Raw genomic sequence first — 68,208 nt, 5'->3', positions numbered from 1 at the left:
GGGGGAGCGTCAGACGCCACAGAGTCCCCGGCAGGAGGGGTGCCGGCGCCACAGGAAGGGTCTGAGGAGGGGAGATTGGGGGGGGCAGCGAGAGGGGGGGGGACAGGGAGAGGGGGATGGGGAGTGGGGATGACCTACAGGGGGAGGAACTGGGGGGCTGAGGAAAAGTCTAAGGGACTTGGGGGGCTGAGGAAAAGTCTAAGGGACTTGGGGGGCTGAGGAAAAGTCTAAGGGACTTGGGGGGCTGAGGAAAAGTCTAAGGGACTTGGGGGGCTGAGGAAAAGTCTAAGGGACTTGGGGGGCTGAGGAAAAGCCAAAGGGACTTGGGGGGCTGAGGAAAAGTCTAAGGGACTTGGGGGGCTGAGGAAAAGTCTAAGGGATTTGGGGGGCTGAGGAAAAGCCAAAGGGACTTGGGGGGCTGAGGAAAAGCCTAAGGGACTTGGGGGGCTGAGGAAAAGCCAAAGGGACTTGGGGGGCTGAGGAAAAGTCTAAGAAACTTGGGGGGCTGAGGAAAAGTCTAAGGGATTTGGGGGCTGAGGAAAAGTCAAAGGGACTTGGGGGGGCTGAGGAAAATCTAAGGGACTTGGGGGGCTGAGGAAAAGTCAAAGGGACTTGGGGGGCTGAGGAAAAGTTAAAGGGACTTGGGGGGGCTGAGGAAAATCTAAGGGACTTAGGGGGCTGAGGGACGCGACTGGCTGGGAGGAGCCCCAGGAGGAGAGAAGGGTCCGAGGAGAGCTGAGTGGACTCGAGGGTACCCGGCGGGGCTCCCGGGGACGGGGTGCGGGACTCGGGGTGCCCGCACGGGCGGCAGCTCACCTGCGCGGAGGGGCGGCGGCTCCTCGCACTCGGGGCTCATCGGGGCGCCCCCCCCGCCCCGCCGCTGGCGGCTCCGGCCCTGCTCAGGGCCCGGTACGTGGGGGCGGGGGGCGGCGGGGTCTCGCGCACGCGCCCTCGGGCCTACGGGGGGGTCCCTCGCGCGCCGAGGTCCGGAGTTCGGGGGTCCGCGCCGGCCGGCTGCGGGCGGGGGTGCAGGGGTGCGGGCGGCGAGGTCTCGAGGCCCGCGAAAGCAGGCTCTCAGCCGGGAAGCCGCCCCTGTCTCCCGGGCCCAGCGCCCCGCGGCAGAGCCGAGGCCGGTCGGGAAGACGTCCTCCGCGCAGTCCGCAGTGCTGAGCGGCGGCCGACGGAGCCCGAGGCCCGCTTCCTCCGCCGCCTCTTCCTCACACCGGCGGCGTCTCTCCGCTTTGCAGTCGTCTCAGGCCCTCCGACACCCGGCTCCGTCCGCCACTATCCCACAATCCCCCCGGCGCAGGGGCACGCAGGAGACCCCGCCCTCCCGCGGTCGTCGGGGTGCGTGGGGAGGCCGCGCGCCGGGGCCTGCAGTGCGCGTGCGCGTGCGCGTGGGGCGCCCCGGCTTCTCCCGCCCCGCCCACCTAGACCAGCTCCGCCTCGGATGCGCCTGCGCCGCTAGGTGCCAACGGTCTCTCCCAGAATAAACCCTGGCAACCCAACGCGCAGGCGCCACCGCACACCCGGCGTTCTCTACGACTCCGTTCCTAAAACCAGAGCAAATCCGGCTCCAGGATTTCCCTTCCCACTTGCTTCAGGTGGCAGCCGGTCTCCATTCTCCCTCTTCCATTCATATTCCTTTCTAGTCCCGGGGTTCATCGCCTGGGGAATTCTTGCCGGTTTCTCTCCAGCCAGGGCCCGGGGCCTGGGTCCCGCCCGGTTATTTCTCTATTGCCCCGACGCCTTCTCCGGCTGCGGGATGACTTCAGTCCCACCACCAGGCATTCGCCCCGGCCGCGTCTTCATCACCGCACAAAAAAAAATCCTCTAGCCCAAACCGGTTTGGCTCAGTGGATAGAGCGTCGGCCTGCGGACTGAAGGGTCCCAGGTTCGATTCCGGTCAAGGGCATGTACCTTGGTTGCGGGCACATCCCCAGTGGGAGGTGTGCAGGAGGCAGCTGATCGATGTTTCTCTCTCATCGATGTTTCTAGCTCTCTATCCCTCTCCCTTCCTCTCTGTAAAAAATCAATAAAATATATTAAAAAAAAATATATATATATATATATATATTGATTTCAGAGAGGGAGAGAGAGAAACATCAATGATAAGAATCACTGATTGGCTGCCTCCTACATGCCCCACACTGGGGATGGAGCCCAATGCCCAGGCATGTGCCCTGACCGGGAATTGAACCGTGACCTCCTGGTTCATACATAGGTGGCCGCTCAACCACTGAGCCACACACACCTGCCAGGCAACTTTTATTTTTAGCCTGCAGAGTTACCTTTTTCATTTCAGTTACATTAAAAAAAAAATCTTTATTGATTTCAGAGAAGAAGAGAGAGGGAGAGATAGAAACATCAATGATGATAGGGAATCATTGATCGGCTGCCTCTTGCAAGCCCCCTAGTGGGGATTGAGCCCGCAACCCCGGCATGTGCCCTTGACGGGAATCGAACCGGGGGCCCTTCAGTCTGCAGACAGACCACTCTATCCACTGAGCCACACCGGCCAGGGCTCAAGGACATTTAATTGAGTCACGTTGAATACACTTTCCTGATACATCTGTTAGCTTCTAATGGCCCTAATCTTTGTCATTTCCTTGCGCTCCCTGATTACCACATGTCCGTAATTAGATTTTCCAGCCACGTCTCATCTGGTCTTGCTATTTCCAGTGTATCTGTTGCCATGGGATGGGATGCTTTTTCGGTCCTTGCCTCAGGTGGGAATGTGGAGTGACAGACCACCGCCACCTCAGGGGCACGTGGCGTGGTCACAGCTTGGAGCTGCAGGGTGAAGTCGGAGGCCCGTGCTCGCCCTGTGCTGTCTGTGACCACGTGGACGGGGGTGTGGGGTGCGGGGGTGGAATAGCACAAGGCTATGGCCACTTTCTGTGAGTGGCGTTAATAGGAACAGAGGTGGCACTTGAGCTCCGATTCTTGGGATCCTGTAACCACCTTTCCACTTACCCTGAATTTGGCAAGAGAGGTGAAAATAATGGGTCCCTCCCAAATCCCAGGAGGGCAAGGAAATTGCACCGGAATTAGTCTGGCAACAGGCGGGCCTAGGAAGCCAGTTTACAGGGCAGAGGAACGCGGTTTGGGGTGTAGCCCAGGTCTGAATCCTGGCTGGGTGACCTTGGCCATGGACTAACCACCCTGGGCTCAGCTTCCTCGTCTGGAAAATGATAGCGGTCAGGGCTGTTGGTCGCTACCGGTGAAACCTTTACCTGATCTGAAAAGCAACTTATTGAAGGAGGCGAGGCAGTCCCTCTCCCCGCACCCCAGATCTGAGAAGGCAGGAGAGAAGGCGGGGTGCTTTGCAGATGGGAACGTACCCCACGCCCAACCAGGGGCCACCAGGGGCTGTCCCAGCGCACGGGCCAGCCTCCGCCCTCTGGGCAGCACCACCCGCTCTTGGTGCACCTGCTCCCTCCCACCTGTCAGCAGCTCCCCACGCAGGGAGGGCTCTGATTGGCGGGGCTGAAGTCACATGACACACACCTTGCACTGGATGCTGGGAAAGAGGAGGGCTTCAGCCCTGGGGCCTGCAGTGTGAAAATCTACCATTTGGGTTTCCCGGAATGGAGGAGAAATCAGCGAGGATGGGTGGCCAAGAAAAGGAGTGGGTGTGCCCCCCACTCCCTCGAGAGAGGCTGGGAAAATGACAGGCAACAATGACTCTGGGTTTCAGAGAGCAGCACTTTATTCCCAGGTCCCGCCCACTCCCGTCCCTCCAGGGGCTCCCCGGGCCCCTAGGATGGAGCCCCTCCTCCCCGCCCCAGGCACCCTCCAGGGGAGGTGACAGAGGCTGCTGCGAAGGAGGGAGAGCAACACCTTTATTGGAAGACAGTGTGGACGCTAGGGGGGTGGAGTGAGAGCAAGGGGGGGTCCGAGGGGCCCGAGCCTTTCTCAGGGCCCCTCCAGGGGGCTGAGCAGAGGCGGCCGGCACCAGCGGCCCTGCTCTCCCTTGGGAGAGGAGGGAGGCCAGAGGCCCAGGGTTCCCACGGAGAGGGGCCGGAAGCCGCCGGGTTCACCGATCCATGCTGTCGTCCGTGGGGCTGGAGAAGCAGGTCTGTAGCAGCTTTTCGCAGAACTCCAGCTCCTCCTGGATCGGGGCGAGAGCGGCAGCCCTGAGTGCCGAGGCCGGGCCCTGCCTCCAACAAGCCCCCACCAAGACAGCTCCATTTCGAGGCCCGGCCCCTGCCGGCCGAAGCCTTCCGGGCTTCTCCGACCTCTGCTCAGACCCATGGTTCACTCCTTCTCTTCTCCCCCACATCCGGACTCCTGCACTGGACCCCAGGGTCCCCCAGCCTCCGGTCACCCCCCACCGCTCTGTCCTCACATCAGCTCACTCAGGCTCCTTCTAGCTCCCTGACACCACTCACCCTACTTATCCCACTGAAAACCCTCCCACGGATACAGACTCCAGAAGCCTCCTGGAGCAAGCACTGAAGGTGTCTGACCGCAGACACATACAAGGTGTCTGTCCAGCACAAAGATGCCAGAAACAGAAAGGAAAGAGAACCAAGTTGGCGGTAAAAATAATTGCGACTCAACACGCCGGGGTAACATGCTTAAGGATGTGCCTGAGCAGTTAACAAGAAAGGAAAATGATGCCCGGCCGGCGTGGCTCAGTGGTAGAGCGTTGACCTATGAACCAGGAGGTCAAGGTTCAATTCCCAGTCAGGACACATGCCCATGTTGCGGGCTCGATCCCCAGTGTGGGGCGTGCAGGAGGCAGCCGATCCATGAGTCTCTCTCATCTCATCATTGATGTTTCTATCACTCTCCCTCTCCCTTTCTCTCTGAAATCAATAAAAATGTATTAAAAAAAAAAAAAAAAGGAAAAAGATGCCCAACTTTACTCGGGAGAAACGCAAATGGCAGCGGAATCCACCCATCAGCTTGAAAAAAGGCCCGATGGTCTGGGGCCAGCCTGGCCAGGACGCTGGGGCCCTTGTGGCTGCACTGTGGACCAGTTCAACCCCAGGGAGAGCAATTCGGCAGTCAATGGCCCTTCGTCCTGTAACTTCACCTTTTGCTGTTGTTAATCCTCACCTGCGGATATTTTCCCACTGGTTTTTAGAGAAAATGGAAGGGAGCGGAGAGACACAGAGAGAGAAACATTGATGTGAAAGAGAGACATCGCCTGGCTGCCTCCACAGAGCCAGGGATCGAGCCTGCAACCGAGGTGCGTGCCCTTTGACCCGAATCGAATTTGAGACCCTTCAGTCCGCAGGCCGATGACCTAGCCACTGAGCCACACGGGCTAGGGCGTAACTTTCCCCTTATGGTACTTTATCTTGGCCTCTCCCTTCCTAGAACTTTGTTGTGTAGACGTACACAGAGAAAGCAACACACGCGAGAGGCTATTCTTTTAGCAGCTGGTGCTCAGGATGGAAGCAACCCGCATGTCTCTCAAGAAGGGCAGCGTGCCCTGACCAGTGTGGCTCAGTGGATAGAGCGTCGGCCTGCAGACTGAAGGGTCCCGGGTTCGATTCCGGTCAAGGACATGTACCTGGGTTGCAGGCACATCCCCAGTGGGAGGTGTGCAGGAGGCAGCTGATTGATGTTTCTTTCTCATCGATGTTTCTAACTATCTATCCTCTCCCTTTCCTCTCTGTAAGAAATCAATAAAATATATTAAAAAAAAAAAGAAGAAGAAGAAGAAGAAGGGCAGCGACACGAGGAGAGAGGAAGGAGCAGGCGCCTGAGACGCCAGGAAAGGGGGGGCCAGGCACACACGGCGTCAGGACAGGCTCCGAGGGCAGCACGTGGGGAAGGAAGGAGAAGTCACAGGCACGTGTGCGTCTCTGTGCACAGAGCACCCCCGGGAAGCCACGCACCGGGAGAGGCGCGGGGGCTCGGGACAGGCTGTGCTCCCCACTGACCTGCGGGCTCGTTAGCGATGTAAATACCTGAGCTACTCACCACTCGTTACTTAACATCGCTACTAGCTAAGGAGCTATGACTGATTTCCCATCTATTTCACAGGCTCCTGAGTTTGATCACTGTTGCCTAATATCTACTGAGTTACTTACCATGTACTTGTTACTTATCCGTTTAAAGATGTAATTGGCTGCTATTGATCATTTACTTATTGACCCAATATTTAATTACCAAACACTGAACACGATGTACACGATGTGGATAGTGATTAAATGAGTTCGTTAGCCCTTTAAGAAACTCGAGAGGCCCTCCTGCGGTGGCAGTGGTGTTGGCTGCACGGTGATGGGAGACGGGAATGAACAGGAACAGCGTGGAGAACAGACGGGGGAGCGGGGGGCGGCCCACCTGGTACTCCTCGTGCTGCTGCAGCAGCTGGCAGCGGTGCCGGAGCAGCTCCTCCAGGCCCAGCTCGGGCTCCCGGCACTCCCGCACGCCCTGGGGGAAGTCTGTCACCAGGCTGCGGGCACAGGACAGCAGTTCTTGGCACCTCCCTCCCTCCACACACCCACCCTCCCTGGGAGCCAGGGAAAGACAGTGCCCCACACCGAACCCCAGGCTCCCCCGCTGCAAAGCGGGTCTCATGGGACTTGCACAAAACGGGGCACTTGACACAGGGCCCCGCCGGGGCTGCCGCCGCTCACTCGGCTGCCCCATCCTGTCGTTTTCTCAGACACTGATTCACTTGGACCGTGGGGGTGGGGGTGGAAGAGCCTCTCCCCCTCCTCCTGCGTCACTCCCCTTACAGGTGAGGAAACTGAGGCCCAGAGAGGGCCAGCACTCCCCAGGGGGAAGCCCCAGACTCCTGGGTCCCAGGAAAGAGGAGGCCGGAGCCCAGTGGTGCATTGTGGGAGGGGGGCACCCGCCCGGAACGTGCTCCCTCGGGGCCGGCGCACCTGCACAGGGCTCCAAGCACGTGCTCGTGGAAGGGGCTGTGTTCTGTCCGGACGAGGGCCACCAGCTGCTGGACCATCCCCATGGAGCACAGGGTCCCTGGGGGAAGGACTCGGGGTCAGAGGGAGCCCCCCCTCCTCGGTGCACTCCCTGCCCCCGCCACCATCCTCCAGGACCATCCCAGCCCCTGCCCTGGCCACCCCACCTTTGTGTTCTGGGTGGCCCACCAGCAGGTTCTGCAGCAGGAAGGCTGACTTGACCTTGAGCTTTTGCACCTGCTGCTGCATGGCCCGCATCAACACAGAGAAGCCGTCCAGCCGGAGGAACTGCAGCAACCCAGCCTCCTGCTCCCGGACGAGGCCTGGGGAGGGGAGAGAGGATGGGCCTCAAAGTCAGTGACCATCATGGCCACCATCACCACCATCACCATCATCACCATCACCACCATCACTATCATCACCACCATCATCACCATCACCACCATCATCATTAACATCATTACCATCATCACCATCACCACCACCATCACCAACATCATCATTAACATCATTACCATCATCACCACCATCATCACCATCATCACCATCATCATCATCACCATCATCATCACCATCATCACCACCATCACCATCACCATCATCACCAACATCATCACCATCAACACCACCATCACCATCATCACCAACATCATCGCCATCATCACCATCATCACCACTATCATCACCACCACCACCATCATCACCATCATCACCAACATCATCACCATCATCACCACCATCATCACCACCATCACCATCACCACCACCATCACCATCATCAATTTTTATGGTCCTGTGCTTCACAAGCATTATCTTTTCTTAAAGGTACATATATTTTTAAATATATTTTTATTGATTTCAGAGAAAGGGAGAGGGAGAGAGAGAGAGAAACATCAGTGATGAGAGAGAATCACTGATTGGCTGCCTCCTGAACACGCACCACTGGGGACAGAACCAAAACCTGGGCATGTGCTCTGACCGAGAATCAACTGTGACTCCTGGTTGGTAGGTCGATGCTCAACCATGGAGCCACGCTGGCTGGGCTTGAAGGTGTATTTTCACTGATACAATTAATGCAAGCCATTTGAAGAAGACTGTCCATCTGTCCCCTACCAGGCTCTGGTCTTGGTACCTCTGGGGCACCAAGTCCCTCCTCTGTCAGCCCTTCCCTGCGGAGCTGCCCCGGGCCTGTCTGTCCATCTGTCTCCCTATTTTTGGATGTGACTTTCCAAATGCGTCTCCTCCAAGCCTCCTTCCCTCACCCTCGCCAGAACTCCTTCCTTCCTCCCAGAACCTCCTGTCCACGCCTCCCCCATCCTTATCCCAGGTGACATAGCAACCGAGCAAGCCAACAACCGGTTGACTGGTTGCTATGATGCACACTGACCACCAGGGGCAAGCGTTCAACGCAGGAGTTGCCTGCCAGTGGTCAGTGCGACAGCTGGCACAAGTCTGTATCGCAGAGCCAACCTCCTGCAGTCCCTCCCCCAGGCCAGCGGCCCCGTTCGGCCCTGATCACTGGCCAGGCCGAGGGACTCCACCAGTGCATGAATTCGTGCACCAGGCCTCTAGTAAATATATATTTGGTCTCTGTCCCCCACTCCTGAAACTGAGTCCCTAAATCCCTTGGAATTTCCTGGTAATATGAGAATCTTTTCTTCTTTTTAAAAAATTTTAAAAATTGGTATTAGGAAGAGAAAAAGAAACATCGGTGTGAGAGATGCAGCGATTGGCTGCCTCCCTCATGCACCCTGACCGGGATGGAACCTACAACCCCGGTATGTGTCCTGACGGGGAATCGAACCCACAACCTTCCGGTACATGGGACAATGCTCCAACCACCTGAGCCACACCAGCCAGGCGAGCATCCTTTCTCCTAATGATGTGGCTCTGGGTGGGCTCCAGGAAGAGGACGGGTCACCTGAAGGACCAATCCACACCAGAAACGGAAACCAGCCCCGCCCACACGCTCGTCACTGAAGCTGAGTGACAGCCCTGTGTCCCGAGGACCCGGCTCTCCGACCGGCAGGAGGTGGGCGAGCTCGCCACCCTGTTCCCAGCACCCGGCACGGACCCTGACAGGCACTGCGGGTAAATGAACAAAGGAGGCCCCTCTCCCTCTGCCCCCAGCAGATCCCTACAGGGCCCGCCTCCGGGGCCAGCTCCGGGCCTTGGGGACCCAGGCCCCTCCCCAGCGGGCCCGGGACACTCACAGGAGATGGCGAAGAGGGCCTTGACGCGCACCGAGTCGCAGGGGTCCCGGTCGAGCAGCCGCAGCAGCTTGCGCAGGGCGCCCAGGCCCAGCACCTGCTCCTGGATGGCCGCCACGTTCTGGCTGCACGTGCCGATGAGCTGGGCCGCCCGCCACCGCAGCCCCGCGGGCCCCGCCTCCAGGTACCGGCCCACCAGCAGGTGCATGCCCGACAGCTGGCAGAAGTCTGTGCCGCAGAGGGGGTGGGGAGAGAGCCAGTGTTAGGGCTGAGCTGTGCCAAACCCATTCCTTGAAGCCCTCACCCCCTCAGGATGTGCTGTGTCTGGAAATGGGGCCTAAGATAGGTGAGTAAGGTGACATGACATCACAGGGTGGCCCCAGAGGACTGGCGCCCTTACAAGAAGCATAGGACACGGATACCCCAGGGGGAAGACCATGTGAGGACACGGGAGGGGACAGCCACGTGAGAGCCAAGGAGAGGGGCCTCCGAAGCAGCCAACCCTGCCGACGCCTGGATCTCGGACTTCCAGCCTCCAGGCTGTGAGGTGCATGTCTGCTGTTTAATTTCTTTTTAAATATATTTTTATTGACTTCAGAGAGGAAGGGAGAGGGAGAGAAAGAGAGAAACATCAATGATGAGAATCAATGATCGGCTGCCTCCTGCACGCCCCCTACTGGAGATCGAGCCTGCCACCCGGGAATTGAACCCTGACCTCTTGGTTCGTAGGTCGAAACTTAATCACTGAGCCACGCCTGCCGGGCCATGTCTGCTGTTTAAACTGCCCAGCCCGAGGTCCTTGGTTATGGCAGGCCTGGGGGCAGGCCGGCTCCCTGGGGCCTGCGACCTGTGCTGGCTCTCTCCAGCACCAGCCGGGGTCCCTCCAGGTCGCTGTGTCTCCACAAGGTCAGCACGTGGGGGTTAGGTCCCAGGCTCCAGCCGGGAGACGCCAGCGCTGACCCCCACACGCCCTATCTTGGCCACAACCAGCACAGCCGTGGGAGAACCACACACTGGGCCGTGGTCGCAGGCCACGTTCGTGCAGATCAGGTGGTGTTGGGGAGAGAGTTACCCCAGAGTCACCAATGGCCACTCCTAGGTACACCCCCAGGCCTCGAGTGCGGGGCTCAGGCAGAAACTCAGACGCCCGCATCCACAGACAGCCAAAGGGGACACGCCCCAGGCGCCCGCCGCCCGCGCTCGCTCTCCACACCACGGGGCACCAGCGCCCAAAGGAATCAAGTTCCAGGTCGGCTACAACCTGGAAGGACCCTGAACACTTCACACCGGGTGGGGAAGGCCACGTGTGCTATGATCCCATCGGCGTGAAACGTCCACGACAAACCCACGCGCTCGATGACCCCCCACGGCCCTCCATGGGACGTGCCACCCCTCCTTCCTCGGATTCTGCAGCATTTAACACAGGCCCACGGCGCCCACCTCGGCCTGCGTGCCCTGCACGCCCAGCGTCCCTTCCCAGCCCTCGCCCCTCCCCCCTGCGCAGGGCTGGCCGTGCTGCTGGTCCTGAGCACCCGCACGTTCCTGCCCCAGGGCCTTTGCACGGGCCGCCCCCTCCTCCTGGCCTGCTTTCTCCAGGGCCAGCCCTAATCCCCCGACTCAGTGCTCACTTCAGGCTCTGATCCAATGGCGCCCCTCGGGAGGCCTCCTCTCTCACGCCAGGGAGTGCCAGTGGGCTCCCAGCAGGCCCGGGCGCAATGGCCAGCTTGCGGGTGGATCCGGGAGGTCGTGGACTGAACCTGTCCCAGGCTGGCTGCGTCCGGGGACAGAAGGTGCCATCATGGCTCCTGAGGGCATGGGGACCACACAGAGAGGGACAGGGCAGGCCCACCTGGGCTGGAGTCAGAGCCAGCCTGCAGGTGGACAGGCTGGAGGCGGAGAGGCTGGAGAGGAAGCTAAGACCAAGGCCGCGGGCTGAGGAGGAGGCCAGGCAGGAGGGGGACCAGGAGGCAGAGGGGCGGGGGGGAGGGGGGACGGGTACCTGCAGCGTTGTCCATGTTCTCACACAGGTCAGCCAGCAGCTCCAGGGCCCCCTCGCGCTCCTGCTGGTCGATGGCCAGCTCAGCCTCGCCGGCCGAGGCGGGTGTGGGCTGGGACAGCACTCGGAGGCAGTTCTTCATCTGCTCCACCTCCTCCCGCTGGCCCCGGCAGGCGGCCGACATGGCCTCCTGCAGCCACTGGCGCCTCTGGGGGACAAGGTGGGGTGCATTAATCAATAAGCTCAGTCCTGAGTACCGGTCATTAGTGATGATTGCCAGCATCGGAGTGCCGACAATGCCTTCAGTCCACAGGCATCTATGGAGCTTCATTTCTACGGACAGACGTGTCTAGACACGAGCTCGAGAGACACGGCTGTGGGGCGGGGCAGAGAGGAGGCAGGGCTCCCCGCTGTCTGTCCTGACTCCCGAGAAGGAGATGGAGAAGAGGGCGGGGCAGCAGCTGTAGGGCAGGAGGAGATTAGAACTTGTTTTTTTGTTTATATATTTCTTTATTGGATTCAGAGAGGAAGGGAGAGGGAGAGAGAGAGAAAAATCAATGATGAGAGAGGATCATGGAGTGGCTGCCTCCTGCATGCCCCCCCCCCCCAGGGATGGAGCCCGCAACCTGGGCACGTGCCCTGACCGGGAATCGAACCCTGACCTCCTGGTTCATGGGTCGACGCTCAACCACTGAGCCAGACCGTCTGAGCTGTTTGTTTGGTTTTTGAGAGAGGGAGACGGGGCGAGAAACAATGGCTTCTTGTTCCACCCCTCCATGCATTCATTGATTCTTGCATGTGCCCTGACCTGGGATCGAACCCGCAACCTTGAGCGTATCAGGACGATGCTCTAACCCACTTAGCTGCCCGCCTAGGGCCTAGAGCTTGTTGTTAACACGTTATGTTTGAGGGATCGATGCCGGAGGTTGAGCAGCACCCCTGACCACCACCCGCGAGTCTCCCACGTGGCCAGGTCTCCCTGCTGGATCCAACCGCCCCAGGAGAGGGCCCCTGGCCGGCAGCGGCACGTTTGAGAGCCCTCAGGTAAAACCCCTGCAGGCCATGAGCTCACACAGGAAGGGAGTGCAAACCAGAGAGAGGCCCGGCCTGGCCGGTGTGGCTCAGTTGGTTGAGCGTCGTCCCGAGGACTAAGAGATCACAGGTTCGATTCCAGGTCAGGGCACACGTCCAGGATTTCGGACTTGACCCCCAGTAGGGGGCCTGCATGAGCAGCCAGTCAATGTTTCTATCTCTCTCTCCTTTCCCTCCCTCTCTCTCTTAAAAAAACAAAACAAACAAACAGTAAAAATATATTTTAGCCCTAACCGGTTGGGCTCAGTGGATAGAGCGTTGGCCTGCGGACTCAAGGGTCCCAGGTTCGATTCCGGTCCAGGGCATGTCCCTTGGTTGCGGGCACATCCCCAGTAGGAGGTGTGCAGGAGGCAGCTGATCGATGTTTCTCTCTCATCGATGTTTCTAACTCTCTGTCCCTCTCCCTTCCTCTCTGTAAAAAATCAATAAAATATATTTAAAATATACATATATATATATATATATATATATATATATGTATTTTTTTTTTTTTAATAAATAATGAGGCCCCGCTGGCATGGCTCAGTGGTAGAGCCTCCCCCTATGAGCCAGGAGGTCATGGTTCGATTCCCAGTCAGGGCACATGCCCGGGTTTTGAGCTCGATTCCCCGTGCGGGGTGGGCAGGAGGCAGCCGATCAATAATTCTCTCTCATCGTTGATATTTCTCTCTCGCTACCCCTCTCCCTTCCTCTCTGAAATCAATAAAAATATAATTTACAAAAAAATAGAAGATAATGAGGAAGAGGAGAGTCCTAGCGCCTCCATCATTGAGAGGCTGGAGCACATGGAAGACCAAGAGAGGAAATGGGGAGGAAGGGCCCGTGGGGAGGGGGAGGACCAGGACACGGTGCTGCTCTGAAGCCAGGTGAAGAAGGAGAGGAGGAAGGGGCAGTCCCGATGCTGCCATCCCACCAGATACGGTGAGAGCCCAGAACTGGCCACCGGGATTTTTTCCTCCTTTTTCTCGGATGCACAGTCTTCGTGTTAACGGCTCACACTCGTCTGAGGGCTCTGCAGACACAGCGCTGGATAAATGCGGGCAGGAGGCTAATCGTTCTGGGCCTGTTTCCCAGCTCACTGTCCTAAAGGTTCAAAGACATCCTGGATGTACCTGCATGAGCAGGAGCTTTTGTATACAGGAGGTATTGGGGGTTTCGGCTCCAGACCACAGCAATAAAGCGAGTATCACAAGAAAGCCAGCCCTCTATCCCTCTCCCTTCCCCTCTGTAAAAAATTAATAGAATATATTTAAAAAAAAAAGAAAGAACGACAGTCCTGATCTTTTTGCTGGTGGAGGATCTGGCCTTCAGTTTGTAAGAGAGACATCCGTGAAGCACAGTAAAATGAGGTATGCCTGAACTGCAACCACCATCACTAACGAAATGTCATTATAGCCACTGTTGCTATTAATCTCCAAAACAACCCACTTCACAGATGTGAAAACCGAGGCACAGAGAGGTTGTGACTTGCCCAAGATCACACAGTCAGCCATCTGCAAAGCCTGTGGTCAGATCTAAGCAGTCTATCCACAGAGCCTGGTGCTTTTTAAAAGTATATATTTATTATTGCCCTGGCAGGTTTGGCTTAGTGCAGTGGTCGGCAAACCGCGGCTCGCGAGCCACATGCGGCTCTTTGGCCCTTTGCGTGTGGCTCTTCCACAAAATACCACGGCCTGGTCGAGTCTATTTTGAAGAAGTGGCGTTAGAAGAAGTTTAAGTTTAAAAAATTTGGCTCTCCAAAGAAATCTCAATCGTCGTACTGTTGATATTTGGCTCTGTTGACTAATGAGTTTGCCGACCACTGGCTTAGTGGATAGAGCGTCAGCCTGTGGACTCAAGGATCCTGGGTTCCATTCCAGTCAGGGGCACATGCCTGGGTTTCGGGCTCGGTCCCCAGTAGGGGGTGTGCAGGAGGCAGCTGATGGGTGGTTCCCTCTCATCATTGATATTACTATCTCTCTCTTCCTTTCCCTTCCTATCTGAAATCAATAAAAATATTTAAAAAATACTTAGTATAATTATTATCGATTTTAGACAGAGAAAGGAGATAGAAGCATTGATGACAGAGAAATGCTGATCAGCTGCCTCCTGCAAGCCTCCCACCCGGGCATCAAGCCCACAACCCGGGCATGTGCCCTGACCAGGAACCGAACAGGTGACCTCTAGGCGCCTGGGACCATCCTCAACCAACTGACCACCTGCCCTGGGCAAGCCTGTGCTCTGAATGAGCAGGCGCCCCAGCTGCCTGCAGGAGCGCTACTCACACTGCAACCTCAGAACCACCCTCAGAAGTGCCGTTATTCTTCTTATCATCACCAACTTGCAAATGAGGACCGTGAGGCCCAGAGCGTCTAAGTGACACCCCAAGGTCACACAGCTGGAAACCGCGGGATCCAGTCTTGTTTGCTTTTCTTTCTCCCACGAGGCCAGTCAGCCTCCCAGCATGGGACCCGGGGATCTGCCCCCTCAGACAGTTCTGAGATCTGACCTTCATTCCGGCTACAATGACCCCATCTGGCACAAATACAGACCACTGCGCCTTCACACCCGGACTCCCACCCCCGCACCTCCACACACACACACACTCCGGAAAACTCCCCAAGCCACGCTTCCCCAGATATAGCTGTCCCCACACCCCTCACCCAGCTTCTTGCACCCCACCCTTTACCTCCTCACTCATGGGTTCCGGAGGGGGGTCCGGCTCGTCAGAGCCCGCCGTGATGGCCATCTGCAGCAGGCCTTGCAGGTTGCGCGGGTGCGGGGGGTGGCCCGAGCCCCCCGCGGAGGAGCCGCCGCCGCCGCCGCCGCCGGAGGAGCAGCCCTGGGAGGCTGGGGGCAGCGCCAGGGGGAGGCGGCTGCCCCCCGAGCCTTGGTCCGCCATGGGCCGCTTGTGGAGAAGGGGAGAGTGTGTTGGGGGGTAGGGGATGGTCACCGCGGAAGTAGCTCTGGTGTCCTGGAGGGTCGACTCCTGGGGGTCTGCTGAGAAGGTGGCGTTTTAGGGGAGCTCGGCGCCTCCCCATGACACGGAACCACTCTGCCCACACCCACCTTAACCACTGCCCCCTTTCCTTCCTTCAAACCAGCGGGACCCTTCCCCAAAGCCACGAGCCCCGCCTCCCTCCCTAGCAACAGGCCCCACCCATTCTCCTAGCAACCCCCTCCCCTATGTCCAGTGCGCGCGTCCCCGTCTCTTAGCAACGCCGCTGTCCCGCCTCCAAAGCAACAAGCTTCCCCTTGGGTCGTCATATCAACGAATCTCCTCCCTCCTCTCCGAAGAAGGGAGCCAGAGCGGGGCGCACCTCACCTCTCCGGGCCTCGAGTCGCCGCCGCTACTGAAGACAGAGTCGCCCGCACCTGACTCCAGTGGGCGCCGCCATCTTGACCGGAAATACGCAGGTCTCATCGGGAAATTTCCGGCCGGCGCACCCACCCTCCTTCGTAGCTGGGGCGGAGGCGTTTGCTCTGCCCTTAAGCCCTACCCACCCCACCGGATACTGCTTTGGCCCCGCCCCTCTCCAGGCCACGCCCCTCGGCTGCCTCTCCCTCTAAGCCCCGCCCCGTCCCGCGTCCCGCCCCTTAGTGAGCCGGGTTTCTTCATCCTCCTTACAAGATCCAGCCCTGCCCTGATGTATGCCCCGCCCCTTCCGGGCTGGCTCCGCCTCCAAGAGGCCCCGCCCATACCCATGTTCCCGCCCTCTCCAACACTCTGCCCCTCCCCACCACCTGAGGTTCCCGCCCTTGTTCTAGGCCTTTCGGCCCCTCCCTTATCGTGACCACGCCCCTGCTCTGCCCCCGCCCCGCCCCTATCATTTGCAGGTTGAGCTGGTCGCTCACCTGCAGGCCTTTTCCCCTGCATCGGAGGCTCCACCCCACCATTTACTGGAGCCCAGCGTTCAGGTTACCCCTAACATCTGACCTAGGCCGCTTTTGACTCACCCCACCCCTTTTCTTGGCCGCAGTTTCCCCATCTACCCGCTCTCCACGCAGCAGCTCCTGTGCAGACCCTTCTTTTATACAAAAATATATTTTATTGATTTCAGAGAGGAAAGGAGAGGGAGAGAGAGAGGGAAACATCAATGATGAGAGAGAATCATGGATCGGCTGCCTCCTGCACGCCCCACACTGGGGATGGAGCCCACAACCCGGGGAATGTGCTCTGACCAGGAATCAAATCATGACTTCCTGGTTCATAGGTTGACGCTCAACCACTGAGCCAGGCCAGCCCGGCATGTGCAGACCCTTCTTATCACCCCTCTACCCCGTAAAATTTTCCCTGGGTCCTGCCAGGTGCAGAGGAGGGGGATTCTTGAAGCAAAATGCCCAGGCAAGTTTGTCTGGGAAGCTCCCAGCCTCCATGCACCAGATTCGGAGCTCGGGCTGGGAATGAGTCCCTGCAGGCCCGGTCTGCAGAAGTGTTTGCTTTGGGCTGGGCTTAAGGAAACACTAGTTCCAGTATCCCATCAGAGCCCCCCTTCCAGGAAAAGGTTGTAGCCAGCTTTATTGAGGCCCTCCATCTCAAATGTGTTGAGCTGCTGGGCCTGGGGTGTGCAGGGCGATATTTTAGGCTGAGATGGGAAGACGAACATATACTAGTGGGTCCTGTGTAAGCATGTGTGTGTGTGTGTGTGTGTGTGTGTGTGTGTGTGTGTGTGTAGTAGGATAACTATCAGACACGGGTCTGGGCCCATGGGCACCCTATTGTATTCCTTTCTTATGTCTGCTATTAACAAATTACTAAAAACCTTGGTGGCTAGCCTAACCGGTTTGGCTCAGTGGATAGAGCGTCGGCCTGTGGACTGAAGGGTCCCGGGTTCAATTCCGGTCAAGGGCACGTACCTTGGTTGTGGGCACATCCCCAGTGGGAGGTGTGCAGGAGGCAGCTGATCGATGTTTCTCTCTCATCGATGTTTCTGGCTCTCTATCCCTCTCCCTTCCTCTCTGTAAAATATCAATAAAATATATTCTATTTATTTATTTATTTTTAAATATATTTTATTGATTTTTTACAGAGAGGAAGGGAGAGAGATAGAGAGTTAGAAACATCGATGAGAGAGAAACATCGATCAGCTGCCTCCTGCACACCCCCTACTGGGGATGTGCCCGCAACCAAGGTACGTGCCCTTGACCGGAATCGAACCTGGGACCTTTCAGTCCTCAGGCTGACGCTCTATCCACTGAGCCAAACCAGTTTCGGCTCAATAAAATATATTTAAAAAAAAAAAAAAAGCCAAAACCGGTTTGGCTCAGTGGATAGAGCGTCGGCCTGCGGACTGAAAGGTCCCAGGTTCGATTCCGGTCAAGGGCACGTACCTTGGTTGCGGGCACATCCCCAGTAGGGGGTGTGCAGGAGGCAGCTGATCGATGTTTCTCTCTCATCGATGTTTCTAACTCTCTATCCCTCTCCCTTCCTCTCTGTGAAAAATCAATAAAATATATATTTTTTTAAAAATAAATAAAAAATAAAAAAAAAACCTTGGTGGCTTAAAACAACACAGATTTATTATTTTACCGTTCTGGAGATCAGAAGTCCTAAGTGGGTTTTGGACTCACGGACTTGCACTGGGCTAAAATCAAGCGGTCAGCCGGACTGTGTGACTTCCGGAGGCTCCAGGAGAGAACCTACCTTCTTGCCTTGTCCAGCTCGTGGAGGCCGCCTGCATTCCTTGGACTGTGGCCACATCCCTTCTGCTTCCCTGAGCCATCTCCGCTGACCCCGAACCTCCCACCTCCCTCTCCTAAGGACTCTTGTTATTACATTTAATGCCACTCAGATAACCCAGATCATCTCAACTCAAGTCCCACCTGCAAAGTCTCTTTTGCCCTGTAAGGTGACGTTTTCATTCACAGGTTCCGGGAATGTGGATGTGACATCTTTCGGGGCCTACCGTACCTACATACACCTGTGCACAAGCCTATCTATCTACAATGTATGTTTACATGTAAAATTATGCATCATACTATGTAGCATATATGCACATGTAACTATATATAACACTATATATATGAACATAGGTATAATAGGATAGTGGCCTAAATGGTGGTCCCAGGTAGCATATAAAAGCCAGTCTTGCTCTGGCTGGATGGCTCAGTCGGTTGGAGCGTCCTGTGTACTAAAAGGTTGCAGGTTCGATTCCCAGTCAGGGTACGTACCTAGGTTTTGGGTTCAAACGCCAGCCAGGGTGCATTTGGGAGGCAACCAATAGATGATTCTCTCTTGCATCAATGTTTCTCTCTCTCTCTCTCTCTCTCTCTCTCTCCCTCTCTCTCTGCCTTCCTCTCTCTCTAAAATAAGCAAACATATCCTCAGGTGAGGATTTAAAAAAAAAAAAAAGCCATAGTCTTTACAATGACCTTGTTTTCGAAGATGTATTTTTTAATTTTTATATTTTTATTGCATTTATTGGGATCATATTGGTTCCCATGCACACATAGGTTTCAGGTTACAATGCCCTGTAGGTAGGATAATCATATAATTTCCCATTTATTTATTTTTTAAAATATATTTTATAGATTTTTTACAGAGAGGAAGGGAGATGGATAGAGAGTTAGAAACATCGATGAGAGAGAAACATCCATCAGCTGCCTCCTGCGCGCCCCCTACTGGGGATGTGCCCGCAACCAAGCTACGTGCCCTTAACTGGAATCGAACCTGGGACCCTTGAGTCTGCAGGCCCACGTTCTTTCCACTGAGCCAAACAGGTTAGGGCATAATTTCCCATTTATGTCAAGACACTTGAGAATGAAAAGAGGCCCTATTAATAATTACAGAATACCCGGAGGGAACCAGGACTTCTAAGGGCCTGTACGACCTGTGTCCTCACCTCCTTTGGTGTCACCCCCCACCCCCACCCCCAGACCCCTCCAGCCACACTGGCCCCTTCCATGTTCCTACCGCCCACCCGGCACAATCCCACTCGGGGCCTTCCCGCTTCCTGTTTCCTGTCGGCACTGTATCTAAAATACCGCACTCAGCAAACACTTCCGGTTCCCTTCCCTGCTTCGGTCTCCTCTTTCGCACTGAGCGTGGCCATCGGGTGGATCCTGCATTTTGCTTGTTTATCTTGTTTTCTCCTTTGCCTCAGCCAGAGGGCGGGGATGTTTCTGGGCCCCCACCTGTGAGGTCCACGGAATGAGGGTGCTTTGCCAGGAGACTGGAGGCTCCGGGTACACTCTGCAGGGGATTTGGGGTTCCATGGATGCCTCGCACCTTTGGATACCTGATATAGGGGAGTACTGGGCGGTGTGGAAATTCAGCCGAACAGATCCATGGATGTGCTATCGTGGGGACATACAATCCTCTCCGGGCCCTCAGGAGGATCTAGGGGACCCTGTGGTGGGCCCAGAGGATACATAGGGATCTAAAAACACACACAGGGCCCTCAGGGGGTTCTGGAAGTTTCTCTGTAGGGACACAGAGGACCCGAAATGGATGTATGCAACCAAGCTGATTCCAAAAACATGCCCAGGGCTGTGGGTGAACATGGGTGGGAAAGGTGACCCTGGTGGCAGGCCTGGTGTCCCGGGAAACAGATGCGCTGGGACAGGACTCTTTCCTTCTCTCTGCCTCTGTCTCTGTCTCTGCCCCTCAATCTGCCCCCACCTCCCCAGCATGTAGCCCGCACAGGTGTGCACCCCCTCTCTCCCTGCCTTTGTCCTTCTCTCTCTGCGGCTCTTTCCACATCTCCCTGTTCCTCTCCAGCTGTTTTCCCAACCTCTCCCTCCACCTGTCTCTTTCTCGGCCTGACCCTCGGCCACCCCTCGGTCTCGGTCTCTCCGCGGCCTCTGGGTCCCCACCTGACCCCTCTCTCTGCTTTCCTGCAACTCTCCCCGCATCCTCTGCTCTCCACCCCTTCCTTCTCGCCAGTCTCTGCCCGTCCCTGCGGGTCTCCGAAAGGCCCCGCTTCGGGCTCGGGCCCCAGCCCGGCTCTGACCATGGTCCCCATCCCTCCCGCGGCCCTCTCCGTGCGGGGACTCGGTCTCCCTTTGTGCAACCGCATCCCTGCCTGGCTGCCTGCTCACATCCCTCCATCCTCCGGCTCCTGCATCCCGCCCTCCCTCCCTCCCCGCATCCTCCCACCTCCCACCCTCCCTCCGGCGCCCAGGCCCGCCCCCTGCCCCGCTCCCCCCCCCTCCGAAAGGGTTAACTTTGGGGAAGGGCCCGGAGTCCCCGGATGGTGATGTCAGCGTGCCGGAGAGAAAGGACGAGGTGGCGGGGGGAGGCGGAGAGGAGGAGGAGGCGGAGGAGAGAGGGCGCGTGGGGGGGCGGGGGGGACCTCGGCCTGCAGCATCCGCCGGCCCGCACCACAGACCCCCCCGGCGGGGGGAGGCACAGGAAGGGGGGCCCGGCCAGAGACGGGCTGGGGAGGGGGGGCCGCGCAGCCCCCCCGGGCCATGCTGACTCCCGGGGCCTGACCCCCCCGGGCCCGCCCCCCCTCCCCCAGCTCCGCGGCCCGCCGACTGGGGGGGGCCCAGCCCAGCCCCCTGGGGACCCCCGGAGAGGTGGGGGGCAGCCGGGGGGGCCGGGACGGAGCGGTCGCCGGCCCCCACCGGAGAGACGGGTCGACCGGCCGCAGGGGGGGCGGCCGGGGGGCCGGTCGGGCCGGCACCAAGGGCAGCATGTCCGGGGCCAAGGAGGGAGGCGGGGGCTCCCCCGCGTACCACCTCCCGCACCCGCACCCGCATCCCCCCCAGCACGCCCAGTATGTGGGCCCCTATCGGCTGGAGAAGACGCTGGGCAAAGGCCAGACAGGTGAGCAGGGGGGCGCTCGGGGCGGGGGCAGGGGGAGCGGGGGACAGAGGGCGGGACTCGGGTGCTCACAGGCAGGGCTGGCTGCCCGGACCCCTGGGTCCCTCGCCGAGAAGGGACCTGGGGTCCACTGTGTCTCCATAGTTGGGTCTCCCCCATCTGCCTCCTTCAACCCCAGAATCAGGGTCCCCAGGATGGAGGTGGGGAGGTCTCAGACCTGGGCTCCCGGGGAGCGGGCTGGGGCGCAGGCTCGCACCCGGTGGGGCTGGGGCGCGGGGTGGCGGGGCTGCAGCGGGGCCGCGGCCGGGAGGCTCCGCACCGGGAGCGGAGGCACTTGGTGCAGTGCGGCCGCAGGCGGGGTGATGCGCCGGCCGTGCGCCCTCGAGGCCGCTTCCCTCCGCGCTGCCCTCCGCCTCGGGGCCCTGGGAGACCTGGAGTGAGGCCGGGGCGACGGGGTCTGCAGCATCCGCCCCCTTTTCCAGGCCGCGGGCCTCGTGGGGGGCCCGGGCTCAGAGAGGGAGACGGCGGGGTGTGTGTGGGGGGAGTGAGACAGGTCCCCCAGCAGCGGCTGTGGAGGGGCTGCATCCTTCGAGATTGCTACACACTGGCCGCCAGACTCGGCCTCCTTTCTGCCCGGTGGGGTGGGAGCTGGACACCTGGGTCCGAGGGATGGGCCCAGGGTGTCTGTGAAACGGAGGGCCAGGGCCCGAGGTGGGGGTAGGAGGGGAGAGACTGCAGATCCTAGTGAAGAGAGTGGGAAGGTGTTGCTGACCTGGATTCCTGAGTTATGGGGAGGAAGGGGCCATGGGCCTGGGGTCTGAGGGAGGAGGGAGCAGGAACCAGGACTCCCGGGGCTGAGGGAGGAGGGGCTGGAGGCCTGGACTCCTGGGTCTGAGGGAGGAGGGCTGGGGGCCTGGACTCCTGGGTCTGAGGGAGGAGGGGCTGGGGGCTTAGACTCCTGGGTCTGAGGGAGGAGGCGCTGGGGGCCTGGACTCCTGGGTCTGAGGGAGGAGGGGCTGGGGGCCTGGGCTCCTGGGTCTGAGGGAGGAGGGGCTGGGGGTCTGGACTCCTGGGTCTGAGGGAGGAGGGGCTGGGGGCCTGGACTCCTGGGTCTGAGAGAGGAGGGGCTGGGGGCCTGGACTGCTGGGTCTGAGGGAGGAGGGCTGGGGCCTGGACTGCTGGGTCTCAGGGAGGAGGGCTGGGGGCCTGGACTCCTGGGTCTGAGGGAGGAGGGCTGGGGGCCTGGACTCCTGGGTCTGAGGGAGGAGGGGCTGGGGGCTTAGACTCCTGGGTCTGAGGGAGGAGGCGCTGGGGGCCTGGACTCCTGGCTCTGAGGGAGGAGGCGCTGGGGGCCTGGACTCCTGGGTTTGTGGCTTTGGGGTTTTCTTGGGGTTTGCATGCTCCCAGCTACAGCTGCAATGAGCCGCAGATCAAAGAAGAGAACTGGAAGATGAGGGTTTGGGAGAAAGTGGAGGGATGGTTTGGGAAGGGAGGGAACATGAAATTATCTTCCTGGTAGACATGGAGTCTCCAGAAGATTGATGCTCAGAGAATTCAAGGAAGTGAGGGGTTGAGGGAGAGAGAGAGGATTGGAGGAGGCAGATGGGGAGGCCAAACTATGGAGACACGGTGGAGAGATGGACTTACACAGGCCCCGAGGGGCAGAGAATCGGGGTGAGAGTAAGGGCGGCTGTGGGTGGAGGGACCATCAGGAGGAGCAGAATTCGGTGAGTGGGAGAGAGCTGGGATGCGGGCTGGCAGCTGGCGGCCCACGGGACTTCAGGTCAGGGTGACCCAGGCCACTATGAAGCAGCCAACAGGGAAAGGGGGAGGAGGCAGGTGGCATGGGGGGGGAGGGGTGGCTTAGGAGCCAGAGCAGGGTAGATGCTATAGAACAACACCCACATTTTCTTTTTTTTAAATATGTTTTTATTGATTTCAGAGAGGAAGGGAGAGGGAGAGAGATAGAAACATCAATGATGAGAAAGAATCACTGATCGGCTGCCTCCTGCGCGCCCCCTACTGGGGATTGAGCCTGCAACCCGGGCATGTGCCCTTGACCGGAATAGAACCCGGGAGCCTTCAGTCCGCAGGCAGACGCTCTATCCACTGGGCCACACCGGCCAGGGCCGCACCCACATGTTCCATTCCGCTCCCCAGGGCTGGTTAAACTCGGCGTCCACTGCATCACGGGCCAGAAGGTCGCCATCAAGATCGTGAACCGGGAGAAGCTGTCGGAATCAGTGCTGATGAAGGTGTGTGTGTGTGTGTGTTCACGTGTGTTTCGGGGGAGGGGGACTCTTTGGGAAGGTGGGCGAGGGAGAGGGCTGTTCTGACCTCCATGCCTCTGTCGCCATCACCGTCGCCACCCCCCCCACCAGGTGGAGCGGGAGATCGCCATCCTGAAGCTCATCGAACACCCACACGTCCTCAAGCTGCACGATGTGTACGAGAACAAGAAATATTTGTAGGTATTTATGGACGCCCAGCCCCCCACGCGCCCTCCCCCAGGTCCCAGGGCGGCACCTGTCCGGAAACAAAGCCTGGAGGGGCCTGGGAAAACTTGAGGTCTCCGGGCTGGGCCGCTGAAGGCCCAGTCCATTCCCTATGCACAGGGACACCCCCCTGCACACACGTAGGCCTGACTGTCCCCACACTGACCTGGCTTGATGCTGGGGGTAGACAGGACTGCCAAGTCTGAGCCCTGAGTGGGGGGCAGAGGCCGATCCAGCCCCCTTGCACACCACCCCGTCCCTGCCCCTCCCCCCCCCCCTTTGCTAAGGCCATGGGCCCCAGGGATTCCTGCCTCCTCCCAAACCCCCACTCTGGAGCTTTGGAGGCCCCCTTCGCCCCCAATGTGACTCATAAGTGCTATGAGTGGACACCCCAACAATGGGACTCCTTGGGAGTTCTGAGTCCCTAGGTCAAAGTCAATTACCACCACCCCCAACCCCCCAGGAAGGTTGGGGGTGGGGTCCAGCTGGCCAGGCTTCCGACAATAGGCCTTTGTCTGGTGACCCAAGGGACAGCTGGGCTGCAGGAGAGAGGACAGCCCCGCTGACCCCGCCACACAGTGTCCAGGAGGAACTGGCTCCGACACCCATCAGCTGCTGGGGTGGGTTTCCCAGGCCGGAGGCTGCTGTGGCCCCAGGGGCTCATGGGAATTGTAGTCCTCGGCTTCCCCAGGTGTTGCTGTGGCTGCAGGTGCTGTCACTCCCGCTCAATGGGAGTTCCGCTTCCCAGAGGACTCTCAGCCTCCCAACGGGGCATAGCAATTGAGCTTTTGTTTTCCAGGGGCTGATGGGACTTAGAGTTTTAACCTCCCAGAGCCTCATGGGATTTAGAGTCTTTAGAATCCAGGTGGCTGGTGGTCCCAGAGCCTTAGGGGAGTTGGGCGTGTTTTTTTTCCCACCTCCCTGGGGCTGATGGGAGTTGTAGTCTTTTTCTTCACAGAAGTTGACTTAGGTTGGTGCACACTGCCATCATTATTGCCAAGAATTAGTGAGAATTTGAGTTTCTTCATCCTAGAGTCTACGGGAGTAAGAGGCTTGGCTTTCCAGGGACTAATGAGTATGTGGCGATGGAGGGGTCTTTATTTCCCAGAATCGTATCATAATTGGGGGGTCTCCGCCCTCCAGGTTCTAAGCCAGTTGCCTTATCTCCTAAAACAACAAAGAGTCAAAGTGTTAATACTCCTGATGTTGACATAGGAGTGTCTGCTGCCCTAGGGTGATGGCAATTGAAGTTTGGTTTCCCAAAGGCTGATGGGAAGGAACTAGGGTCTCCTCCTCTCAGGGGCTGATGGGAATTGGAGTCTCTACCAAGGATGGATGGGAACTGGAAGCCCTTCCTCCCAGGGACCCATGGGAATTGGAGTCGTCTCCTCCTCCTCCTCCTCCTCCTCCTCCTTCAAGGGACTCATGTGAATTGGGGTTCTCTGCCTGCAGGGGCCAGTGGGATTGAGGTCTTGTGCTGGGGTCAAGGCACCGATGGAAGAGGGGGACCAGGCTCTTTGGTGCTGAGCATGCCCCTTCCAGCCCTCTGCCCGCTCCGTGTCCCTCAGGTACCTGGTTCTGGAGCATGTCTCTGGAGGTGAGCTGTTTGACTACCTGGTGAAGAAGGGGAGACTGACCCCCAAGGAGGCCCGGAAGTTCTTCCGGCAGATCGTGTCCGCGCTGGATTTCTGCCACAGCTACTCCATCTGGTGAGGGGCACACCCACGCATCTGCTTCCAGTGTCTAGGGATTCACCTTTGGGACCTTTCATAGAAACAGAATCCTACTGGCCCTGGCTGGGTGGCTTAGGATCGCGGGTTCGATTCCTGAGCAGGTACCTGGATTGCAGGTTCGGGCCCTGCATCATGGTCTGGCCCGTTTGGGTGGGAGGCAACTTATCAATATCTCTGTCACACTCTCTCTCCCCCCCCCATCCCTCCCTTCCATTGTCTCTAAAAATCAGTGGAGCCCTAACTGGTTTGGCTCAGTGGATAGAGCGTCGGCCTGCGGACTCAAGGGTCCCAGGTTCGATTCCAGTCAAGGGCATGTACCTTAGTTGCGGGCACATCCCCAGTAGGAAGTGTGGAGGAGGCAGCTGATCGATGTTTCTCTCTCATCGATGTTTCTAACTCTCTATCCCTCTCCCTTCCTCTCTGTAAAGATCAATGAAATATATTTTTTAAAAAAAAGAAAGAAAGAAACATCGATGAGAGAGAAACATCTATCAGCTGCCTCCTGCAAACCTCCCACTGGGGATGTGCACGCAACCAAGGCACATGCCCTTGACCGGAATTGAACCTGGGACCTTTCAGTCCGCAGGCCGACGCTCTATCCACTGAGCCAAACCGGTTAGGGCTGACTTTTTTTTTTTAATAACAGCTTTATTGAGATATAATTCACATGCTATAAAATCCACCCTTTTAAAATGTACAACTCAGTGGTTTTTGTTATATTCAGAGTTGTATAATCTAACAATTACCGCTATCTAATTTTAGGATCTTTTCTTTTTCTTTCTTTCTTTTTAAAGAGATATGCTCAGCCCTAGCGGGTTTGGCTTGGTGGATGGAGCCTGGGCCTGCGAACTGAAAGGTCTAAGTTTTTTTCTACCTCAGGTGCAGGCTTCTACCCAGCCCGGGCGCTGGTCAGGGCTCGTGCAGGAGGCAACCAATTGGTGTGTTTCCCTCACATCGATATTTCTGTCTTTCCCTCTCTCTTCCAGCCTCTCTAAAACATCACCTGACTTTTAAAAATATATATATTTTTATTGACTTTTTACAGAGAGGAAGGGAGAGGGAGAGAGAGTTAGGAACATTGATGAGCGAGAAACATCGATCAGCTGCCTCCTGCACACCTCCTACTGGGGATGTGCCCGCAACCAAAGTACATGCCCTTGACCGGAATCGAACCTGGGACCCTTCAGTCCGCAGGCCGACGCTCTATCCACTGATCCACACCGGTTAGGGTACCACCTGGCTTTCTGACTGTATCATCCTAGTGGGTGTGAAGTGGGGCCTCCCTGTGGGGTAGAACTTCTTCCCAGGCCTTATTGGCCGTTGGGAGATCTTCTCCCGAGAAACGTCTGTGCAGGCCCTCTCCCGGTTTTTCACTGAGTTCTCTGTCTTTTTATGATTGAGCTGGGAGAGTGACTTATTCCAGGGACCAGTCTGTGACCGGATGTGTTTTTGGTGTGTTTTTTTTCAAGTATTTTCTTCCCATCCGTGACATGCTTCTGCATTTCTCTAATAACGGTGGGTGTTTTTTGTTTGGTTTTTTAAATATGTTTTTATTGATTTCAGCGAGAGGAAGGGAGAGGGAGAGGGAGAGAGAAACATCAATGATGAGAGAGAAGCATCTATGGGCAGGCTCTTGCCTGCCCCCCACCGGAGATGGAGCCTGCAACCTGAGCATGTATCCTGACCGGGAATCCAACCATGACCTCCTGGTTCTTGGGTCGATGCTCAACCGCTGAGCCACGCCAGTCAGGCTCCATAACAATGTTTTATGAACAGCAAAGGTTTAGCCCTGGCCGGCGGGACCCAGGTGATTGGAACATCGTCCGTGCACCAAAAGGTGCAGGTTCGATCCCTGGCCAGGGCTGGTGCCTGAGGCAACCGATAGATGTTCCTCTCTGATCTCTCTCTCTCTCTCTCTCTCTCTCAAATCAATTTTTAAAATGGGAATCATCTTTAAAAAAAAAAAGCAAAATTTTAAAATGTGATGACCTCCAGCTTGTTGAATTTTCTCCTTGGTAAGTTGGTGGTTTTTCTGTCCCAGAGACACCTTCGGGGCAGCTGAAGGTCCCTGAGGTTTCCTCCTGTGTACCTCTAGGGTTGTATGGTTTTAGCTCTTGGCCATCGCGCTGGGATCCATTTCAAATTCCTGTGTGTGTCTGGCGGGAGGTAAGGGTTGAGGTGCATTTTTTGGCATATGAACACCCATATGTCCTTTACTCACGGAATTGCCTTGAGCTCTCAAAACAAGATATTACAGCCCTGGCTGGCAAGCTCAGTGGTTAGAGCATCGGGCTGTGTACCAGCGGATCTCGGATTTGATTCCGGTCAAGGTTTCAACCCCAGGCCCGTTGGGGGCACGTGCAGGAGGCAGCCGATCGATGTGTCTCTCTCACATCGATGTTTCTCTCTCTCTCTCTCTCTCTCTCTCTCTCTCTCTCTCCCCCCCGCTTCCACTCTCTCTAAAAATCAATGGAAAAATATCCTCGGGTGAGGATTCACAAAGCCAAAACAAGATATCAAACAGGTGGCATTTTTATAATTAACGACAGTGCAAAAAAAGGGTGCCTTCAGCTCGTCTTTCAGCCTCATCTGTTTGCACCCCTCCCGCTCCGGGATGGGGTTGGAGGTGGGGTGGAGGGCCTCAGACTCGGGGGTTAAGCTGGGTGATAAAAGGCCACCCATTTGAACTGTCAACACCTCCCTATTGACAAGACTGTCAAAACCCTGACATTAAAAACACTGACCTCTAGGGGGCGGTGCAGTATGACCCAGTTACCACTTCCAACAGAAACTGTGGAATCCTTGGGCGCCGCCTCTGCCCTGAGACACTAGACATTTAAACCCTTAAAGCTGAGCCGTTTGACCTGGGAGAAGAGAGGGAATTTGTCCCAAGCCTGAGGTGGCAGTATTCCTTTTATTATTCAGTAGGGAAATAGTTTTAATATTTAAAGAGCTAGCTCAGTATCAGCCCTGCTTACCTAAAACACTCTCACTTTGTACGTATTCAAATATTTGTGGGTAAAGTAATACAACATCTGGGGTCTCTCACAAAATAACCCAGTGGGAGAGGGAAAGCATATGGAGGGGTGTGGATGAGAGATCTGCCCTGAGTTCATAATGGGATATCTGGGGGATGGGTGGGCACAGGGGGCTTCCCTATATTCTCTCTACTTTGGGGCATGCATGAAATTGTCAATAATCAAAGTTTCCAGCCCTGGCCGGTTTGGCTCAGTGGATAGAGCGTTCGGCCTGTGTTCGATTCCAAAGGGTCCTGGGTTCGATTCCGGTCAAGGGCACGTACCTTGGTTGCAGGCTCCTCTCTGGACCAGGGCCCTGGTCAGGGCTCGTGCAGGAGGCAACCAATCGATGTGTTTCTCTCACATAGATGTTTCTCTCTGTCTTTCCCTCTCTCTTCCAAGTCTCCCTAAAAATCAATGGAAAAATATTCTTGAGGGAAGATTAAAAACATATATAAAAATAAATTTAAAATAAAAGTTATTTTAAATATATTTTTATTGATTTCAGAGACGAAGGGAGAGAGAGAGAGATAGAAACATCAGTGATGAGAGGGAATTATTGATCGGCTGCCTCCCGCACGCCCCCTACTGGGGATCGAGCCCGCAACCCAGGCATGTGCCCTTGACCTGGAATCAAACCTGGGACCCTTCAGACTACAGGTGGATACTCTGTCCACTGAGCCAAACCAGCTAGGGCTAAAAATTATTTTTTTTAAAAACCCTCTCACTTCCTATATATTCAAATATTTGTAGGAAAAGGAATATGACCTCTGTGGTCTCTCGCAAAAATAATCCAGTGGGAGAGGGATGTAGGGGTGTGGAGGAGAGATTCGCCCTGAGTTCATATTTGGGAAGTGGGGGGGGCGGTGGGCCCTGTGTGAAATTGTCTACCATCAAAGCTTCCAGCCCCACCCCCTCTGAGCTGAGCCCCACCCCCTCTGAGCTGAGTCCCGCCCCTCTGAGCTGAGTCCCGCCCACTCTGAGCTGAGCCCCGCCCGCCCACCTGTCTCAGCCACAGAGACCTGAAGCCCGAGAACCTGCTGCTGGACGAGAAGAACAACATCCGCATCGCGGACTTCGGCATGGCGTCCCTGCAGGTGGGGGACAGCCTCCTGGAGACCAGCTGCGGGTGAGTCCGGCGGCCGCCTGGGCCCGGGGAGGGCTGAGACGCGGCCGAGGCTCACCCCCCACCCCCCTGTCTCTCCCTCAGGTCCCCACACTATGCGTGCCCAGAGGTGATTAAGGTGAGTGTGGAGCAGGTGAGGGGGGTGGGGGAGCTGGTGCTGGTGGAGATGGGTGTGATGGTCATGCCGGCCCTGCTCCCTCCCGTCCAGGGGGAGAAGTATGACGGCCGCAGGGCGGACATGTGGAGCTGCGGCGTCATCCTCTTCGCCCTGCTGGTGGTAAGGCGCCCCTCCCCGCTCCTGCCCGTCTCCACAACAACCCCGCCTGGGGAGCTCAGGACCGGAAGCTCCAGCCTCACCCCGGGGCGTGTCTCCCTTTTTTTTTTTTTTTTTTTCTCTTAAGCTGGTGTCCATTTTTTTTTGAATATATTTTATTGATATTTTACAGAGAGGAAGGGAGAGGGATAGAGAGCTAGAAACATCGATGAGAGAGAAACATGGATCAGCTGCCTCCTGCACACCTCCTACTGGGGATGTGCCCGCAACCAAGGTACGTGCCCTTGACCAGAATCGAACCTGGGACCCCTCAGTCCGCAGGCCGACGCTCTATCCACTGAGCCAAACCGGTTTCGGCTGGTGTCCATTTTTTTAAACTTTTATTTTTTTTAATTAATTTCAGAGATGAAGGGAGAGGGAGAGAGAGAGAGAAACATCAGTGATGAGAGAGAATCATGGATCGGCTGCCTCCTGCACGCCCCACCCTGGGGATGGAGCCCGCAACCCGGGCCTGTGCCCTGACCGGGAATTGAATCGTGACCTCCTGGTTCCTAGGTCCCTCTCCCAAATATTTAATGGATATCAGGAAGGTGTGAGGGGTATTCGCCAGCCGACCAAGATCCCAGAGCTAACCGTTCAGTCCCGGAACTGTGGGATGACCCAGGGGGTCCCCGAGTGGGACGAGGCAGCCAGGAGCCCTTGGAGGGCTCGGGACAGTGGCGGTCCTTTGTCACCCAGGGGGCTCTGCCCTTCGATGATGACAACCTCCGCCAGCTGCTGGAGAAGGTGAAACGGGGAGTCTTCCACATGCCCCACTTCATCCCGCCTGACTGCCAGAGCCTCCTGCGGGGCATGATCGAGGTGGAGCCCGAGAAGAGGCTCAGTGTGAGTTGGGGGGGCCGGGATGGGGACAGGGGAAGGGACAGTGGGTGATGAGGACAGAAACCCTAGGGGAGTCTTTTTTTAAAAAAAAATATTTTTATTGGTTTCAGGGAGGAAGGGAGAGGGAGAGAGAGAGAGAGAGAGAAACATCCATGATGAGAGAGAATCATGGATTGGCTGCCTCCTGCACGCCCCACACTGGGGATCGAGCCGGCAACCCGGGCCTGTACCCCGACAGGGAATCGAACTGTGACCTCCTGGTTCATAGCCATGTTGGTTGGGATCCCTAGGGGAGTCTTGAGGATGGGTGCCCAGGACTGGCCTGTCCGTCCCTCGGGTGACAGCTGGGAGGGGAGTCCCTGGGTGAGCCCGCAGTCACTCCAAAAAGGGGGAGGAAGACCCCTTCAGGATGCCACTGCGCATGCGGCAATGTAGCCAGGCCGGTCCACAGGATTCGGATTGCGCGTGCGCGAGGCAGTACGCTCACTCGCCACTTGGGGGAGACATAAGCCCGTCAGCCCGCCCTTGGCGATGGGGAGACCCGTTAGGGATCCCCCAACCCCACCCCGTCAACTTTCATGCCGTCCAACTGTGATCATATGACCTCAATTCCGCTTCTTTACAACCCCCTTGTCCCCCCACCCCTCCCCCACAGCTGGAGCAAATTCAGAAACATCCTTGGTACCTGTGAGTATGGGGGAGCTGACACCTGAATCCCTGGGGGAGGCAGGGAGTGGGGCCCGGATATCAAAGGCCCCCCAAAGCAGGAGAGCCAGAGCCGGCCAGGGGGTGGGATGCCGCGGTTCCTGAACGAGGAGGGGTCAGGGTACTTGGACCCCTGGGTCTTAGGAGAGAAGACACAGGTGGAGGCGCTGAGGGGTTCAGACTCCTGGGTCTGAGGGAGGGTGGGGACAGGACTCCGGGGTTCCCCAGAAAGGCGCAGGCTGGGACCCAGGACCCCTGAGACTCGGGGTGAAGAAGAGGGTTCGAGTCCGGGTTCCCTCTGCTGTTTCTCCCCGCGCCAGGGGTGGGAAACATGAGCCGGACCCGTGCTTGGAGCCCACCCCAGGCCGCAGGGTGGCCATGCGGAGCCTGCCATCCAACGGGGAGCTGGACCCGGACGTCCTGGAGAGCATGGCCTCGCTGGGCTGCTTCAGGGACCGGGAGCGGCTGCACCGTGAGCTGCGCAGCGAGGAGTAAGACGCCCCGCGGGCAACACACACTGGCGGCCCACGGAGGGTGGGGAGCGGCCTTAGCTCCCGGGACAGCCGCCTGGGGCACGCCCAGCCTCGCACACGGGCAGACTCACGCTCCTGGACACGGAGGCTTAAAACTCCCGCGTGGCCCTGTCCCCAAGGAACCACCAGGGGGCAGTAGGACCAGCAGGGAAAAGGCAGAACTGAAGCTGAAAAGCATTATTAATAGATACTGAGACAGATTTATTATTTTATTTAATGCCCTAATTTTATTTTATTTTATTATTACTTTTTGATCCTCATCCGAGGACATTTTTAAAAAAATATATTTTATTGATTTTTTTACAGAGAGGAAGGGAGAGGGATAGACGGTTAGAAACATTGATGAGAGAGAAACATCGATCAGCTGCCTCCTGCACACCTCCTACTGGGGATGTGCCCGCAACCAAGGTACATGCCCTTGACCGGAATCGAACCTGGGACCCTTCAGTCCGCAGGCTGACGCTCTATCCACTGAGCCAAACCGGTTAGGACAACATTTTTCCATTTATTATTTTTTAAATTTATTTTCATCCTCACCCAAGGATATTTTTTTCCCCATTGATTTTTAGAGAGAGTAGAAGGGAGAGGGAGAGACAGAGAGAAACACCGATGTGAGACAGACACATCGATTGGTTGCCTCCGGCATGCCCCCGGGAGCATGCAATGGAGGTATGTGTCCTTGACTGGAATCGAACCCGGGACTCTTCAGTCCGCAGGCCGACGCTCTATCCACTGAGCCAAACCAGCTAGGGCTCCATTTATTTTTTAGAGAGCGTGGAAGGGAGGTGGGGGGGACAGAGAAACATCAATGTAAGAGAAACACATTGATTGGTTGCCTCCCTCTGGGGCGGGCCAGGGCCAGGGATGCAGCCTGCAACTGAGGCACATGCCCTTGACCGGAATCAAACCCAGGACCCTTCATTCCACAGTCTGACGCTCTATCCACTGAACCACAATGGCTAGGGCTGTTGAGACAGATTTAGAGGGTGCCTCCCATAGTACTTACCTAGAGTACGTGTTCCAATGTTAGCTAATATTATTATTTTTGAGGAAAGTGAGACTGAGCTGTACACCAAGACAAAGGAACCCACCATGTTGATACCCAGGGAAATGGAACTGTATATAGAGATGCTGGGTGGACCGAGCCCCCACAGAGCCACCGCCGCAGGGAGGGGATGAGACCACCTCTGGGACCTGACCTCTGACCCCAATCATCTCCTGCCCCCAACAGGGAGAACCAAGAAAAGATGATATATTATCTGCTTTTGGACCGGAAGGAGCGGTACCCCAGCTGTGAGGACCAGGACCTGCCTCCCCGCAATGATGTTGGTGAGAAGGCAGGGCTGGGACTCCGGGCCCCAGATTCCTGAGGTGGGCGGGGCTGTAGGACCTGAGCTGTCAAAACCTCTCTCTACTCGGGCCTCAGTTTCCCATCTGTCTGAGTGCCACGTACAGTTGGACAAATCAGTCTTTTATTTTTTTAAATGCAAGCTCCTGAGCCTGGCCCTAGAGATTCTTTTTTTCTTTCTTTTTTTATTTTTTTAATATATTTTATTGATTTTTTACAGAGAGGAAGGAAGAGGGATAGAGAGTTAGAAACATCGATGAGAGAGAGACATCAATCAGCTGCCTCCTGCACACCCCCTACTGGGGATGTGCCCGCAACCAAGGTACATGCCCTTGACCGGAATCGAACCTGGGACCTTTCAGTCTGCAGGCCAACGCTCTATCCACTGAGTCAAACCGGTTTTGGCTTTTTTTTTTTTTTTTAATATATTTTATTGATATTTTACAGAGAGGAAGGGAGAGGGACAGAGAGCTAGAAACATCAATGAGAGAGAAACATCGATCAGCTGCCTCCTGCACACCCCCCACTGGGGATATGCCCGCAACCAAGGTACATGCCCTTGACCGGAATCGAACCCGGGACCCTTCAGTCCGCAGGCCGACGCTCTATCCACCAAGCCAAACGGGTTTCGGCTCGGCTTTCTTTCTTTTTTTTTTTTTTTTTTAATAACTTTTTTATTGATTTCTGAGAGGAAAGGAGAGGAAGTGAGAGAGAAACATCAGTGATGGGAGAGAATCATTGATTGGCTGCTTCCTGTACACCCCCTACTGGGGATTGAGCCCACAACCCGGGCATGTGCCCTTGACGGGAATTGAACCGGGACCCTTCAGTCCACAGGCCAACGTCCTATCCACTGAACCAAACCATCTAGGGCACAAATCAGTCTTTTGATCTTCCCCCCAGACCCCCCTCGGAAGCGCGTGGACTCCCCCATGCTGAGCAGGCACGGGAAGCGGCGGCCAGAGCGGAAGTCCATGGAAGTCCTGAGCATCACGGATGCGGGTGGTGGCGGCTCCCCGGTGCCCACCCGGCGGGCCCTGGAGATGGCCCAGCACAGTCAGAGGTGGGAACCCTACCCCTGCAGTGGGACCCCCCAGTCCTGGATGGGAAGAGAAGTCAAGGTTTTAACCCCAGCGCCACCTCCAAGGTGCTGTGTTGATTGGGCCGAGTCACCTGCCCTCTCTGGGCCTCCTTTCCTTATCTTGAAGGAGTGTGGAAGGGAGAGAACAGCTGAGCCTTTTGAAAGCTTTCCCTCCTGATTTTTAACCATTTGTCCCGGAAACAGATCCCGTAGCGTCAGTGGAGCCTCCACCGGCCTGTCCTCCAGTCCTCTGAGCAGTCCGCGGGTAAGGCCAGACCCCAATGAAGGGAGAAGGGGTAAGGGATGAAGACCCTGTGGAGCAGAGATCAAGCAGCAGAAACTACAACCTAACCCTAACCCTAACCCTAATCCTCCTTCATAGCGTTGGGGTTTTTTCCGTGTCCCAGAAGGGCTTATTTACTCATTTAACAGAAGCTAATTGAGCGCCTATGTGCACCAGTCACTGCTGGGTTTACAGCGGTGAACACGACAGGGAAAATCCTTGCTTCCCTAACATTGGGGGGAGGGAGGGGGAGATAATAGGACTACAAGGTCCAGCATGCATCATCGGGCCCTCCTGCCTGAGTATGTGTGAGTGGGCGGCCTAGAGCCTACCGGGAGTTGTAGTCCGGCCTCACCCTCTTCCTCTCCTTCGCAGAGTCCGGTCTTTTCCTTCTCACCGGAGCCTGGGGCTGGAGATGAGGCTCGGGGAGGAGGCTCCCCGACTTCCAAAACGCAGACGCTGCCTTCTCGAGGCCCCAGGGGTGGGGGCGCCGGGGAGCAGCCCCCACCCCCCAGTGCCCGCTCCACTCCCCTGCCTGGACCCCCAGGTTCCCCACGTTCCTCCGGGGGGACCCCCTTGCACTCGCCTCTGCACACTCCCCGGGCCAGCCCCACCGGGACCCCGGGGACGACGCCGCCCCCAAGCCCAGGCGGTGGTGTCGGGGGAGCCGCCTGGAGGAGTCGTCTCAACTCCATCCGCAACAGCTTCCTGGGCTCCCCGCGTTTCCACCGGCGCAAGATGCAGGGTACGGGGTCCCTGGTGGCGCAGGGGCTGGGGAGCAGACTCCTGAATCCTAATGGAGGAAGGCGACCTGGGGCTAACATCTGGGTCCCGGGAGCATGGGGTGGGGCCCGGATTCCCATATCCTGGGGTAAGATGGGGTTGTGAGCAGAGATGCAAGCATGGGTAGAGGAAGTGGCCCCGCCCCCTCTAAAAGACACGCCCACTCGGTGCTCTGGATCACCTTCCCATTGGCTCATGGCAAGCAAGCCACACCCACAGAGGGCGTGGCCTAATGGGCCTGGGCGGCATCCACAGAAGGAACAGAAGGCTGCTTGCCATTTGGGGTTTGGCTCCTGGGTGGGGTGAATAGACAGTGGGTCTGGAAGCCCTGATTGTGCTGCTCACGAAGTGTTGACCATAGTCTCTCCCCCCTCCCCCCCCAGTGCCCACCGCCGAGGAGATGTCCAGTTTGACGCCGGAGTCCTCTCCAGAGTGAGTGAGACAGGGAAGGGAAGAGAAAGGATGGAGGGGGTTTTTCATTTCCTCGGCCCCCTCCTGACCCTCCTCCAACCATCCCCTCCTACTCAGGCTGGCAAAACGCTCCTGGTTCGGCAATTTTATCTCCTTGGACAAAGAAGAACAAATTTTTCTCGTGCTAAAGGACAAACCTCTCAGTAGCATCAAAGCGGACATTGTCCATGCCTTCCTGTCGGTGAGGGGCCGGGGTCCCCACGCACTCACGCACGCTGACCACCACACAACCACAGCGGCCCCTGGGGTTCACCACCTTGGCACTGGCCTGACTCCTTCCTGGGGTTCATGGGATTTGTAGTTTTTCAGCCAGAGTTGGGTTTGGTCATTGTGGGGGCAGGGAGGCAGGCGAGGCTTGTGTCCTGGGGCCTGGAAGTGGTGAAATAGGACCGTGAGTTACAATTCTCCACATATCAGTGTCCCCTGAGGACTGGTGAGTTGACATTCCCCTATTATTACATTAGGAATTAGTTGCTCAGCCATTCATCCCTATATAACCTAGTAGGATGGAAAACTACAAATCCCAGCGGGCAATGGGGCATTCTGATGCCTTTCCTTGTACTTTTGCTCCAGTGTCTGATGGGACTTGTAGTTCCTTGGGCAAAGGCCACTGTAGGGTTGCTTATCCATTCCTTGCAACCAGGGGTCACCTCCTCCTTATGTCCCCCCCATCTCTCTCAGATCCCCAGCCTGAGTCACAGTGTGCTGTCACAGACCAGCTTCAGGGCCGAGTACAAGGCCAGCGGTGGCCCCTCCGTCTTCCAGAAGCCCGTCCGCTTCCAGGTGGACATCAGCTCCTCTGAGGGGCCAGAGCCCTCCCCGCGACGGGATGGCGGTGGTGGCGGAGGTGGCATCTACTCTGTCACCTTTACTCTCCTCTCCGGTATGTCTCCCTCGACTAGACGGGTGTCTGGGATGCTCAGGGACAGCTGAGATAGGATAGCAGCCAAGGAGGGCAGCATGAGGGAGGAGGAGATCGTGCTCAGCTGGGCCTGACTGTGTGAGCCCCCTCCTCACGTAGACCCCCACATCCTCTCCTTCCCTCCCTGCCTTTCTTTAACATGTTTACTGATTTTAGAGAGAGAGGAAGGGAGAGGGAGAAAAACATCGATGTGAGAGAGAACATCGATGTGAGGAGGGGTGTCTCCTGCACCACCCCTCCTGGGGGTCAAGCCTCTACCCTGGGCATGTGCCCTGACCAGGAATTGAAATGGTGATCATTTGGTGCATGGGACGATGCTCAACCAACTGAGCCAGGTCCCCTTTCCCTTTTCTTTCTTTTTTTAAAAAAATATTTTTATTGATTTCCGAGAAGAAGGGAGAGGGAGAGATAGAAACATCAATGATGAGAGAGTATCATTGATCGGCTGCTCCTGCATGCCCCCTACTGGGGATCCAGCCCGAAACCTGAGCATGTGCCCTTGACCGGAATTGAACCCGGGATCTTGCGGTCTGCAGTCCAATGCTCTATCCACTGAGCCAAACCAGCTAGGGCTCCTTTCCCCTTTTCTCATCCACACTTAACCTCATCGCATATTGCTTACCCTGTGCCTAGTGCTTAATTGCACTATTTCCTTTGATGTGTTAGTAATCACCCACTTGACAGAGAGGAAAACTGAGGTCTAAAGAGGTAAATGGATTTGACCGGAGTCACACTGTACGCTGTGACAGAGCTGGGCTCCGCGTAGGCCTCCTGACCTCCCAGCACAGAGCTCGCCCTACGACTTTAAGACTGGAGAGCAAGGGACATGGGGTGCTGCTTTCAGGCCATTCCCACACCCAGAGCAGACATCACCAATCGATCATAGCAATTCATCCCGTGAGCTCAGCCACAGCCTCAAACTCCAGGCAGCCTTGGCCAATCAGGAGCTGGCACAAGAACCCTGGCCAGGGTGGCTCCGTGGGTTGAGCATCATTCCATGCACTGAAAGGTCACCAGTTCAATTCCCAGTCAGGACACATGCCCAGGTTGTGGGTTCAACAGGAGGCCACCCACCGATTGATGTATCTACCACATATCGATGTTTCTCTCTCGCCCTCTCCTTTCCTCTCTCTAAAATAAATAAAAACTTTTTTTTTTTTTTTTTTTTTTTAAAGTTGGGCCCTAACTGGTTTGGCTCAGTGGATAGAGCGTCAGCCTGCGAACAGAAGAGTCCCAGGTTCGATTCCGGTTCGATTCCGGTCAAGGGCACATCCCCAGTAGGAGGTGTGCAGGAGGCAGCTGATCGATGTTTCTCTCATCGATGTTTCTAGCTCTCTATCCCTCTCCCTTCCTCTCTGTAAAAAATCAGTAAAATATATATATATATATATATATATATATATATATATATATTTATTTATTTATTTATTTAATATATTTTATTGATATTTCACAGAGAGGAAGGGAGAGGGATAGAGAGCTAGAAACATTGATGAGAGAGAAGCATCGATCAGCTGCCTCCTGCACACCTCCCACTGGGGATGTGCCCGCAACCAAGGTACATGCCCCTGACCGGAATCGAACCCGGGACCCTTCAGTCCGCAGGCCGACGCTCTATCCACTGAGCCAAACCGGTTTCGGCAATAAAATATATTTTACAAAAATATTTAAAAAAAGAGTTGGCACAAGAGATGAGAACCACAGAAATGCCTTGTTTCCAATCCTACTTAGTTCCTGGGTCCTGATACCGAGTTTGGAGGATGAGGGATACCTCTCTTTGCTGTCCTTGTCACCCATTTTATTTTTATTTTAAAAAATATATTTTATTGATTTTTTACAGAGAGGAAGGGAGAGGGATAGAGAGTCAGAAACATCGATGGGAGAGAAACATCTATCAGCTGCCTCCTGCACACCCCCTACTGGGGATGTGCCCGCAACCAAGGCACATGTCCTTGACCGGAATCGAACCTGGGACCCCTCAGTCCGCAGGCCAATGCTCTATCCACTGAGCCACACCGGTCAGGGCCTTGTCACCCATTGTAACATGTCGCAATGGGAGGTGAGCTTGCTCCCACTTTCTACACCGGGCTGCTGTGGAACACTGGGGCACTGCATCCCCAAAATGAATTATGGCGCTTTTTTTTTTAGTTCCTTCAAAACTAACAGGCAGCCCCGGGCCGGTGTGGCTCAGTGGGTTGAGCGTTGTCCCGTGCACCAAAAGGTCACGGGTTTGATTCCCGGAAAGGGCACATGCCCGGCTTGCGGGAGGCAGCAATTGATGTTTGGCCTTCACATGGATGTTGCTCTCTTCCCCTCTCTCTAAAAATCAGCTTGCCCTGGCTGGTGTGGCTCAGTGGATAGAGCATCGGCCTGCGGACTGAAGGGTCCCTGGTTCCATTCCAGTCAAGGGCACGTGCTCAGGTTGTGGGCGTGATCCCCAGTGTGGGGCGTGCAGGAGGCAGCCAATCAGTGATTCTCTCCCATCATTGATGTTTCAGTCTCTCTCCCTCTCCCTTCCTCTCTGAAATCAATAAAATATATATATATATATATATATATATATATATATACACACATATATATATATATACACATATATATATATACATATATATATATATATATATATATATAAAATAAATAGATAGCCCTAGCTGGTTTGGCTCAGTAGATAGAGTGTCAGCCTGTGGACTGAAAGGTCCCAGGTTCAGTTCCGGTCAAGGGCACATGCCTGGGTTGTGGGCTCGGTCCCTGGTGGGGGTTGTGCAGGAGGCAGCCAATCAGTGACTCTCATCATGGATGTTTCTATCTCTCTCTCCCTCTCCCTTCCTCTCTGAAAGCAATAAAAACATATTTTTAAAAATATATATAAATAAATAAATAAAAAGCAGCTTAAAAATCTTCTAAATAAAAAAGACGAATAGGCCGAAACCGGTTTGGCTCAGTGGATAGAGCGTCGGCCTGCGGACTGAAAGGTCCTGGGTTCGATTCCGGTCAAGGGCATGTACCTTGGTTGCGGGCACATCCTCAGTGGGAGGTGTGCAGGAGGCAGCTGATCGATGTTTCTAGCTTTCTATCCCTCTCCCTTCCTTTCTGTGAAATATCAATAAAATATATTAAAAAAAAAAAAAAGACGAATAGGCCGAAACCGGTTTGGCTCAGTGGATAGAGCATAGGCCTGCGGACTGAAGGATCCCAGGTTCGATTCCGGTCAAGGGCATGTACCTTGGTTGCGGGCACATCCCCAGTAGAGGGTGTGCAAGAGGCAGCTGATCGATGTTTCTCTCTCATCGATGTTTCTCTCTCATCGATGTTTCTAACTCTCTATCCCTCTCCCTTCCTCTCTGCAAAAAATCAATAAAATATATTTAAAAAAAAAAAAAAGACGAATAGGCAGAAGTTTCTCAATTTTAAGATTTTTTTTCTTCCCAGTGATTTTTTAAAATATTTTTATTGATCTCAGAGAGGAAAGGAGAGGGAGAGAGAGATAGAAACATCAATGATGAGAGAGAATCATTGATTGGCTGCCTCCTGCACACCCCTTACTGGGGATCGAGCCAGCAACCCAGGCATGTGCCCTTGGCCGGAATCGAACCTGTGACACTTTCGTCCGCACGCCGATGCTCTATCCACTGAGCCAAGCCGGGTAGGGCCCAAGGATTTTTCTAACATTTCTGGCTCTCCATGGCCTCCAGCAGAAACTAACAAGGAATAAAACCCACTGAAATAGAAAATAGCACCCATTGTTCCTATAAGTGACATTTCTCAGCTCCATGTGCAAACCGTGGACCGGTGCCTGGCCCAGGAGAGGAGGTGGAACTGAGACAGAGAGGAGGAGAGGCCTTCCCTGGGTGGACGGCCCTCCCCGGCCCTGTCCCTGGCGTCCCCACTCACTGTTTCCCGGCCCCTTCCAGGTCCCAGCCGTCGGTTCAAGCGAGTGGTGGAGACCATCCAGGCACAGCTGCTGAGCACTCATGACCAGCCCTCCGTGCAGGCCTTGGCAGGTGGGTGCGGGCCTCGCGGGTGGGTGCGGGCCCCAGCGGGTGGGTGCGGGCCTCGCGGGTGGGTGTGGGCCCCGGCGGGTGGGTGTGGGCCATGGCAGGTGGGTGGGGGGCTCGCGGGTGGGTGCGGGCACGGCGGGTGGGTGCGGGCCATGGCGGGTGGGAGGCCGGGTGCTGGCTGTCTGTCCGTCTCTGTCCCGTGGGGCGGAGGGGAGACTCCCAGGGACCAGGGCTGCAGCTTTTGGTTAGCAGGCGAGACCAGCGGTGGGGAAGCGAGGCCCACCTGTCGTCCGTCCCGCTGAGGCCTCACCTGCAGACCTGCGAGCGGTTCCCTTTCCAGGGTGGGCCTCGCCTGGGAGCTGGTGTTCCCTGCCCCAGGGGGTGGGGCTTCCTGGAGGCTAGCCTTGTTGTCAGGGAGCGGAATTCCCTAGCAACCAGGGGTCACCAGAATTCCTCCGTGAAGACAGCCCTGCTCAGCCCCACTCCTGGGATAGGTGGGAATGGGGTCCCCAGGCCCTAGGGAGAAACGGAGCAGGCAGACAGGACCCCAGCCATGGGGGCAGACGCCACGTGGCCTTGTCACTGGAGAAGGCCAACGCCCAGGGTCACGTCTGCTGGAGAGGAGTAGTTCAGCCCGGGGCCCCGTTTCCCAAGGTCAGAACCATTTCCCCAAGGTCAGAACCATTTCCCCAAGGTCAGAACCGACGGGGCGACTCTCAAGGTGTTTGGAGGGCCAGGCCAGGCTCCCTCCTGGAGGCTGGGGGCCCGGGGTATCCGTTCCGCCTTCCCAGAGGCCCCAGGCCCCAGCACCCGCACAGCTGGTGACGGGCACCTCCCTGAAGGGCACATGTCCCTGGGGCGTGGCCTCACTGGGGAGGTTCTTTCCAGGCTGCACCCAGATGATTCAGAAGAACCGGCCACCGCTGGGCTCCGGCCTCAGTCAGCCGGCGTCCCCTTTGCCCTGCAGTGTAACAGGGCCCCAGTTCTCAGCAGGAGGAGCTGGACAGCTTTGGGGGCGTGTGGGGGAGGCATGATTCGTGGCGCCCAGGGGACATCCGGCAATGTCTGGAGCCCTTTCCGCTGATGTCAATCCTGGAGGAATGGGGGTGCAGGGTGCCTAGGACGCCCCCACAGCAAGGCGTTCTGACCTCCTGGGGAGTGGAGCAAGCCCGCCCCAGGAGTCTCCACTAGGCCTGGTTGCCCGGGGTGACCAGAATCCAGGTCAGGCCCCCTGAACCCTGCTAGACCCGGTTGCTAAGGAAAGCTGACCTTAGCAACCAGGGTCCCCCAAAGGGCACACCCTCAGACAGGAAGGACAACAGGCACCCGGGGGCTTAGCCCGGCGTCTTATAAAGAGGAATGGGGCAGGGGAGGTGACCCCCAGTCCACCTAATGGGGGAGCCATCCTGGTTGCTATGACAACAAAAACCAGCAATCAGTGACTTTTATGGGGGCGGGTCCCTGCTAGGGGCCCTCAGGTACTGCTGTGTGGCCCCTCAAAGAGGTGACACCAGTCAGGAAAACCCGCCTGGGGGGGCCTGAGACCCCCCCAAACAACCTGTTGTAGGGGCTCCAAACCCCATGACTAAGGAGCATCCCCCCTAACCACCAGGATAGTGGAAGGGAAGGGGGACCCTCTGGCTGTGACTTGGGGTGCTCAAATCTTATCTGGGCTCACACACCAGTCTCTGAGAACGCCCGGCCGGGTCTCCAAGCCATGAGGGCTGGAGGGGGCCCGGATGCATGACCTGTTCTAGGGTTGGCAGGCCTGGTTGCTGGTGTGTGCCCCCCTAGCACCCGAGTTGGGGGCTTGGGCCTCCGCACGATACTGGAGTCGTCCCGGCCGGCCTTGGGGTTACTGAGACCCGGGATGGCAGGAACCTCCACGCCGGCTCCAGAGCCCCGGAGCTCACGCCACACCACTTCCTCCCCGACAGACGAGAAGAACGGGGCGCAGACCCGGCCTGCCAGCACCCCGCCCCGAAGCCTGCAGCCCCCGCCCGGCCGCCCAGACCCGGAGCTGACCAGCTCTCCCCGCCGAGGCCCCCCCAAAGACAAGAAGCTCCTGGCCACCAACGGGACCCCTCTGCCCTGACCCCAGGGGGCCGGGGAAGGAGGGGAGCCCCCTCCACCCCCCTTCCCTGCCCCCCAACTGTGAATCTGTAAATAGGGCCCAAGGAGTACATAGGGAGGGGGAGATACAACCAACCCAGCCTCGCCCTGCAGGGATGGGGCTCGAGGGGCCGTGCCCAACGGGGAGGGGTGGTACTGGGGGGGGCGGGGTGTCCAGGGGGTGGGAGCTGTTTCTATTTTATTTATTGATTAATTTATTATTTTATTTATTGATCAACCTCTCTGCGGGGTGGGGTGGGGGAGGGACGGGGGCTGGTTGGGGTGGCTTAGCAGATCCGGACGGACAGGGCCATCTGTGCTTGTGTCATCCCCAACTCCCCCTTCCTGGGCCCCCTCCCCCTCCCCCACGACCTTCTGTACGGATTTGCTCTCCGGAAGGAATTCTGGTTTCCCGTGATCCTGCCTGCGTCCGTGTCTCTGATTCCGCCGGCGGCAAAAAAAAAAAAAAAAAAAAAATTAATAATGACAACAATAAATAGCCTTGATCAGGGACGGCTGGCTGGCCGCCGCCTCTCGCTTCCTGGGTGGCCGATGGCAGGGGCGGGAGGGCAGGAAGGTGCCGGCCCAGCAGCGGGTTGGGGCCCGGCCCCACATGTGCACCAGGCCTGGAGGCGATGGCCCGTTCTCTTTCATTCTTGGCAATCCTCACCCGAGGCTGTTTCTCCATTGCTTTTACATGGAGTGGAAGGGAGAGGGGGGCGGAGAGCAACATCGATGTGAGAGAAACACATCCACCAGTTGCCTCTCAGACTCGCCCGAACGGGGCCAGGCATCCAATCTGCAACCCAGGTCTGTGGTCTTGATCGGAATCAAACCGGCAACCCGTGGGTGCGTGGGCCAGCGCTCTAACCATTGAGCAACACTGGCCAGCGCACGGCAAGTTCTTTAAGGTCCGTCCCCAACGGTTCATCCCTGAAGGTTCGTCCCCAGCGATGCATCTTGGGGGCCCGGAGGAGCCCGGGATGGGTCTCTGTCCTCGGCGGGAGGGCCAGGCCGCGGTCAGAGCGCCTGGGCCAGCGGCGGTGGGGTCTGCAGGGAGATGGGGGAGGCGGGCTGCCGGCTGAGGCTGGGCCCAGGCCGGAGACACAGGGTGCAGCCCTCCAGGCCGGAGAAGTCCACGGCCAGCAGGCCGAAGAGCGTGAAGAGCAGCATGGCCACGGCCCACTCGCAGACGGCGGCGGCTGAACGCCGCAGGCTGGTGTGCAGGACGACCACTTTACGCCAGGGTCAAGGGCAGCCGCCACGAGAAGGGTCCTGGAGCCCCCAGACCGGGCAGGCGAGGCCGCGCCACCCTCCTCCGTGGCTCCCGGACACTCGCCAAGGGGTGCCCTCCAGTCCTGTCTGCGTCTCCAACTGTTTCCCAAATATCTTCCCAGGTGGGTCCCTTCTGTTCCAAGGGCGCTCTCAATATTCTGGAACAAGGGTCTTAGCTCCCGTCAGCCTCCCTGCGCCCACGAAGGCGCCACCATCCCCCACTTGCTCAGCCAGTCAACCAGACACATTGCTTCCACCTCCACGTATGCAGGGTTTCCTAAAGATACACCCCCAGCTCAGCTCCAGTGGCTCAGTGGTTCAGCGTGGGCCTATGAACCAGGAGGTCACGGTTCGATTCCCCGTCAGGGCACATGAGCACGGGTTGCATGCTCCATCCCCCGTGTGGGGCGTGCAGGAGGTGGCCCGGGATTCTCATCATTGATGTTTCTCTCCCTCTTTCTTTCTTTCTTTTTCTAAATAAATTTTGATTGCTTTCAGAGAGGAAGGGAGAAGGGGAGAGAGAGAGAAACATCAATGATGAGAGAATCATGGATCAGCTGCCTCCTGCATGCCCCCTAATGGGGATCCAGCCCACAACCCGGGCATATGCCCTTGACTGGAATCGAACCTGGGACCCCTTAGTTCATAGGCTGATGCTCTATCCACTGAGCCAAACCGGCTAGGGCTTCCTTCCTTTCTGAAATCAATAAAAATTAAAATAAATAGCTGAAACCGGTTTGGCTCAGTGGATAGAGCGTTGGCCTGCGGACTGAAGGGTCCCGGGTTCGATTCCGGTCAAGGGCATGTACCTTGGTGCGGGCACATCCCCTGTAGGGGGTGTGCAGGAGGCAGCTGATGGATGTTTCTCTCTCATTGATGTTTCTAACTCTCTATCCCTCTCCCTTCCTCTCTGTAAAAAAATCAATAAAAAATATATATAAAAATAAAAAAGATACACTCCCCCATGCCAGCCTCAGGCCTGCAGGCTCCTCCTGCTCACTCCCAAACAGAATGGAATCTTCCCCCTAAAGCATCTTCCTCTTTCTGGGTCCCCCCCCCCCCCACTGCCATGACAGCCCCCTCATCCATTCCTGCGCCCAGAATCACCCTCACCACCTCCCTCACGCCCATGGCCAGCTGGTCGCTCCAGGTCTTGTCCTATCTGCCTTACTGGTCTCGTCTGGCCTGGCATCCCTGCGGGTCTGCCCGTCCTTCCTCCGGCTCCCCCGTCCCGCCCAGCTCCTTGAAACTGTTTCCCAACCACCGGCGAACCAGACTCCACGCTGCAGCCTAGCAGAGACGCCTTTTACCTGCTGGAACTTTCCTCCCTGGCGCACTCTTTCTCCTCCTCTCAGCCAAGCTAGCTCCGACTTACTCCTCCGCGAGATCAGATTAGATATTATTTCACTCATTCGAGGACTTGGAGGCCGTGCACAAGTCCAACACCATCCCTGGGCCCGTGGATGTTGGAGAAAAAGAGCTGTGTGAGCACCCCAACAAACGGCTTACCCCAGAGCCAACCTTGCTCCTCCCCTGCTCACAAGCTCTCCATGGCTCCCTATTGCCCCAAGGCAGAAGCCCAACCCCTCACCTTAGCACCGGAGACCACCCGGGGCCCTGCCAGCAGCCTCCTCGCCTCCCCCCCACCCCCCCGTCTGCATGCCCACACCTGCTGTGTCCACGAACCCCCCAGCTCAGGCCCTACGCAGCTGGCTCTGCAGGCCCAGCTCAGAATCTGCCAGCTCTGCCCTAGCTGGTGTGGCTCAGTGGATAGAGCATCGGCCAGTGCACTGAAGGGTCCTGGGTTCGATTCCAGTCAAGGCACATGCCCGGATTGTAGGCTTAATGCCCAGTGGGAGGCGTGCAGGAGGCAGCCAATCCATGATTCTCTCTCATTGTTGATGTCTCTATCTGTCTCTCTCCCTTCCTCTCTGAAATAATACCTACACTAATAAAATAGAAATATGCAAATTGACCGTACCGCCACAACACCCACCAGCCAATCAGGAGTGAGTATGCAAATTAACCCAACAAAGATGGTGGGTTAATTTGCATACACAGGAGTGGAGCGGCCGGGCAGGGCAGATGCCTGCTATGAGGGGGGTGAGGCAGGGGGCGGAGGGAGCTACAGGAGCGGTGCTCTGGCCTGAGCGAAGACTGAAGGCTCTGGCCGGAGTGAAGATGGAAGTTGCCTGCCAGAGCGAAGGCCTGGGTCCCGGGTGCCAGAGGAAAACTGGTGCTGGCAGCCAGGGGAAGGAAGGCCTATTGCATGAATCTTCGTGCAATGGGCCTCTAATATATATATATATATAGAATGGGCAAGCTCTGAGAGCCCTTAGCACACTCAGCTGGCCATCGTGATGGTCCGTCCCGCTCCCTGCAGCTAAGGGGACGTCTGAGCCTCACAGAATGAGGCTCCGCCACCAAACTCGTCCTCCGCCGAGTGGGGCCTCTAGCAGGGGCTGGCTGGACCTCATCGCCGACAGGGCCCGGTGGGGAGAGGCTGGTTTGCAGCTGGAGCAGCCCTTCCCACCTACTCCATGCAAATCGGGCTGCAGCTCCGGAAAAAGGACGGATCCACTTCATGCAGCCGGCACAGGGCCTCGGCTGGGGCCCCCCTGTTCGGAGATGCCTGCGCCCCCTCGGCCTCCCTTCCATCCTCCTCCCCACAGAGGCCCGCAGGCCCAGTCTGCGCCCGCCTCTCTGAGAGCTCTTCCTGGCAGTGATAACCATCAGTATGATTAAAAAACAAACAAAACAAACACTCCCTCTTCCGGACAAGGAAACTGAGGCTCAGAGAGTGATTTGACTCAGCCAGAGGCCTGCTGGGCTGGGTTCTGGGGTGACTCAGAAGTGAGTTGGAATCGAGGTGCCAGCCAGTGGCGTGTTGGTAAATGTTGGACAACCAGCTCTGATATGCAGCAGCTGCCACTTCCTGTGGTGTAAATACTCCCACCATTGCCAAAACCGGTTTGGCTCAGTGGATGGAGCGTCAGCCTGTGGACTCAAGGGTCCCAGGTTCGATTCCGGTCAAGGGCATGTACCTTGGTTGCGGGCACGTCCCCAGTAGGGGGGGTGCAGGAGGCAGCTGGTCGATGTTTCTCTCTCATCGATGTTTCTAACTCTCTGTCGCTCTCCCTTCCTCGCTGTAAAAAATCAATAAAATATATTTAAAAAAAAATACTCCCACCACGGCCATTCCCAGCAACTAACATGACATCACCCCGACTAACATGACATCACCCCGACTAACATGACATCACCCCGTGTGGAGCTGAGGAGAGATCCACTCACTGCCCTTGAGCATCCACGCCAGGGGCTTGAAGCCCAACACTCACTCCACCATGAACTACAGCCTGGTTCTTGGCCCAGAGACTCCTCCTGTCTGAACCTCCGTTTCCGTTCGTAGCCAGCATGCTGCCCCGCACAGAGCGGGTACCCCAAATGACCGGCTTAGCATCCTCCCAATATCAACGGGTCGCTCACTACGGGCCAGGCACCGATCTAAGCACCTCACGTGTATCATCTTCATTCCTTACAACCCTGGGGTTGGCTCTGCATTTGATAGATGAGGAAACCGAGGCCACAAGAAGCTAAAAACCAGCGGCGCCTCCCCCAGCTGGTATGTGGACAAGGTGGGATTGCAACCCAGGCAGCGTGGCCCTCCCCCCCCTCCCCCGCCGTGGGCACTCTCTGACGACTGTCCTATAACAGGGCGGAAAAACGAGGGAGCATCCACACTAGCACACAGCAGACCCCCCCCCCCCCCCAATGAAGAACCACCCCAAGCCCCGCTCCTAAAGGATACTGGTCACCAAGAGGACGGTGCAGAGGCTGCAGAGGAGCAGGCGGAGGGGCCGGATCCACGGGGCCCCGGGCTGGGGCAGGCTCTTCATCTTCCAGGAGAGAAAGAGCTGCAGCCAGAAGTAGACATGGCCCACGAAGAGGGCCAAGAAGGCCCCCGTCAGGTGCATGGCCAGCTGGTTCTTTTGCTGGAAGGAGGAGGAGCAGCGGGGAGAGGTGAGGGGAAGACCTGTGCAGAGACCAGGCCCACGAGGCAGGGACGGGCCCCTGACCAACCCCATGCACTGTGATTGACAACTGCCACGCCCAATGATCGGGTCACGGAGTCCATGCATTGGCTATCCTCAGCTCTGGGAGGGCGGGCATTTAAACCTGTCCTTCCCCGCGGGGGGGGGGGGGGGGGGCCTCAATCCCTAAAACAGGGCCTGGCACGTAGCAAAGGCTCATCGATGTTGGTGCAATAAATCTTTTAGTCTCAACCGGGGTGTGGAAGAGTAGGTGTTGCCGCCAAAGGGATCAAAATGGTTTTTTTTGGCCCCTGGCCGGTTGGGTTCAGTGGATAGAGCGTTGGCCTGCAGACTGAAGGGTCCCGGGGTTCAATTCAGGCCAAGGGCACATGCCCGGGTTGCAGGCTCCACCCCCAGTGGGGGGCGTGCAGGAGGCAGCCTGATCATGATTCTCTCTCATCATTGATGTTTCTATCTCTCTCTCCCTCTCCCTTCTTCTCTGAAAATCAATTTTTTAAAAAAATTTAAAGTGAGAGAGAATGCGTGAATGAATAGATGTGCAGATATGTTGGGGGCTATTTGCTGACAAGCTGGAAGGAGCCTCCAGTCTGACACCCTGTGGCTGGAAGCAGATATTATAAAATGAAATGATAACACTAAATAAATCAGCGGCATTTCTCCTGTCACGTGTGCACTCGTTTATTCTGCAAAGATCTACGGAGCTTCGTGGTTAGGAACGTGCGTTCTAGAGGCTATGAATCTGAGTTCATATCCAACCACCGTGATCGGGGAATGAAAAAAAACCTCCCCGTGGGATCTGGCTGGGAAAGGCCCGCCTAGAGTTCGCCTAGAGTTCATGTGCAGAAGGTACAGCCTGGGGCAAACTCCGCCAACGTGGCAAACATCAACAATGAGTGACGATCCGTCATTTCATCACCGACGGGGTGGAGGATGACAGGGAATTACCCCAACCTCCCAGGGTGCAACGGAATAACTAGAAAGCGCCTCCTACGCGGCGCTCCATTCAGCCTAAGGAGTCCCCCCGCGTGCCCACGGCCCGAGAACCACAAAGAAATACATGTCCCAGGAGGCTAAGCGGGGCCGAGCCCCACTCCAAAGAAGTAATCGGCCGCCCCGGAGGATGCTGGGAGTTGTAGTCCCACACTGTGGCTGGCTGAACCCCTGGGCTAGGCTCCAGGAGTCGACTCGGACTCACCTGGAAATTGCCCACCACGGAGGTGCCAAAGGCACAGAGGAGCCCCGACCAGAGGATCAGCTGGTTAAACCACTTCCCGACGCCCCAGTCCCGGAACTGGTGGTAACGGAGAATGCAGATCCAGGCGGCTGGGAGGAAAGGGAAGTGGGAAGGCAGTGTTGGCGCGGGAGAGGCTGGGGGTACAGGGGTGGGGGCAAATCCCGGACTTAGGGGAGGAGGGGTGAGGCCTGGACTCCTGGGTCTGAGGGAGGAGGGGTGGGGCCTGGACTCCTGGGTCTGAAGGAGGAGGGGCTGGGGGTCTAGCCTGCAGGGTGGCGGGGGAAGGCGCCGGGGTCGCCCTGGCTGGGAGGCGCCGGCTCCGGGGCGAAGGGCCAGGGCAGTTACCCATCGCAGCTCCCATGTTGAGCAGCTGGCTGAAGATGCAGCTCTGGGGCGGGTAGGATCCGCAGAGACTGGGGAAGATAGGGATCACCTGTGGCTCCGTAGAGCCGGGACCCGCTTTCCGCCCTCTGGCTCCTCCAAGCGCCCTAACTACCTGATGTAGGGGATGCCTTCCGTCAGGTTCACAGTCTGGTTGGACACAGCGATCGCGAAACTGCAGGAGTGGGGAGACAGCAAATGAGCGGCGGCTTCCCAGACAACTTTCTGTTACCCAGAAACCAGACTGCCTCCCCCCTCAGACCCAGGAGCCCAGGCCCCAGCCCTCCTCCCTCAGACCCAGGAGTCCAGGCCCCCAGCCCCTCCTCCCTCAGACCCAGGAGTCCAGGCCCCCAGCCCCTCCTCCCTCAGACCCAGGAGCCCAGGCCCCAGCCCTCCTCCCTCAGACCCAGGAGCCCAGGGCCCAGCCCTCCTCCCTCAGACCCAGGAGCCCAGGCCCCCAGCCCCTCCTCCCTCAGACCCAGGAGTCTAAGCCCCAGCCCCTCCTCCCTCAGACCCAGGAGTCCAGGCCCCCAGCCCCTCCTCCCTCAGACCCAGGAGTCCAGGCCCCCAGCCCCCTCCTCCCTCAGACCCAGGAGTCTAAGCCCCAGTCCCCTCCTCCCTCAGACCCAGGCATCATTCTGCCCAGAACACTCACACGGCCCAGATGCTGGTGGCAGCCCAGAGGGCCAGGAAGGCAGGCAGCAGGGACAGGTAGCCCCACATGCCGGGGCCTCTGCAGAGGAAGAGAGGGCCACTAAGGAATCTCGCTTTCTGTGTGTGTGTGTGTGTGTGTGTGTGTGTGTCAGGAGGGTTCAAGTCTATCAGATCCTGGCTGCCTGCCTCTGAGGCCCCCATTGGCTCCCAGACGGAAGGATGGGCGGATGGGGTGTGGGGGGGTCACTCTGGGAGGTGGGGTGTGGTCTGGTCAGGTGAGCCAGCTCTCAGCCTGGGGCACGGCCCCTGCCGTTCAGATGCCCTTTCACCTTTACCTTGAGGTGACTCCCAGCTGCCCTCCCCTCACCCACCTTCAGAGGCTCACCCCTGCCCGCCGCTGCCCCCTCCCCGCCCCCTGCGATGCTCACCTGCTGGCCTCCAGCTCTCCTCCTGGGACGCGGGCAACTGGGGCCACGGGGCCGTGTGAGCGGTTCAGAGAGGAAATGCGGGGACGGGGGTGGGGCTTGGGCCGTCAGCAGCTTTCAAAGGAAGGCAAAGTCCGACCTGAGTGTAGGGACCGGAGTCTGGCTGCCACTTTAGAGGGACCTCACCCCCAAACGGCCACTTCCGCCTCCGAACCAGCAGCTCCTGGGCATCAGGAGGCCCCCAACTTCCTTCCTCCACTTTATAGGTTCAACATGCCAACCCCCAGCCCTTATCCTCCGAGGACCCACCAATCAGAGCCTCCAGCTCTCTCTTCCTCCCAGGGAGGGGCGGGGGAGACACAGAAACCCAGGCCCCCCTGGAGCAAATGTGTTCCTTCCTCTCCCGGGGTTCCCCTCTCTGACCTTCGCGGGGACCCAGCATCCAGGCCCCAGGTCCCCGTCCTTTCCCAGGGCACGTCTGTGGGCGGGAGGCTGGCGCTGGGCCCGGTGACCCTGCCTCCTCCCAGCTGCTGACCCCTCTCCCTGCCCTCCCTTCCTCCCCGAGGTCCCGGTTCCCCAGCCAGCAGGGCGTGGTGGGAGGGAGGGAGACCTCGCTGATGACATCTCCATCCGACAGTCTTCCCAGAAGCAGCTGCCTCCTCCACCACTTCTCTCCACAGGCAGCCCTGCACGTTCCGCTTCTTTCTAACCTCCGCATACTTGGGTGTCTGGGTCCCAGCCTCCACCTGCTTCCCCAGCACCCAGGAGCCCAGGCCCCCAGCCCCTCCTCCCTCAGACCCAGGAGTCCAGGCCCCCAGCCCCTCCTCCCTCAGACCCAGGAGCCCAGGCCCCCAGCCCTCCTCCCTCAGACCCAGGAGTCCAGGCCCCCAGCCCCTCCTCCCTCAGACCCAGGAGCCCAGGCCCCCAGTCCCTCCTCCCTCAGACCCAGGAGTCCTGGCCCCCAGCCCTGCCTCCCTCAGACCCAGGAGTCCTGGCCCCCAGCCCTGCCTCCCTCAGACCCAGGAGTCCTGGCCCCCAACCCCTCCTCCCTCAGACCCAGGAGTCCAGGCCCTCAGCCCCTCCTCCCTCAGACCCAGGAGCCCAGGCCCCCAGCCCCTCTTCCCTCAGACCCAGGAGCCCAGGCCCCCAGCCCCTCCTCCCTCAGACCCAGGAGTCCTGGCCCCCAACCCCTCCTCCCTCAGACCCAGGAGTCCTGGCCCCCAAACCCTCCTCCCTCAGACCCAGGAGTCCAGGCCCCCAGCCCTCCTCCCTCAGACCCAGGAGTCCAGGCCCCCAGCCCCTCCTCCCTCAGACCCAGGAGTCCAGGCCCCCAGCCCCTCCTCCCTCAGACCCAGGAGTCCAGGCCCGCAGCCCCTCCTCCCTCAGACCCAGGAGTCCTGGCCCCCAACCCCTCCTCCCTCAGACCCAGGAGTCCGGGCCCCCAGCCCTCCTCCCTCAGACCCAGGAGTCCAGGCCCCCAGCCCTGCCTCCCTCAGACCCAGGAGTCCAGGCCCCAGCCCCTCCTCCCTCAGACCCAGGAGTCCAGGCCCCCAGCCCTCCTCCCTCAGACCCCGGAGTCCTGGCCCCCAACCCCTCCTCCCTCAGACCCAGGAGCCCAGGCCCCCAGTCCCTCCTCCCTCAGACCCAGGAGTCCTGGCCCCCAGCCCTGCCTCCCTCAGACCCAGGAGTCCTGGCCCCCAGCCCTGCCTCCCTCACACCCAGGAGCCCAGGCCCTCACCCTCCTCCCTCAGAACCCACCCCTCCTTTTTTAAATTGGGACACAATTCACAAACCATAAAAGTAACCATTTCATTTCGAAATATACCATTCCGTGGCGTTTAGCACTTCCCATTGTTGTGCAACACCCCCTCCCCTCCGTCCAGTCCTAGAGCTTTTTCATCTCCACAGAAGGAGGCCTGGTACCCATGTGGCAGGCCCTCCCCAGCCCTCCACCACCCCCCCCCCAGCCCCTGGCCACTCCCCACTGCCCTCTGTGGCTGCAGACGTGTCCACGCGGGACTTTTCTCAAAGCCAGCTGTGGTCCTCCTGGGTCCTCCCGGCGAAGTTCCGTGCTGCTAAGGAGCCCCCTGCGGGCGTGCGGGCTGCTCTGCCTGGCCCACACCTGGGCCTCGCCCGTCTTGCTGTGTCATTAGGTCCTCCAGGAAGAGATGCGGGGAATCTCTTGGGAATGATGCCAGAGAAAGATAAAGGGGAGCCCTGGCCGGTGTGGCTCGGTGGAGAGAGAGTCGGCCTGCGGCCTGAAGGGTCCCGGGTTCGATTCCTGTCAAGGGCACATGCCCGGGTTGTGGGCTCCATCCCCAGTGTGGGGTATGCAGGAAGCAGCTGGTCAACAATTCTCTCTCATCATGGATGTTTCTCTCCCTCTCCTTCTCCCTTCCTCTCTGAGATCAATAAAAATATATTTTTTAAAAAAAGATAGCCGAAACCGGTTTGGCTCAGTGGATAGAGCGTCGGCCTGCAGACTGAAGGGTCCCGGGTTCGATTCCGGTCAGGGGCACGTACATTGGTTGCGGGCACATTCCCAGCGGGAGGTGTGCAGGAGGCAGCTGATCGATGTTTCTCTCTCATCGATCTTTCTAACTCTCTATCCCTCTCCCTTCCTCTCTGTAAAAAATCAATTTTAAAAATAATTAATTAATTAATTGTTTAATTGATTAATTAATTGAAAAGATAAAGGGGAGAGGGAACAGGGATAGGCAGAGGAAAGCCTTCAGCCTGGGTCACAGGTCAGCCGCCTGGAGAGGGAGCTGGGGAGGGAGATAGCAGCTCAGCTCTGCAGAAGCACAGCTCACCCCCGGGGGCCATGAAGCGCTGGGGTCTCCCGCGTGCACGTGGCTGGGGAGACAGAAAGTCCGTGGGTGGCTGCCAGGGGCCGGGGAAGCGGCCTGATGGCTTAGTCACTCCCGCTGGGGAGACGACAGCATTGTAGAACCATGTAGAAGCCTCCGTGGCGGGACCGAGCCGAAGGCCAGGAGATCACACACCTTCCCGCGGTGGGAGTGGGGGCTGCTGTGTTAGGTGATTTCAGAGAGAAGCGAGAGGGAGAGAGAGAAACATCAATGGTGAGAGAGAATCGTGGAGTGGCTGCCTCCTGCCTGACCCCCCCCCTTCCCCCACCACGGTATGGAGCCCGCAACCCAGCATGTGCCCTGACCGGAATCGAACCCTGACCTCCTGGTTCCTAGGTGGATTCTCCACCGCTGGGCCACGCCAGCCGGGCGCCAAGTGCATCCTGAATGAACCCGCTTGCTTGGCTTCCTTAAGAAAACCTCTTGCTTTCGCCCTGACCGGTGTGGCTCAGTGGATAGAGCATCGACCTGTGGACTGAAGGGTCCCGGGTTCGATTCCCAGTCAGGGCACATGCCCGGGTTGTGGGCTCCAACCCCAGTGTGGGGCGTGCAGGAGGCAGCCGATCCATGATTCTCTCTCATCATGGATGTTTCTCTCTCCCTTCCTCTCTGAGATCAATAAAATTATGTAAAAAATAATAAAAAAAAAGATTAGTATTGCCCAGCCGGGTGTGGCTCCGCGGTTGAGCATCGACCCAAGGACCAAGAGGTCACAGATTCGATTCCCGGTCAGGGCACATGCCCGGGTTGTGGGCTCCATCCCCACTGTGGGGTGTGCGGGAGGCAGCCAAACCATGATTCTCTTTCATCATTGATGTTTCTATCTCTCTCTCCCTCTGCCTTCCTCTCTCAAATCAATAAAAAATATATATTAAAACAAAATCTCTTGCTTTATTTCAACACCGCTTTCCGTCACTCATCTGAATTCTTTCTCACAAGCGTGAGAAGAGCCGAGGAGGGGAGAGCCCTCTCCGGCTCTGGCGGCTCTCCAGGAACACATTCGTGTGAGCATGTATGTGTTCTTGTCTGCAGGCATTCATCCAGGTAGTATTTCACCCACCTACCCGCTCCCCCTGCCTCTCTATTCAATCATCATTTATTCAGATCACCCCCCGGCTCTCCAAGACTCTATCCATCCAGTGAGCTATTCTCTCCTCCACCCACGTTCTTCCACCCTTTAATCCATTCTGTTAGTTCCCTCTTCCCACGGACCCTGTAATCCATTGGTCAGATGAGCCATCCACTTTCCATGGATCCAGTCACTTCACCGACCATCTGTATTCGCGTCCCGCGGCTGCTGTAACAAATGCCCACAACCTAGTGGCTAAACAACCAGGGACATTTGTTCCCTGACAGTTTTGATGGGTGGGATTTCAACATCAGGTTGTATTTTTTTTAAATATATTTTTATTGACTTCAGAGAGGAAGGGAGAGGGAGAGGGAGAGAGAGAAACATCCATGATGAGAGAGAATCATTGTTCGGCTGACTCCTGCACGCCCCCCACTGGGGATTGAGCCTGCAATCCAGGCATGTGCCCTTGACTGGAATCGAACCTGGGACCCTTCAGTCTGCAGGCCGACACTCAATCCACTGAGCCAAACCGGCTTGGGCTCAACATCAGTTTTTTTTTGTTTTTTTTGTTTTGTTTTGTTTTGTTTTTTTGGTTTTTTTTTTAATATATTTTATTGATTTTTTACAGAGAGGAAGAGAGGAAGGGAGAGGGATAGAGAGCCAGAAACATCGACGAGAGAGAAACATCGATCAGCTGCCTCCCGCACGCCCCCCACTGGGGATGTGCCCACAACCAAGGTACATGCCCTTGACCGGAATCGAACCCGGGACCCCCGAGTCCGCAGGCCGACGCTCTATCCACTGAGCCAAACCGGTCTTGGCTGTTTTTTTTTTTTTTTGAGCTGAAATCAAGATGTTGGCTGGGCTGTGCTTCCTTTGGAGGCTTTTTAAAATATATATATATATATATATTTTAATTTTTTGTATTGATTTCAGAGAAGAAGGGAGACATATTTTTATTGACTTCAGAGAGAGATAGATGGATGAGAGAATCATTGATTGGTATCTCCTGCACACCCCCCACTGGGGACGGAGCCCGCAACCCAGTGCCCTTGACCAGAATCGAACCTGGGACCCTTCAGTCCACAGGCCGAAGCTCCATCCACTGAGCCAAACCAGCTAGGGCTTAAACATATATTTTTTTTTTTTATTGATTTCAGAGAGGATGGGAGAGGGAGAGGGAGAGAGAGAAACATCCATGATGAGAGAGAATCATTGATCAGCTGCCTCCTGCATGCCCCCCACTGGGGATCGAGCCTGCAACCTGGGCATGTGCCCTTGACTGGAATCGAACCTGGGACCTTTCAGTCCGCAGGCCGACACTCTATCCACTGAGCCAAACCAGCTAGGGCTATTGATATTTTTAGAGCGAGGGGAAGGGAGAGGGAGAGAGAAAATCATCAATGTGAGCTCAAAACATCCATGGGCTGCCTCCTGCACGCCCCTACTTGGGATTTAGTCGGTAGCCCGGGCATGTGCCCTAACACAGATGGAACCCACATCCTTTCAGGTGCATGGGACGAAGCCCAATCGATCAAGCCACACTGGCCAGGGCTCTGCATTTTCATTTTTTCTCTTTTCTTTTCTTTTCTTTTCTTTTCTTTTCTTTTCTTTTCTTTTCTTTTCTTTTCTTTTCTTTTCTTTTCTTTTTTCTTTCTTTCTTTCTTTCTTTCTTTCTTTCTTTCTTTCTTTCTTTCTTTCTTCTTTCTTTCTTTTTTGGCTGGAGAGCCAGCTTAATTTCACACTTGCTTTGGGTGTGGTAGCATCAGTACTTTCAGTGCACAAGGTCATAGAGAACATGTAAAATAAAATCAATCCCAAGCAAGGCCACGCCCACCTCTCCCCAGGGTCCCTCATGGACAGAATACATATATTACTGGAGGTAAAAACAACAATGCAGCAGTAGAAACAACATACCCTCAGACCAAATCACATCCGGGACTTAATATTCTGTCCAACGTAACATGTTTAAGTTATTTACTGAGTTTGGATGATTTCGGTAGTAAATAAGCATTAAAAACAAACCAACCGCCCTAACCGGTTTGGCTCAGTGGATAGAACATCGGCCTGCAGACTGAAGGGTCCCAGGTTCGATTCTGGTCAGGGGCATGGACCTTGGTTGTGGGCACATCCCCAGTGGGAGGTGTGCAGGAGGCAGCTGATCGATGTTCTCTCTCATCGATGTTTCTAGCTCTCTATCCCTCTCCCTTCCTCTCTGTAAAAAATCAATAAAATATATTTAAAAAAAACACAAAAAACAAAAAACAAACCAACCGTTAAACAGAACACTGATATTGACACCATCAAGTAATGTGAACATTCCCCAAGATTCCTAACCCTCGGGAATAACAGTATGACATTTGCATTACTTGTGCACATTCCTCAACTGGAATCTACACTAATAAAAGAGAAATATGCAAATTGACCATACCTCTGTGACACTCGCCAGCCAATCAGGAGTGAGTATGCAAATTAACCCAACAAAGATGGCAGGTTTATTTGCATATGCGGGTGCAGAGCAGCCAGGCGGGGCGGGACGCCTGCTATAAGGGGGTGGGCAGGGGGCGGAGGGAGCTATAGGAGCGGTGCTCCGGCCAGAGTGGAGAAGACTGAAGGCTCCAGCCGGAGCGAAGGCGGAAGGCGGCAGCCAGAGCAAAGGCCTGGGTCCCGGGTGCTGGAGGAAAACTGGTGCCGGCAGCCAGGGGAAGGAAGGCCTATTGCACAAATCTTCATGCAACGGGCCTCTAGTAAATAATGAAAGGAGATCTGTGATATTGTAGGTTTTGGGTCATGCCGATTACGTGAAGATGTGTCCTCAAGTCCTATAATGCTGGTAAGCACTTCTTCAATGGATCTCCATCCCCCAAACCCTTTCAACTCACCCTGAAGAGCCCAGGGCTCTGCATTGTCATTTTGCTCTGGGGCCCACAGATTATTCTGTAGCCAGCCCTGGGGCTACGAAGCGATGGCAGAGCTAGGAAATGGCTGGGGCAGGTGGGCTCTTCCCACCGGGGCCATCAGGGTACGTTCTTCCTGAGGAGGGGACACTTGAACAAAGACCTGGAGAAGGTTGGACGGTGAGCTCTGCGTGTGGAGCGTTCCTGGCAGAGGTACCAGCTGGGAAAAACCTTGAGATGAGGGGAGTTTAGCCTCCAGCAATGAAACCAATAACAGTGTATCAGAGTGAGAAGTGATGGGGAGAAAAATGAAGGATAAGATCACACAAATAATGAGGGGGAGACATTGCAAGGACATCGAGGGGTGTATCGGTTCACGACAGCCGCCTAAAACAACAGCAAGCCTTTATCTCCCCTGGTTCCTGTGGGTCCGGAATTCAGGAGTGACTTCAGGTGGGTGGGTCTGGTTTGGAGTAGCACTCCTCAAGATGTCCATCAGGGCACCGTCATCCAAAGGCTTGGCAGAGAGAGGAAGGCTGTGTCTGCGCTGACTCACTCACATGACTGCCAAGCCGTTGGCAGGAGTTTCAGTTCCTCTCTGGCTGTGGCCCGAGGCCGCGGTTCCTTCACGTGTGGACTTCTCCAGGAGGTGGCTACAATGGCCTCTGGACATGGGCCCAAATTCCCCCAGGCGGCTGATCCCAGAAAGCAAGGAGGAAGCCACGTCTCTGATGAACTGGCCTTGAACATGCCCTCGGTTTTGCAATATGCTTTTGGTTACACAGCTCAATGCTACCCAAGGTGGAAGAAGCTACGTGAGGATGGGAATCCCAGGACAGGAGGCAGTGGCTCAGGGTCATCTTGGAGGCTGGCTACTAAGATGTGAATCCATTGCATGATGATGATGATGATGATGATGATGCTGGTGATGAGGAGGATGTGATGATGATGATGGTGGTGATGATAGTGATGGTGGTGATGATGATGATGCTGATGATGGTGGTGATGATGCGATGATGGTAATGGTGATGATGGTGATGGTGATGATGGTAATGGTGATGATGGTGATGATGCTGGTGCTGGTGATGATGATGGTGATGATGATGGTGGTGGTGATGATAGTGATGGTGGTGATGATGCAATGATGATAGTGATGATGATGGTGATGGTGATGGTGGTGATGATGGTGATGGTGGTGATGATGCAATGATGATAGTGATGATGATGGTGATGGTGATGGTGGTGATGATAGTGATGGTGGTGATGATGCAATGATGATAGTGATGATGATGGTGATGGTGATGGTGGTGATGATAGTGATGGTGGTGATGATGGTGATGGTGATGATGGTAATGGTGATGATGCTGGTGATGGTGATGATGCTGGTGATGATGATGGTGATGATGATGGTGGTGGTGATGATAGTGATGGTGGTGATGCAATGATGATAGTGATGATGATGGTGATGGTGATGGTGGTGATGATAGTGATGGTGGTGATGATGATGATGGTGATGTTGATGCTGGTGATGATGGTGGTGGTGGTGATAATGATAATGGTGGTGGGGGTGATGATGATGATGGTGATGATGATGATAGTGATGGTGATGATATAAATAGATATGTGTGGGTATGCATAGGCATAAATAGATGGAGATATATGTATAGTAACAGAGTATGTAATACTTACATTTTATTCAATTATATACATTAAAAATATTTTTATTGAGTTCAGAGAGGAAGGGAGAGGGAGAGAGAGATAGAGACATCAATGATGAGAGAGAATCATTGATAGGCTACCCTCTGCACGCTCCCCACTGGGGACAGAGCCCGCAACCCAGGCATGTGCCCTGACCGAGAATCAAAGCAGGACTTCCTGGTTCATAGGTCAACACTCAACCACTGAGCCACGCCGGCCAGGCTTGATTTTTTTTAGATTCCACAATAGAAAGTATTATACAGGATGTGTCTTTCTGTGTCTGACTTATTTCTCTCGGCAAATGACTTATTCTTCCAGGCTTATCTGTGCTGATGGAAATGGCAGGTTTTCCTCTTCCTCAGAGCTGAACAGGAATGTTTTATTGTGTATAAAGCGTCTTTTCTTTAGCCATTCATCCCCTGCGGGACACTTAGGTGGTTTCCACGTCTTACCTGTTATGGGTAAGGCTGAAATAAACATGGAGGGGGCCGAAACCGGTATGGCTCAGTGGATAGAGCGTCGGCCTGTGGACTGAAGGGTCCCAGGGTCCCAGGTTCGATTCTGGTCAAAGGCATGTACCTTGGTTGCGGGCACATCCCCAGTAGGAGGTGTGCAGGAGGCAGCTGATCGATGTTTCTCTCCCATCGATGTTTCTAACTCTCTATCTCTCTCCCTTCCTCTATGTAAAAAATCAATAAAATATATTAAAAAACACACACACACACACAAAAAAACCCATCAATGATGAGAGATAATCCTTGATTGGCTGCCTCCTGCACGCCCCCTACTGGGGATCGAGCCTGCAGCTCAAGCATGTGCCCTTGACTGGAATCGAACCCGGGACCCTCCAGTCCACAGGCCAACGCTCTATCCACTGAACCACACCAGCTAAGGCCAGGGCTCCGGGGTTCTGCATTCCTGCCCAGCTGCCACTGCCCCACAGCCACAGCTGCTCCAGGCCCACAGCTGCCCCGTGGCCACAGCTGGGGTGAAAGGGTTGATTATTAAATCCTGGACTGCGCCCTCTGAAGGCTGAGTCTTGGAATCGATATTTTCACCACACTCCCACAGTGACTCCTTTGTTTTCAGTCCTCACCTGAGGATATTTTTCCCATTGGGCTCTAGAGAGGGAGTGGAAGGGAGGGAGGAGGGGGAGAGAGAGAAACATCCATGTGAGAGAGACACGTTGATTGATTGCCTTCTGCACCCGCCCCTCTCAGGGCTGGGGAGCCTGCCAGTGAGGTTTGTGCCCTCGGCCTGGAATCGAACCTGCAAACCTTTGGTTCGGGGCCTGTGCTCTATCCACAGACAAAACACGTGATTTTTTTTTTTAAACATATTTTTATTTTATTTTATTATTTTATTTTTTTAATATATTTTATTGATATTTTACAGAAAGGAAGGGAGAGGGATAGTGAGTCAGAAACATCGATGAGAGAGAAACATCGATCAGCTGCCTCCTGCACACCTCCTACTGGGGATGTGCCCGCAACCAAGGTACGTGCCCTTGACCGGAATCGAACCCGGAACCTTTCAGTCTGCAGGCCGACACTCTATCCACTGAGCCAAACCGGTTTCGGCAAAACACGTGATTCTTTATTCTCTCTCTCTCCCTCCCTCTCTCTCGCTCCCTCGCTCTCCCTCTATCTCTCTCTCAGTGGTAAAATATGCATAAAGTCACATTAACCATTTTAAAGTGTACAAATCATTCCTCAAAAAATTAAGAATGGCCCTAGCCGGTTTGGCTCGGCAGATAGAGCATTGACCTGAGGACTGAAGGGTCCTGGGTTCGATTCCAGTCAAGGCCACATGTCCAGGTTGCAGGCTTGATCCCCAGTTGGGGGCATGCAGGAGGCAACTGATCAATGATTCTCTCTCTCTCTCATTGATGTTTCTATCTCTCTCCCTCTCCCTTCCTCTCTGAAATCAATAAAAATATATTTTAAAAAAATTAAGAATGGAACTTTCGTTTGACCCAGCAATCCCACTTCTGGGAATACATCCTAAAAAACCCCAAAGCCCCAATCAGAAAGAACATATGCAACCCGCTGTTCATAACAGCATTATTTACAATAGCTAAGATTTGGAAACAGCCCAAGTGCCCATCAGTAGGTGAGTGGATAAAAAGACTGTGGGACATTTACACCATGGAATACTATGGAGCAATAAAAACGAGGGATCTCTTACCTTTTGGGACAGCATAGAGGGGCCTGTAAAATACGATGCTAAGTGAAATAAGCCAGTCAGAGAAAGACAAGTATCACATGATCTCACTTATTTGTGGAGTCGAATGAACAAAATGAATTGACCAACACAATAAGACCCGAAGCACGGAGGCAAGGAACAGACTGGCCTACCTCAATGTGGTTTGGGGGGACGAGAAGAGATAAACGCAAGAACTTATGTACTTACATGCACAGCCCATGGACACAGCCATAGGGCAGGGAAGACCTGAGGGGGGTAGGGGCTGGGAGCAGGGTAGTAAAGGGGAGGAGATGGGAGACACCTGTAATACTATCAACAATAAAAAATATATTTAAAATAAATAAAATGTAGCCCTAGCTGGTGTGGCTCAGTGGATAGAGTGTCGGCCTGCAGACTGAAGGGTCCCAGGTTCCATTCCGGTCAAGGGCATATGCCCAGGTTGTGGGCTCGATCCCCAGTGGGGGACTTGCAGGAGACAGCCGATCCATGCTTCTCTCTCATCATGGATGTTTGTTTTCTTTAATTTTTTTTATTAAGGTATTATATGTGTACATATCTTACTATCATCATGGATGTTTCTTTCTCTCTCTCCCTCTTCCTTCCTCTCTGAAATCAATAATAAAATAAAATAAAATAAATAAAATGTAGCCCTAGCTGGTGTGGTTCAGTGGATAGAGCGTCGGCCTGCAGACCGAAAGGTCCCAGGTTCCATTCCGGTCAAGGGCATGTACCTTGGTTGTGGGCTCGATCCCCAGTGGGGGACTTGCAGGAGACAGCCAATCCATGATTCTCTCTCGTCATGGATGTTTCTATCTCTCTCTCCCGCTTCCTTCCTCTCTGAAATCAATTAAAAATAATAATAATAATAATAAAATAAAATGTAGCCCTAGCTGGTGTGGCTCAGTGGATAGAGCGTTGGCCTGCGGACTGAAGGGTCCCAGGTTCCATTCTGGTCAGGGGCACCTGCCTGGGTTGCAGACTCAGTCCCTATGGGGGGCGTGCAATAGGCAGCCGATCAATGGTTCTCTCTCATCATTGATGTTTCTATCTCTCCCTTCCTCTCTGAAACCAATAAAAATATATTTTAAAAAATATATATGTTTAAAAAGAGTCATCAAAAAATAAAAAAGAAAATGCACAAATAAGCCCTAACCGGTTTGGCTCAGTGGATAGAGTGTGGCCTGCGGATTCAAGGGTCCCAGGTTGGATTCCGGTCAAGGGCATGTTCCTTGGTTGCAGGCTCATCCCCAGTAGGGGGCGTGCAGGAGGCAGCTGATCGATGTCTCTCTCATCGATGTTTCTAACTCTCTCTCCCTCTCCCTTCCTCTCTGTAAAAAAAAAAAAAAAAAAAAAAAAGGAAAGAAAATGTACAAATCGGTGGCATTAGGTCCCCGCACGCTGAAGTTCCGGAACTTCTTTATCAGAACAGGAAACCCCACACCCATGGTCACCTCCCCAGCCTCTGGCATCAGCAACCTGCTGGGGACCTGCCTGGGCTGCGTGTTTTCTAGAAACGGAGTCATCCATTTCCTCCTTTCACCCACCTGCAGCCTCCCAGGCGCATCATCCGGGCTGTGTCCGTGTCTCTCCTCTAAGGGGCCCCGGACGGTGCCGCCTGAAGGTTGAGAACCAGCTGGACCCCGTGCGTCATGGAGCCCAGAGGCTGAGAGTCTCATGACCAGCGAGGAGCCCTTCCTTCCACCAGCCTCTCCCTGCCCATCTGTAAAATGGGGTGATAGCCCCCCTCTCACAGGGGCATTTGCCAAGCGGTGGATATGTTGTAGTTGATCCAATCAGGTGTCTACTGTTGGACATTCAGACTTTTCCTAGGTGGTTTTTTTAAATATATTTTATTGGGGGGTAGGGGAGGCGGGGGGGAGGGAGGTCAATGGGGGGAAAAAAAAGGAGACATATGTACTACTATTTGTAATACTTCAAACAATAAAAAATAAATAAAAAAACAAAAAAAAAATCCAACAACATTAATACCTAAATTATCCTAAAATGAATGCAACCCTTTTGAGCTCAGAAAATAATACCTAGAAAGCTGGAACTCTAAAGCTGTGTAAGACATCTTATTGATTTCAGAAGACAATGTATACATTTTAACGTTTATCAATAATAAATAATAGACAAATTTATTACATTGCAAAAATATATATATATATATATATATATATATTTTATTGATTTTTACAGAGAGGAGGAGAGAGGGAGAGAGAGAATTAGAAACATCGATGAGAGAGAAACATCGATTAGCTGCCCCCTGCACACCTGCTACTGGGGATGTGCCCACAACCAAGGTACATGCCCTTAATTGGAATCGAACCTGGTACCCTTCAGTCCACAGGCCGACGCTCTGTTCACTGAGCCAAACCGGTTAGGGCTCTAGATGGTTTTTTAAAAAAATTATATATATATATATATATTTGATTTCAGAGATGAAGGGAGAGAGAGAGAGAGAGAGAGAGAGACAGAAACATCCATGATGAGTGAGAATCATCGATCGGCTACCTCCACACTAGGGATGGAGCCCACAACCCCGGCATGTGCCCTGACCGGGAATCGAACCGTGACCTGGACCATAGGTCCATGCTCAACCACTGGGCCACGCTGGCTGGGCTTTCCTAGTTTTTTGTTTTGTTTTAATTGATTTCAGAGAGTTAGGGAGAGAGAGAGATAGAAACATTAATGACCAGAGAGAACCACAGATTGGCTGTCTCCTGCACGCCCCCTGCTGGGGGATATCAAGCCCGCAACCCTGGGCATGTGCCCTTGACTGGGAATCTTACCGTGACTTCCTGGTTCATAGGTCCACACGCAACCACTGAGCTACACCAGTCAGGGGGAGCCCTGCTCAGCCAGAAGCTGGGCTCGCTGCTCCTTAGAGCTGCCTCAGAGGCAGGAGAGGCTCCCGCCACCGGCTTTTGGCACAGCGGTGGTTGCTGGAGCCTCTCGCCTCCATGGCAGAGCTAAGGCCCCTTGGGGATGTCCACCTGCCGGCTTAGGCCCGCTCCCAAGCCGGCAGGCAGACATCCCCCGAGGGGTTCCGGACTGTGAGAGGGCGCAGGCCGGGCTGAGGGAACCCCTCCGCACCCAGTGCACGAATGTCGTACACCGGGCCTCTAGTCTTTATAAATATTTGAACACTTGCTCAGCTATTCCCTTAGAATCAAAGCCTGGAGGTGGAATTGGTGGGTCAAACTTTTTTTTTTAAATATATTTTATTGATATTTCACAGAGAGGAAGGGAGAGGGACAGAGAGCCAGAAACATCGATGAGAGAGAAACATTGATCAGCTGCCTCCTGCACACCTCCCACTGAGGATGTGCCCGCAACCAAGGTACATGCCCTTGACCGGAATCAAACCCGGGACCCTTCAGTCCGCAGGCCGACGCTCCATCCACTGAGCCAAACCGGTTTCGGCAGGTGGGTCAAACTTTTGTTTGTATGATGAAATATTTCTGACACATAGAGAATGAACAGATAGCCCTGGCTGGCTTGGCTCAGTGGATAGAGCGTCGGACTGCGAACTGAAAGGGTCTCAGGTTCGATTTCCGTCAAGGGCACATGCCAGGGTTGCTGGTGGGGTGTGCAGGAGGCAGCTGGTCAATGATTCTCTCTCATCACTGATGTTTCTGTCTCCCTTTCCCTCTCCCTTCCTCTCTGAAATCAATAAAAAAAATGTTTTTAAAGAAAAAGAACAGATCGTCAATAGAGTGACCCCTTGCTTTCCACCTCTGGGCTGAACAATGACAAACAGCAGTGTCTTGTGTAGCTTTCCTGATCGCAGGCCTTCCGGCCTACCCTTGGGGGTCACCACTAGGGCCCCCTCACCTCTGTCACACTCTTTTTAAAAATATATATTTTATTGATTTTTTACAGAGAGGAAGGGAGAGGGAGTTAGAAACATCGATGAGAGAGAAACACGATCAGCTGCCTCCTGCACACCCCCCACGGGGGATGTGCCCTCAACCAAGGTACATGCCCTTGACTGGAATCGAACCTGGGACCTTTCAGTCCGCAGGCCAACGCTCTATCCACTGAGCCACACCGGTCAGGACATCTGACACACTCTTGACATTCGTGCAGCGTTAGATGTATCCATACACAGCCCTTATTTTCTGTGTATTAAAACTTCTACATTTGCCCTGGCCGGTTTAGCACAGTGGATAGAGCGTAGGCCTGCGGACTGAAGGGTCCCGGGTTTGATTCCCATCAAGGGCACTTACTCAGGTTGCGGGCTCGATCCACAGTGGGGGGGTGTGCAGGAGGCAGCCAGTCAATGATTCCCTCTCAGCATTGGTGTTTCTATCTCTCTCTCCTTCTCCTCTTCCTCTCTGAAATCAATAAAAATATATTTAAAAAAACCAAACTTCTACATTTGACTGTGGAGACTCCTGCCCCCGGCAGTATGTGCTGGGGGCCGTCCCGGTGGCTGCAGGCCGTGCCTGGGCCTCCTTTCCAAGCTGGGTGGTGCCCCTGTATGATGAATACGCCTCGTGCCGCACAGTTCCTAGAAATGGAATCATCTGAGAACTATGTGCACCCTCGAGTCAAAGGGGTAAACCTTTTATTTATTTTTATTTTTAAATTTTATCTTTTTTATAAATATATTTTATTGATTTTTTACAGAGCGGAAGGGAGAGGGATAGAGAGTTAGAAACATCCATGAGAGAGAAACATCGATCAGCTGCCTCCTGCACACCCCCCACCGGGAATGTACCCGCAACCAAGGTACATGCCCTTGACCGGAATCGAACCTGGGACCCCTCAGTCCGCAGGCCGACGCTCTATCCACTGAGCGAAACCGGTCAGGGCAAAGGGGTAAACCTTTTAAGATGCAGACACGCAGGTAGGGCTTTTCCGGGCCGCTCAGCTTTGCGGAGAGTCCCTCCTGCTGGCCGGCGCCCCTGCTCCGGCTGAGGGAGGCGCTTCCCTCCTCTGGAGCTGCGGCCATTCTTTCTGGGGGTGGGGTGCGGGTTAGGGTGTGTCTCAGAGCTGCGAGTTGATAAAGGAATTGTATAAACCGAGGGTTGCAAGCACGGATGGCGGACACCTGGGAAGGTGTTAAGGAGGACTCTCTCGGAGCGCTTTATAGTTGCGCGCCTGAGGCCCAGAGAGGGCAAGCCACTTCCCCCATGACACAGAGCGGCGGCACAGAGAAACCACCTCCTGGGTGCAGGACGCGTAGCAGTTAACCAAACAAAGACCCCCTGCTCCAAGTGTGGAGCTCGTTATTCTGGGCGTAATTATGATGCATTGCTAATTATAATTATGTTTGCCTCTAGGATGGGAGGGGGGGGTGATACTAATTGGGGAGGGAGGGTGCCCCGTGGGAGTGTGCCTCCCATGAGTCAGGGCTTTCTCCCAAGCTTCCCTGTCTCCCTCTTTCCGATCTGTTCACCCAGAGTGTTATTGTGGGCACTCCCGAAATTAAATGGGGACTCAGGAGAAAGAGAAGGTCGACCAGGAGGGAGAGTTAGGAGCCCTTTGTACCCGGATAGCGTTGTCAATAAAGTTTTGTCGCCTTGGCAACCGCCGGCCTCTCCAGGCGGCGGGGCGGGGCACGGAGGTGCGCGCGCATTCACCCCTCCAGTCCTCCTCCAGCTTTCAGCCTCTGGGGGCTGAAGGTTTCACCAGAGGAAAAGAATAGGGAGGGTCGCGGCTTCTGGTGACGGGCGGAGATTTCAGCCAATGGAAGGATGAACCCTTCCAAGGAAAACCAATCACATTCTATTTCTGGAGCCGGCGGAGCCCGCCTCCTTTCCACTTGGACCCGAATAACCTGACCCAAACCGGAGTTACGGCGCTTTTAGCCAATGAGGGTGCCACCTGGAGGCCGTGGGCGGGGATACGTCTCCATGGCAGCATGGGAAGGACAGCGGCGGGAACCAACCGCAGCAATTGGCGGCGCGGAGGGGCAACGCGGGCGTGGCGGGGTTTTGTGGGGGCACTGACGGGGTTTTGTGGGGGCGGGCGGAGAGGCCAGAGCGGGGCTCGGCCAATGGGAGAGGCGCAAACGCCACAGCAACTGCAGAGTGGCGGCAGCCGCAGCCAATGGCAGGCCGCGGCGTCCGTGGCGGGGCGGGCCCGGCGGGGCAGACGGGAGGCGCGGCGACCGAGCCTGAGGCTCGCTGAAGAGGCAGTGGGAGGTAGTGGCGGCGGCGGCGCGGGCGCCAGAGGCGGAGGAGGAGGAGGAGAAGCGGGTGAGGGGCGGCGCGGGGTCCGACGTCTGAGCTCCCTCTCGGCCCCCGCCCCGCGCCGCCTTGGCTCCCGGGCGCCCCCGGCCCCGACTGTCCCTCGCCCGGCCCGGTCCCTCGTGCCCAGGCGCCTCAGTGAGCGTCCTGCGGGGCTCGGCGCAGCCGTCTCGGTGCCTCCTCACCAGGCCCCTCCCGCACCCCGTGCCTTCCCCGGGCCCCCCCACGCTCCAGGCCCTGCCCTGCACGCTAACTGCCAGCCCAGGTCCCGGGAGTCGCGGGCCTTCCCACGCGCCCGCCCGCTTCCCCAATTCCTCCCTGGACCCTCCCTGCCTGCCGGGGGCCCTGCCTGGACCCCAGGCTCTGTCCTCGCCGCTTCCCCCACGCTCCTCCCGGGATCCCCAGGACTTCCCCTGCCTCGCTGCTTCTCCAAGGCCCTAAGCTCCTCTCAGGACCCTCCCTGGACCCCACGCCCTTCTCTGCCTTCTCTCCCGCACCCCAGGTATCCCGCCGGGCTGTCCTCCCTAGGCCCGCGCGGCCCTCCCCGG

General features: G+C 56.0%; 5 protein-coding genes across 13 annotated transcripts in view; 2 read left to right on the top strand and 3 right to left on the bottom strand.

Moving 5' to 3' along the window:
- PPP6R1 (protein phosphatase 6 regulatory subunit 1) overlaps positions 1 to 957 on the bottom strand; it is a gene marked incomplete at its 3' end in the record, with an annotated part of 19,915 nt that extends 18,958 nt beyond the window's left edge. For all 4 annotated transcript variants that reach the window (XM_080643414.1, XM_080643417.1, XM_080643418.1 and 1 more), the window contains exon 1: positions 817 to 957. The remainder of the gene's footprint in view (positions 1 to 816) is intronic.
- A 2,732-nt stretch (positions 958 to 3,689) lies between these two features.
- HSPBP1 (HSPA (Hsp70) binding protein 1) lies at positions 3,690 to 15,649 on the bottom strand. 3 transcript variants are annotated; one of them, XM_080643560.1, is made up of 8 exons: positions 15,490 to 15,649; positions 14,854 to 15,161; positions 11,097 to 11,301; positions 9,101 to 9,325; positions 7,055 to 7,210; positions 6,852 to 6,948; positions 6,304 to 6,415; positions 3,690 to 4,114 (listed from the first exon to the last, which is right to left on the bottom strand). In XM_080643560.1, the coding sequence occupies exons 2-8, from the start codon at positions 15,064 to 15,066 to the stop codon at positions 4,040 to 4,042; spliced, it is 1,083 nt and encodes a 360-aa protein (XP_080499686.1). In that variant the 5' UTR covers positions 15,067 to 15,161; positions 15,490 to 15,649; the 3' UTR covers positions 3,690 to 4,039. The 3 variants fall into 3 exon arrangements, with proteins under 3 accessions (XP_080499686.1, XP_080499687.1, XP_080499688.1); XM_080643561.1 differs by having other exon boundaries at positions 14,854 to 15,164; positions 15,490 to 15,630; XM_080643562.1 differs by having other exon boundaries at positions 15,485 to 15,624.
- A 4,957-nt stretch (positions 15,650 to 20,606) lies between these two features.
- BRSK1 (BR serine/threonine kinase 1) lies at positions 20,607 to 42,972 on the top strand. Of its 2 annotated transcripts, none has more exons than XM_080643326.1 (19): positions 20,607 to 20,934; positions 23,092 to 23,186; positions 23,313 to 23,398; positions 24,995 to 25,135; positions 29,189 to 29,305; positions 29,387 to 29,420; positions 29,511 to 29,579; positions 30,315 to 30,461; positions 31,114 to 31,145; positions 31,484 to 31,654; positions 32,928 to 33,025; positions 33,948 to 34,107; positions 34,330 to 34,390; positions 34,784 to 35,153; positions 35,575 to 35,623; positions 35,720 to 35,843; positions 36,344 to 36,545; positions 40,499 to 40,588; positions 42,523 to 42,972. In XM_080643326.1, the coding sequence occupies exons 1-19, from the start codon at positions 20,802 to 20,804 to the stop codon at positions 42,678 to 42,680; spliced, it is 2,337 nt and encodes a 778-aa protein (XP_080499452.1). In that variant the 5' UTR covers positions 20,607 to 20,801; the 3' UTR covers positions 42,681 to 42,972. The 2 variants fall into 2 exon arrangements, with proteins under 2 accessions (XP_080499452.1, XP_080499451.1); XM_080643325.1 differs by having other exon boundaries at positions 20,875 to 20,934; positions 23,313 to 23,402.
- On the bottom strand, positions 42,930 to 51,277 carry TMEM150B (transmembrane protein 150B). Its single transcript, XM_080643327.1, has 8 exons — positions 51,142 to 51,277; positions 50,722 to 50,832; positions 50,295 to 50,372; positions 49,755 to 49,814; positions 49,604 to 49,671; positions 49,220 to 49,347; positions 47,781 to 47,964; positions 42,930 to 43,932 (listed from the first exon to the last, which is right to left on the bottom strand). The coding sequence occupies exons 3-8, from the start codon at positions 50,360 to 50,362 to the stop codon at positions 43,718 to 43,720; spliced, it is 723 nt and encodes a 240-aa protein (XP_080499453.1). The 5' UTR covers positions 50,363 to 50,372; positions 50,722 to 50,832; positions 51,142 to 51,277; the 3' UTR covers positions 42,930 to 43,717.
- A 16,278-nt stretch (positions 51,278 to 67,555) lies between these two features.
- The window catches only part of KMT5C (lysine methyltransferase 5C), a 6,712-nt gene continuing 6,059 nt past the window's right edge, over positions 67,556 to 68,208 (top strand). For 2 of the 3 annotated variants that reach the window (XM_080644722.1, XM_080644721.1), the window contains exon 1: positions 67,556 to 67,669. The gene's annotated coding sequence lies outside the window, so the exon portion shown is untranslated. The remainder of the gene's footprint in view (positions 67,670 to 68,208) is intronic. The other variant, XM_080644723.1, reaches the window with a different exon arrangement.

The sequence above is a fragment of the Plecotus auritus genome (assembly GCF_963455305.1).
Source record: "Plecotus auritus genome assembly, chromosome: 10".
Classification (NCBI taxonomy): Eukaryota; Metazoa; Chordata; class Mammalia; order Chiroptera; family Vespertilionidae; genus Plecotus; species Plecotus auritus.
This window is presented reverse-complemented; position numbering and strand designations above follow the sequence as displayed.

Bases quoted from the DNA above. Each gene is read 5' to 3' on its own strand.
- HSPBP1 (XM_080643560.1), bottom strand. From the start codon at position 15,066: ATGGCGGACCAAGGCTCGGGGGGCAGCCGCCTCCCCCTGGCGCTGCCC. The intron at 7,211-9,100 runs GTGAGTGTCCCG...TCCCCTCCCCAG, and splicing joins GGCCCTCTTCGCCATCTCCT to GCCTCGTCCGGGAGCAGGAG. The intron at 6,949-7,054 runs GTGGGGTGGCCA...TCCTTCCCCCAG, and splicing joins GGGCCACCCAGAACACAAAG to GGACCCTGTGCTCCATGGGG.
- BRSK1 (XM_080643326.1), top strand. From the start codon at position 20,802: ATGTCCGGGGCCAAGGAGGGAGGCGGGGGCTCCCCCGCGTACCACCTC. The intron at 35,844-36,343 runs GTGAGGGGCCGG...CATCTCTCTCAG, and splicing joins TTGTCCATGCCTTCCTGTCG to ATCCCCAGCCTGAGTCACAG. The intron at 36,546-40,498 runs GTATGTCTCCCT...GGCCCCTTCCAG, and splicing joins CACCTTTACTCTCCTCTCCG to GTCCCAGCCGTCGGTTCAAG.
- TMEM150B (XM_080643327.1), bottom strand. From the start codon at position 50,362: ATGTGGGGCTACCTGTCCCTGCTGCCTGCCTTCCTGGCCCTCTGGGCT. The intron at 49,672-49,754 runs GTAGTTAGGGCG...TATCTTCCCCAG, and splicing joins GAAGGCATCCCCTACATCAG to TCTCTGCGGATCCTACCCGC. The intron at 47,965-49,219 runs GTGAGTCCGAGT...TCCTCCTTCCAG, and splicing joins CCGTGGTGGGCAATTTCCAG to CAAAAGAACCAGCTGGCCAT.